This window comes from Melozone crissalis, unplaced genomic scaffold, assembly GCF_028551555.1.
Source record: "Melozone crissalis strain CALT ecotype California unplaced genomic scaffold, PUWL_Pcris_2 ptg000013l_1, whole genome shotgun sequence".
Classification (NCBI taxonomy): Eukaryota; Metazoa; Chordata; class Aves; order Passeriformes; family Passerellidae; genus Melozone; species Melozone crissalis.
In genome coordinates this window covers 46,138,971-46,201,367 of record NW_026535791.1, presented here as the reverse complement: position 1 = coordinate 46,201,367, position 62,397 = coordinate 46,138,971, and the positions used below count along the sequence as shown (strand labels likewise).

At 40.4% G+C, this 62,397-nt stretch overlaps 2 protein-coding genes across 2 annotated transcripts; one reads left to right on the top strand and one right to left on the bottom strand.

Moving 5' to 3' along the window:
- The first annotated feature begins 8,850 nt into the window (after positions 1–8,850).
- MFSD9 (major facilitator superfamily domain containing 9) lies at positions 8,851–17,461 on the top strand. The gene is made up of 6 exons (XM_054271682.1): positions 8,851–8,959; positions 10,837–10,924; positions 12,206–12,249; positions 13,454–13,583; positions 13,953–14,162; positions 14,686–17,461. The coding sequence occupies exons 1-6, from the start codon at positions 8,855–8,857 to the stop codon at positions 15,471–15,473; spliced, it is 1,365 nt and encodes a 454-aa protein (XP_054127657.1). The 5' UTR covers positions 8,851–8,854; the 3' UTR covers positions 15,474–17,461.
- Positions 17,462–21,795: 4,334 nt separating this feature from the next.
- On the bottom strand, positions 21,796–55,505 carry SLC9A2 (solute carrier family 9 member A2). The gene is made up of 12 exons (XM_054271767.1): positions 55,226–55,505; positions 49,333–49,796; positions 43,834–44,084; positions 37,052–37,269; positions 35,487–35,689; positions 32,832–32,921; positions 31,475–31,545; positions 29,880–30,041; positions 29,216–29,312; positions 28,186–28,317; positions 26,182–26,272; positions 21,796–24,174 (listed from the first exon to the last, which is right to left on the bottom strand). The coding sequence occupies exons 1-12, from the start codon at positions 55,503–55,505 to the stop codon at positions 23,804–23,806; spliced, it is 2,430 nt and encodes an 809-aa protein (XP_054127742.1). The 3' UTR covers positions 21,796–23,803.
- Positions 55,506–62,397: the final 6,892 nt, after the last annotated feature.

Genomic DNA, 62,397 nt, shown 5'->3' with positions numbered 1-62,397 from the left:
GAATATTCAAACAGACTCTTTTTGTCATATTTGCTTTTCCTGACAGCCACTGATGCAGTTCATTTTGATACAGCAGAAGAGAGGTGTTTAGAAACCTAATTTTGGAAAGGGATCTTTTATTGTTCATTACGAAAGAACACAAAAAAAAATCAAGACAAGGAAGAACACACTTCTTATAGAATGCACTATAAAATAAAATAAAAATGATTACTTGCAATTTGGAATAATACTTCAACTTTTGGTCAGCCCTGAAGTGATCAGGCAGGTGGATTAGATAATTGTTGTAGGTCCCCTCCAGCAAATATTCTATTCTGTTCTGTTCTGTTCAATTCTATTCTAATGTGTCTTAAAAAAAAAGTAGGATTCAGTTCAGCACTAACATGCCCAAATTTAGACAATTTCATATAAGCTAAATGTTTTTCCATCATTATCAATAGTGATGACACTCAGTGGAGCCAGAGAGCAGCTTATCACAACCTAGATTAGACTCCCAGGGCTCTGCTCAGTCACTTGGGCAGGCACCTAGCTCTAGCCAGTTCCAGAGTACCCTGCTGGCTCCCAGCTGCAATACCAGAAGGGTGTATTTCCCTCTCTGTTTTAAAACACCTGCTAGCCCCACATGGGATCTTACATGCCCCCTCTCCCCTTGGATGGCACTAGGACCCTACAAGGGGCTGACTGAATCACGTCTGGAAGGAGCGACATGGTGGCCTTGCTGTCATCTCCCAGAGCCGGGTGCTCCGGGATGTCTAAGGCACCTACACTGGGCACACAGGTGCCACAAGGGACTTAGAGGAGGCCAACACCTTTCCTGAGTGACAGCCACAGCCAGGTTCACACCACCTGGGCCATCCAGGCCACCTCTGAAGCCAGGCTCCTTCAGCTTCTCAGACCATCCTGGAGGCACTGCTGAGTGTTTTAGCCAGACCTCGATCAACTCTGACCGCAGCAAAGATCGGTATTTCACGTGGAGATGGCCGAATGCAAAAGCCTTAATCTGCAACTGAATCCTACTCAGTGAACTGGAGTTCCCAACTATTTTGCTGGTGTATGGGTGGCCTTAGAAAGCATTGGCCCAAAGTTCAAGAATTTCATACAGTGAAATTCAAAGATACAGATAGTCACAGCATAAACAAAATACATTTTATTTAGTTCTTCATGATATCTATTAAAAATTAATTCTAATTCACTGTTTAACACTATGCCACTTACCTCATAATAAATAATCGGATGTCTTATAACGTCACAACAGTGAACTTTTCCAGCATTAAATTAAAAGATAAAAGAGAACTCCAGACCCCAGTCTCAGCCACTGAACCACAATTAATAAAACAAACAACCAAAAAATATCAAATGGGTAATTCCAGTCATGTTGCACCTACCTGTCCTCAGGACAGAAATATGTCAGTGACTCTGTGAGCCTGTTTGCATGAAAGTAACTTATTCTTGTGAGTAGCTTCACTGAAATCACTTTGCATGGAAAGTTTTGCTGAATTCAAATGACAGCTGAATTACTGCCTGTGCAGTGCAAGTATTTATTTTTAATATACTGTACATGCACTCTGGTCTCAGTTTAGCATGTTCATCCTGAGAGGATCTAATTTAATTATTCTCTTTTATATTTATGGCACATTCTCTGGCAGTGTTATCTTCCAAATACTCTAACATCACCAGTATTATGCCCGTCTATGTCAAGAATGAAGCAGAAGCCATGTTAAGACTTGTTATGTCAGCTTAAAAATTCATGTTATCCACCACTTGAATACTCAAAGAAAGTCTCAGGGCCTTTTTCTTTAATTAAATTAAATTCTGAAGGTTCCTCAATAGAAGAGAGAAAGTTTTAAGGGAGAGAAAACAGGGCCAAGCTTATCAAGGCAAAACAATCATTATTTTGAATCTTAAACAAAGTCATTCCCCAACTCCTTTCAAAACTCCTAAACTTCTGCAGAAATACTGTCATTTTAAACCAAAATGACTTAGCCAAATTTATCCCTACTATAATGACAATTAAATAATTAAATCAGCTTTAATATTCAATTAATTTGGCAAATTAAGCCAAACATTCATGGATTTTGTTGACTCATAGTGTGAAGATTGAAGGACCCACATAATAGATGGATTCCAGTCTCATTTAACAAAGCTGCAAAAGTTTTTTGATTTTATTTCTGTTTATTCACCAGATAGATAGGGCTAAACTAAGTCCTGAATCTGCATATTTTATTTATGCATATAATAGTGCCAGCTTCAACATAGTATCTGAGCCCCTCCTTGTATTTAAAAATAGAAAAGAAAAATAATTAAAAAAACAATAGCAGGCTGTTTCTTTTTTTTCCTTTTCTATCTGAAGGGGGAAAAAAGATATTTATGGGAAGGGGATGTTGTTTATTTGCTTGTTTATGTTTGTGTGTGATTGAGTAAGTGTCGGGTGCGTATGTTTGGAATTGGCAGGCAGCTCCTTATCTGTGCTGGCAGATATGCCCATGATCTAAAAACAGCCTTTTAGAACTGGCTGCATGTCTTACTATATACCAAGAAACAATTTCAGCAACTGCCTCAGAGCTGAGCCCTTCTGAGACCTCAATGCTCACTTACTGTTCTAAACAGTAATGGGAGTATCTCATCCACTGATTCCAATCCTCCTCCTGTCCATGTGCCCCAGCTGGGCAGATGTTACCTACTGCACCTACACGATTACTTGTCAGGAGAGTACTAGGCAGACAAACATACAGACACCTACACAGCATACCCTGCACACACCTTGTCCATTAAATGTGTGGCTGATGTTCATCTTTAAGCTGGTCACGTCAGGTTTCCTCTACAGTCATATGTCACTTTTACAGCACAGTCCATCTGACCTTTTTTAGGACAGCCACCTAAATGTGCAAGAAACCATGCCCTAAAAGTACAACTACTTTGGTTGGTTGGTTGGTTATTGGTTTGGTTTGGTTTGTTCACTGACCAAGAGCAGGTCTGGAATAACTAGTTTGAGATATGACCACTTTTTTCTTAACACTACAGGAAATCAGACCACAAGTCACACAATCACAGAGTGACTGAGGATGGAAGGGACCTCTAGAGGTCATCCAGTCTAACCTCCCTGCTCAAGCAGGACCACCTAGAAATGATTGCCCAGGACCATGTCCAGGTGGCTTTTGAATATCTCTGAGGCTGGATACTCCAAAACTTCCTTGTGGGAGCAAACACCTGCCAGTGTTTGGTCACCTTAACAATAAAAAGTGTTTCCTGAGGTTACAAGTGACCCTCTGGTGTTTCAGCTTGTCCCCACTGTCTCTGGTCCTGTCAATGGACATCACTGTAAAGAGCCTGGCTCTTTATATAAAACTCCCTCTGAGCCTTCTCTTTTCTAGGCAGAACAGTCCCAGTTTTCTCAGCTTTTCCTCATAGGAGAGATGCTCTGATCCCTTCATCACCTCAGTTGTCCCTCATTTGACTCCCTCCAGAGTGTGTCTCTTGTACTGCAAAGCCCAGAACTGGACACAGCACTCCAAGAGTGGCTTTACCAGTCCTGAGTAGAGAGGAAAGAAGACCTCCCTCAACTTGCTGGTAATTCTTTGCCTGATGAGGACCAGGATACCATCTACCCTCTTTGCAGCAAGGGTACATGGCTGGATCATGTAAAATGTGAGTGGAGATTGTAGAAATGTGCTGAAGTCCCCCACAAAAGGAGGAAATCAGGCTATTCTGAACACAGGTATCACTGAGTCGTTCATTCTGCAGGAGCTATATGTTTACATAGATGATAGTAAGAACAAAAGGGACATAAGCAGCTCATATGTTAGCAAAAGCTTCAACAGGAATTCTAATAAACCAACAGGAAAAATCTTCTTTATGAGGCTTTACTTTTACACATCTCTGTGTATCCAAGACCCACTGTTAGCCACCTGGAGGAACACTTGACAGACTTGGAATCACCCTGATGAACAAAGCTCCAGGGTGTACATCCCATTTGGACTCTGCCTTATACCCTCTGGGTTCAGGACTTTGACACTACAAAGCATCACAGATTTATTCAGCCACAGAAAGGAAGACAAAACTTTAGTATGACTGAGTGGATCACTCTGTTTCATATATCCCATTCTATATCCCATTCCCATCCCATTCTATCCCTAATCTTGCATTAAATCTACATTAGATAAAATAGGTAAAAAAGATAACAAAGCACAGTTTCTTTTTTAATTGTGTCATAACACTGAATCAAGATTTGATGAATCCATGTCCCTGAAAATTGGGCAAGATAACTAGAATTATCAGAAGTACAAGAATGTGCTTTCCTTTATCACATCACCATTGTGAGTGCTCTGAATATTTCATACAATTATAGGAAAGCCAGGCCAATGCCATTAATGTTTCCCACAATACTTTCAAGTCATGACACATCACATGTGCAATTTTCAGAGAAATGAATGAGTTGCCTAATTCTAGGAAGTATTCCAGGAAGTTTCCTATGAAAGTAGTTATGCGTAAATAGTCAGAAATTAAAAGTTGCAGTCTTCTTCACTGCTCTTGTTGCTGCCTTACACAAGTCCTTCCACAGCAGGATGCTATTATGAATCTCCCTCTGAGGCTGTAACACCTTCCATTTACTCCACAGACACCTTCTGATATATATATTTTTTGATTTATTCAGGAAGTGTGAGCAACTAGCCTTTAGGTCTTTCTGTGCCCTTCCAGCTTCTACAGAGCCACTGACCTTAAAATAAATAATTAAATAAATCAAATCATTGACTCGGTGAGGGATTGGGGGGTCCAGCACGGAGAGTGGGGAATGATGTGTGTGATGTAAGAGTACTCTGATATACCAGAAAAGAGACTGAGGTCAACAGGAGTCATCCTGGCCACCTTCTGCTCCAGAGAAGGATCAATAGTATCTAAACCATTCCAAATGTATTTATTTTATCTGTTAAACATTAATTGAAAGAAACACAAAAAGCCATGTGGCCTTAGTTATGCTGCCATGAAAAACTCCAGAAGGGAAGAAGTAGACCCAATACCTGAAATAATTCTTTCCTTTAACAAGCTGTTTTATAAATGCTTTCTAAGACTCTCTGACATACCAGTGTGATTCATTTACAGCTTTGAGGGTGGCATCAATTAAAAGGTTTCTTTCCACATACCTTAAATGTGCAGATCTTTTCAGACAGATTACACTTTAAATGTCTTTAAGATTAACAGCAGATTCCAAACTCAAGTTCATTTACAAGTACCTCTTAAAATGTTCTAGACCACTGGATTGTAACTTTTTCTACTTCACTCAATTTGTATATGAAAAGTTGAAATGACTGTTGAAGTTACCATAACAATCTGAAGCGGTAAACCAGAATGAAATAAGTCATTGTTAGATTCACTATATTTGATGGCAAATTGCACATTTGGGGGTCTTGACCTTACCTATTTGTAATGCAGGAATTCAATAATATATTCCATTACTGAAATAAATCAGTGTAGTTGTCTTAGACCTGTCTCACAGAAGTATTTTTCAAACTTTTTTAAGAATTTATAAGGTTTAAAATTTTCTCCACTATTGAAGCAATGTGAGGATGTTTTTGAAAAGAATTTTATTGGATTCCAGATGACTTCTATCAATGCTTTCATGATGTCAGGGCTTGGAGCACACATAGCCACAGCTGCAGACTGCCTCAACCTCTTGCTCGACAGGTGACACCAAATATTTACAATAGATGTTTTCACTAAAAGGCTGAAGATTCCTCACCCCTTCTCCTCATGAGCAAATTGAATCTCAGACATTCTCCCACAGACTAGTTCTCTCATTCAAAATTTGAGGCAAGAATAGCCCAACAAGGCTGTGGATAATCTGATCTCTGGCAGCCCAATGCTAGAAGAAATGTTCCTTCTGCCATTGAAATCTCTCTCACCCTCTCTCCTTCTTTTTTTTTAAACAATCTCTATTTATGCAAAATTGATCATCCTTTAGGACAGCAGACCTAGACACAATGTTGCATTAGTATACAAACTGAAACACTGATACAAATGTAAGCTTTCCTGCTTTTTTAATTCTGGTTCCTCTATTTCTTGTCAAAAGATGAGCACTTTTTGGGGCCCAACAAAATAACAATAAAACTTACAGTTGCTGGCTGAGTACTATGACTACCAAGTTCATCTCATAATCACTGTCACAACAGAGAGGTGCAGCTCTTCATGCTTCGTTTCTAGCATGATGCACCTCACACTTACATTACTTACTTATAATGAAAACAGAGTACTTTGATTGTGTAGTGACAGTAGTCTGAATATTCTTCCTGGTTCTAGTATTATCCATAAAATCAATGATTTTCATTCAATTGCTACTCCCAGGTCATGGGAAAAAAAGATAGAAATAAGAGTATCATCTAGGCATATCTGAGCACACATGCTGCTGGCCACTTCTGAGTATCTATTGTGTACTTGTTTTTAAGAATCATCCAGTAACAAGTCAAACACCTTAAAGTAATGTAAATGTACTATATTGATAATATCATTTTAATCAACCGACTATGTAATTCTGCTCTCAAATATAGTAGACTAGGTCTGTTTTCCTTAGGGCTTTGATAAGTGTTCTTCATTGTATTTCATTCCTTTAATTGCTAGTCAATTCCTTTATCAGTCATAAAACCACTTTATTTGAGAACATTTACCTTAAGATTTATTTATTTGGGAGACTTTATCTTAAATTTTGTAATTGCAATTAAAGAACATGAATGGGAACCTTGAGGCAGCTGAAATAATCTGCCTTCAGTTCAAAAGTAACAGAGATATTTGTCAATTACCATATATTAATGCCTTTTTCTAATATATTATGTAAATTATGTAAACATGTAAGATGCCCAATTCTTTAGCAATATGATCAAAATCACCAGGAAAAAAGCAGTTAGAGATCTGTTAAAGGAAGAGACACCAATGTGTTCTCTAAATGCTTGGGGCTTTTTCCATGAACAGTTTGCATTGATGTCACAAAGTTTGGTTATTCTCTGCTTTACAAGTCTTTGTGCACGGTGATAGCTTGAAACAATATACAAAACCTAAGCGTTTTCATTGCCAGGAAATTCAATATTTCTGCCTGCAATACTTTGTCCCCATCATATTTCATCATTCTGATTTTCAGAACCTGAGAAAAATACAGAATAGCTTGCAGAGACTTATGGCAGAAACTAACAAAAAACCTTAAAAATTTCAGTTGAGCTCAGTATTTGCATAGAAGTCAATGTCCCCTGGACCCCAGGAAAAGTACCTAAACCCTTGCAACATCTTTTAATCATCCATCTCTTTAATACTTTCTTGTAATAAATTTTCAGGCACTTTCCATTTCTTCTATCAGTTAAAATGACCAAGGATAGAATTAGCACAATATTGAGCAGACAATGTAGCAACAATTCCCAGGATGCTCCAATATTTCAGCATCTTGTCACCATTTTGTCGATTTCAGAGAAATTGTGTGCAACTGATCTCCCTTAGTGTTGTATCCAGAATTTTAAAAACCTCACAGAGAGAATTTGTTATTCAAAGTGGCCTCAAAGAGATAAATTAATAAGATGTATTGGTTAAGCCAACACGAAAACATCACAGTCACTGGGATATTAAACAACTGAGTTATTATTTTCTGGACTCTGATAACATCTTTGTCCCTATGCAGAAACTAAGCTAAGTTTTGCCTTGGTATCTTATAAATAAGCTCCATATATATAAATATGTCATTCTTTACAGTTTTAGTATTTTGAGGGGTTTTTTAGCTTAATTTTTAATAATCATGGGAAAATCACATTCCCCTCCCCTTTTCTTTTTTGTGACCTAAATCTGTAAAAGATCCTCAACCCTGTGATATTTATTTCTTCTGGAAACATGAAGATAGAACTGAAGTTATGCTATTGTCAGTTATTGAATGATCTTCCTCAAACTTAATAACTCATGCTAACTTTTAAAGTGTAAGAGTCATCAACATTTTACAAAAGTTTCTTCTTACTGATAATTAAAAGCATCTCCTGTTCCCCTGTGCATTTTTAAATCCTGGTCCCTGGCCAAGCAACTAAACAAAAGAGCGAACCTCTGACTCCAACACAAAGCTGGGCGGTCACATTTTGCATGTAACAATCATTTCCACCAGTGCTTCTGAGAGATTTATGAAGTTTCACTGGTTTGGATGCAAATGCATCGTAATATAACATAACTAGTCGTCAACAATTCCAGTTATCCCTGACTTTTAACAAAAGCACAGCACAGCTGTAAAGTACTAAGCAGGAAGAGGGATGCCCTTCCTCCTTGGCTCAGTACCACCATGATAAGCCACGAACAAGGCAGGAAAACCCTTTGCTGCCAGAAACACTTGATACAGGCACCGGGCTGAGCCCGAGAGATGGCCGAGGAGCAGCAGCAGCGCTGGGGCACGGGCGCTTTCCATATGGGTCGGTAGGATCGGAGGTGCAAGGGCCAAAACGCCATTTTTCTACAGCCACCACAAGAACTGTGCAGGGGATCCATCACCATGCTCCTATGGCATATTTGTTTCCCAATCCCCTCGGCTCCACCGGGCTCCTCCTGCCCTCCCCAGGGCCTCAGGCCCCAACGGGCCGGGTTGCAAAATGTTCCCCGTACAAACACGCAAGAGGCAGGAAGGGCGAAGTCCTACAGAGGTGTGTGTGGGAGGGTGCAGGCAGGGATCCCGACGGCTCCCGAGGCCGGCAGGGTGCCTTATTCTTCCTCATCTTCTCCCGAGAAAGAGGACACACTTAGGATACCGCGCCAAACGAAACAACAGCGAGACTCTCCCCCGCCGGTGCCGGCGCCGCCGCCTCTCGTTTCCGCCGCGCCGCGGGCACTGCGCAGGCCCTGCACCGCCGCCCGCATGGACGAGGAGGAGGAGGATGAGGGTGGCGGCGGCCGGGCGGCCACGGCGAGCCTGGCCGCGTCCGCCCGCTTCGTGCGGTGCCTCTACGCGGTGGGATTCCTGGTAAGCGGCGGCCCCGGGGCCTGCGGCGGGCGGCCGCGGCCGGGAGCGGGAAGTGGCTCCTCTGCAGGCCGTGGCTGCCGGGGTGCAGCGCTGCAGCGGCCCCTCGGGAACGCCAGGGCTTGTAGCGCTGGTGGTGTGCAGCGGCTGGGCTCTTTCACCCCTGCAAACAGCCACGCAGTTCGGCACAAAGGTCGGGTTTTTATCCTGTGAATGCCATGGGATAGCGTAGCACCCGAAAAGCTGAGTCTTGCCTTGGTGTTTATAACAGAGCTGCTTCCTGTTCTTGAAATACCCGTGGTTCCTGTAAATTTACCCCCCAAAAAAACCCTAAAAATATGTTTCTCTTAAAAAAAAAAGAAGTCTCCTATTGAAAGAACAGACTTTTTAAAAGGTTCATACTCTGTAGTGATTCCTGAGCCTCAGGAAAGTGCCGCTTAATTAATTTGAAATTTAAAAGCGACGATTTGGAAAATGAGTACAAAATGAGTATCAGTTTGCACTGTGAAATGTCAGGATAACTATCTTACCTACTTTCAGGTTGGGCGATAGAAAGACCCAGCTGGTTTATGTCCTGGAGCAAATATTATAGTGAACTCTGCTCCTTTTAACTGACTTTTAAAGGCTGTGGTTCTCCAGCCCTGAAATAGCTTATTGACACTGAGCTGGAGCACACAAGAAAATCAACCAAGTGAGTGTCCTTTTAGAGGATGTGGTGATGCAAACTTCCTGTAGGCAGACAAATAAATACAGCATATCTGTCACTCTACAGAAGGAATTACACAGTGGAATAAGATGTAACTACCCATCAAAGGATAGTGGTTGATGGGGCTTGCTCTACCTGCATGCCTGTCACAGTCCAGTACTGCCAGGGTATAGTCTGAGAGTTGTGCTTCTTAATTTCTCCATTGATGACCTGGACAAGGTCACTGAACCTTTCTTCAGATTCACATATGACAGCTAAGATTGTATTACTGAGGATGTTTGTAAGTGATGTGCTCTGTTTGTTCATGCTGATGTGTTTAATGATTCTAACCTTGTAAGCCTCAATTTCAACCATCAAAAAATAATTAATGACAGACTGTGAGAATTCACTTAGTGACACACACTGTTGCAGTTAATCAGTCCTTGAGGTAGTCTAGTTCAGTTCGAGCAGTCAGTGATGAAAGGTGATTGTGCTCCAATAGATCTCCTAGGGACACTGGATGCTGTGCCAGGTTGTAGTAGTACTGAAAGAACTACTGGGTCAAAGTGGTGAGCTTAACAAAAAGTAATAAAGCAAAAGGAACAAGTAGGAGATCCTTGTACTTCTCAGGATGGGCAGTGTCCTTTACCCTCCTCTTACAAAATGTTTTTCAATTATACTTTGCCTTTATTTTTTTTTCAAGTTTCTGTCTTGTCACTACACAAAGGCAGTCTGTTAGTAGGTTTAGATCTATTGTAGCTTCTTCCCCATTGTAGGTGGGTGAAAGTACCATTTTTCAAAATATACGTTCTTTGCACAAATTAAAAGCATGTTTAGGTGATTGAAAGTAGACCACTTTGAATTTAAAGGGCTAATACTAAGTACTTTTCTTGTTAAACAGGTAAAGTTTAATAGATTTAAAGGAATATTTAATGTTAAAATATATATCTTCAGAAGGATTGCATCTGGAGTGGGGGAAGAAAATTGATGTTTTCATAGGTTTAACTCCCCTGTGAGGCAATCCTTTATCTTTCAGTTTGTGTGTTTTGTAATATGAAAAGTTTTCTTTTAACCTTGTGTTGATATGGTGATAATTTACTTTTTTTTAATTTATTTTTCTAATGATGACTGTTATTAAGCCAGGTTGCTATTGTCTTTGTGAAAGTTACTAAAACTTTTCCTACTTTCTTTTCAGGATTTATTCGGGGTGAGCATGGTGGTTCCTTTAATGAATCTTCATATCAAATCTCTAGGAGCAAGTCATACAGTTGCTGGAATCATAGGTGAGTTGTAGTACTTGATTTATGAAAGAGTAAGATAAGGCCTGGATTTTGCCTTGCTGCAAATTGGACATTGAAACACAATTCTTCCTTGCTAATAGCATAATAACAGATAAAGACAATTTCCATGTGTAACTTTTAAAGGCAGCCCTACTGTGTTAGACCCAGAGACCTGTCCAAACTTATGCACTGACAGCCAAAAGCACATGCTTGGGAAAGAGCACAACTGGAAAGAACAAGGAAGTCTTGCAGTAGCATTTGTACAGTACTTTCCAGCCTCCAAGAATTCACAGCTTAGCAATTTAGAGAGCCAGAGGTGTTGCTTGTAGTTTTATTGTTATTTACACTTTGCAAATGGTGCTTCTGCAGCTGGTTCTCCAAAGCTTTCCAATGTCCATGACCGTTCCCAGTTTGATTAAAATCCTTACAGCTGTCTTGGCAAAATATTTATTCACTTTTACAAGTGTTTACAAATAAATTCTGAAGATTTGGAATTTTATCTTAAAGTATTTAGTGTTTAGGCATGTTTTGTGTCTTTAAAGTACCTTTTATGGCATTGTTTATGGTTTGGAGTGATACAGTATTTTCTCTATTCCCAGACATGGGAGCTGTTACTCAGTTTTATTATTTTGCATTCTTATTTAACACTTTGTATGAAATAATTCTGCTTCTGCACTGAGTTGAAAGTATTATTTTAAGCAGAAACTAGTCAGACATATGTTTTCATTTCAACAATCTGCTTTGATTTTTAACATTAGAAAAAAAATAGGTTTGGTGTGTATTCTTATATATTAGAGTCTAACAGATGTTTCTCTATGCTTCTCTTTACTCCTTCTCTTCTGTCACTAAATGCTGCTAATCTCCTAGCCTCCAAAATGAGAAAGTAGGGTCTGAGTTTTCTTCAGAGCTTCTGTGGTGCCTTGTAGTAGACTTAAGCACCAAGTGGAAAGTCCAATCCAGTAGAGAAATTCTCTCCTGATTCTGAGAAAGCAGTTATAAATGCCGAGATTGGTTTTGTTTAATACACCATACAAAGCAACATCATTTTACCTTATATAGTTTTACAACTTTTCAGCACTTTTTTTGTTTTTTATTTTGTCATTCCCTGAAACTCTTTCCTTTATTAAGTGCTAAACTCCAAACTTGGTTTGTCCTGCTCCCTCTTCCCATTCTTCTAGTAAACTGTTCCCATGATTTCCCATTTTTCATAATTTAAAATTTTGTGCAGTTTTCATTTAAAAAAAAAACCCTGAATTTTTAACACTGGTATTTTGTTTGTTTTAGGATCTCTCTATGGTATAATGCAGCTATTTACCAGCACATTTGTGGTGAGTTCTAACACTGCATTCCAGAGCATATTGGTATTTCTATGGATTGTAGGGGAGAAAAGGGTGGGGTTAATAATAGCATTTCTTGACATTTTGAAAATGCATAAAGTGTTCATACAAGCATTTTGGTTGGAGGAACCAATTTTCAGTTTGCATGAGAAATGGCAGTTTTGTTTATGGGGAATTGCTAGGTTTTTCAGGCCCAAACAGAATACAGTTTTTAAACAAAAACTAGAATATAGATTTGGGCTCAGATACATTACTGAGCAGGTCACAGTTACACAGGTTTATCTCCTCTAGTGTTGGTGCTAGTAGAGCAGTTTCCTGCAGTGCAGTAGCCTGTCCAGAAAGCAGTCTCATGAGTCAGTTTTTCATAGCCTGTGATCTAGTTTGCTTTCCCTGCTTAATGAGCAGTGTCTTGTAATTCACTACATGGACTAAATTAATCGTTGTATCTTTGATATTTGTTTGGTTTTGTTTTCTATTAGCTATTGATTTTTATATCCTAATATTACCCTGGCACTAGTTTTCTAGTTTTGAAGAGAACAGATTATGAGAATGTCTCACAGAATAACTGTTTCAGGGTTTGTTATGCAGGACACCTGGGATAATTTCCTGCTGTAATTTTGTGGCATGTTCTTGGAAGTGCAAGACCATTGTCTACTTTCTTAAAAAACTATTTCCTCTTGGAAATCAAGCCAATTTAAAAGCATGATAAATGCAAGTTTTCTGTTTGCCTTCTGCAAACTACTTCTTACCTGTCTGTGCTCAGATAACAAACTCTTCATAGACAAGATCATTGCTTTTAGTATGTTCAACAAGTGTCTTCATACATAGCAGCCTGAGTAATGCAAGCAAATATTTGTGACTGATTATGGAAGATTTTCAGAGGGCTTCTACTGGTAATATTTTGTGGTATTTATTGCAGAACTGTCTTTTTAAAAGGGTGACTTTTTATTAAAAAAATTCTGTATACACTACATTAAATGAAATTATAATTTTGGCAGGTAGCCTGCCAGCAGGGCAGAGCTCTCCTTGGGACTTCCAAATTTTGAGCACTTAGGAATGTTGTGTAATAAGCTTATTAGGCTTTCATTGACAGTCCTTTGATGTCTTTTCTCAATTTAATGTAGAAGTATTGATTGATCACTGCACATAGTTTAATGTTATAGAAAGCTAACCTTTCTTTCCTGCTTTGTGAAAGGGCTGCTGGAGTGATATAGTAGGAAGACGATATTCCCTGCTTGCTTGTATTCTTCTCAGTGCACTGGGTTACTTCCTTCTTGGAAATTCCACCACAGTGTTCCTGTTTGCTATTTCTAGAATCCTTGTAGGTGAGTAAACACTTGGCATTTTGCAGTTTAAATTCCCTGTAGTCTCAGGCTGAGAATTACTATGGGAGAAATCATGGTGTATGGGTGGCTGCATAGCATCATCACCCAGTAGCACCAACTGAACCTTAGTATTGAAAAGTCTCTACAAATCAAGAATTCTCTTTTTTTTTTTCCCTGAAAATAATTTGAAATGTGGCCTAACCCACCAGGCATCTAAACTCCACAAAGCTGCTTACTCCAGCACTGAAGAATTTGTGATTAATTGAATTTTAAAAATACAAATCATACAAATTTGGACCTGAGATAGAGTCTGTCTGTTTTTTGGACCGAGAGATACATGTTTATTGATTTGTTTGTATTTTGTTGCAGGTGTTTTCAAACACACACTGTCCATCTCTAAAGCCCTGCTGTCTGACCTGGTCTCGGAGAGGGATCGCCCTTTAGTGATGGGGCGCTTCAATGCAGCCTCCAGTGTGGGCTTCATTCTGGGACCTGTTGTTGGTGGCTACCTTGCGGAGTTCAAAGGTGGCTTTTACCAAACAGCCTTCATCTGTGCCTCCATCTTCCTTCTGAATGGTGGTAAGTTGATGTCACATCCTGCATCTTGGGTCCCTTCATTCCTCATTTTGTCCTTTTATGCCATCTGTAATACCTTGAATGCACGGTGTGTTTATCATCTATGGCATAATCATTGTGTATGCCAATACTACTGTTTGAATTTGAACTTATGTGGAAGGGTGGGAATTTTGAAACAGTTATCCTCCAGGTCCTTCTCCTTTGTTCTGCCTATGTCCTCTTTACATTCAGACACAAATGGGAGTTTTTGATGTGCCCAAAGATGAAGACTAGAAAGCAGAATTTTAGCTTTAGCCATTAGATTAGTTTATATTGTGTGAGTGTGGCATTTCAGTGCTTTCCTTTCTTGCTTTCACTGCATTTAAAATTGAACCAATACTATGAATAACACTAGACTTAATATTTGCAAATTTTTTAAGAGCAAGTATTGTTGAAGTATTTTTTTTAATTGTTACAATCAAACTAATATCTTCCATGTAAAGTTGATGCAACTGAATGAAATCAACTAGTTTCTTCATCTGTATAGGTCTTGTCTGGATGTTACCCTGGAGTGAAGAAAACACTAGCAATAGGAACCATTGCCAAGACAAAGAAACAAACAGTTTCTCAGCAAAATCAAATCATGAACATCACTTGAAATCAGCAACTAGTAGAGCTGTGACAAACAGTAGTTTTTTCCAGTCTCCATGGATCCAAGTTGCAACAGTGCTGAAGAAAATTAAAGGAATAGCATGCTCTAATTTGTGGGATGTATTTTTAGTGCGGTTCCTGATGTCTGTTGCTATACTGTTGTATTATAGTAATTTTACTCTTGCCTTGGAGGAGAGATTTGGGGTGAAACCCTTGTTTTCTGGATACCTCATGAGCTATAGCAGTGCACTGGGAGTCCTGGCTGGTTGTTTGCTCGGACCAATAACGAGACTCTATGGGCACAACACTTACAGACTTCTGTTGCACTCCAGCACTTTTACCTGCATGCTGATTCTCCTGTATGCCTCAGCACCGAGCATATGGATGGTCATTCTGTCCTCCACCTTCTTGGCCTTCTCCACCACTATCGGCCGTACCTGTATCATTGACCTGGAGCTGACTGTCGGTGGGAACGAGGCCAGCGGGACACTCCTGGGTGTGGGACAGTCAGTGACATCAGTGGGACGTATTATTGCCCCACTCCTTTCTGGAATTGCTCAGGAGTTCAGTCCTTGTGGCCCTCCAAGTCTAGCTGTGGGATTAGCATTAGTTGCTATTGTGATAATGAATGCAAACAAACAAAAATACCGTAGTCATGGAAGTGTGAAGTTAAAGAACCAGTAGTCACAATTTTGGATTGCACAGATGTATCTTCACCTGCCAGGCTTGTACAGTAATTACATGATTTTTAAGGAGAGCACATTATGTTCCTGTGGAAGCAAGAATATATATGTACTTCTGCTGCAGGGATTTTAAGTCTAGACAGGTATTATTCCAGCAGGTACAACCATCTAGACAGATGTTATTCCAACAGGTACCACTATTTCTAAGAGGAGCACATGTTGCTATATTGTACTGGCTGTGATTTTTTAAATGTATTTTTAACCTTTCTCGAGGGGAAAAAAGAATGTTGGGAAGCGCGCAAATCCTGCTTGTATCTCATTTTTGAAACAGTGTTTAGATTGAAAGATTGTTTAAAAAAGGTGAATCAAAGGTGAATTATTTAATCAGGAGAATTTGCAATATGTTTGGCCTTAATTTCTTATTTTGTGGTCTATTTCCTTTTGTCTGTTATGACAGTACCTTATATAACAGGATGTTTGCTTATGTGATTTTTGTGTAGCATGTTTTGTCCAGACCATGGTTAGGCACTTTGGAGTAATCCTGGAACCCCTGCTGATTCCTGGTCTTTCCCAGGTAACAGAATTGGGTATATGCTAACTTAATGTACTAGAAGACCTAATCTTAGAATAATACAAGGCCATTCAGACTGAAACTGAGGCTGAATTTAAGTTTTATTGAAATTTGAACTGGTGGCTTCTGTTTAGTAATAACTTCTACTGAGGAACTTTGTCATAATTTCTTTATTTATATTTCCTGTGCAATTTTTCTACCTTCACTTTAAGAATAAATGTCCTTCTTAATTCTCTCAAATGACTAAAGGTGTGAGCATCTACCAGTAGTTCATGGATCTGGATTAATGCATCCTGTTTCATCTCGGGCATAAGTGACATTTCAGTGACAAGAGAAATACAGTTTTGTTAGCACTTTAGTCCTCATTTGTGTGCATGGCTTAACTGAAAAGAGGTTACTCTCAGAGCTGTACAGAGTTGTAGCACTCCTGTGCTATTTACTGTTCAAACTCATTACTTGCAAGTTACCATTGTTTGTATTTCATATGAAACATGGAAAAAATGTATTTTGCTCTGATAATGTTCTCTATGATCTTCATTACCTTACTTGATGAAAGTACAAAGTCAACTATGTAAGTGCTTGTTTGGGGGGGTTTTATGCAATTCAGTTATCCCTTGAACACATCAGTGCAAACACTCTTCCTGCTCCAGGTCAGTCATGGATGGTGCTTGTGTTTATTTTCATTTTCTTCTTTACCTTTTCCACTGCCTACTAGCAGTCAAATATTTTCTGAAACCTCTGTGATTCCAGTGGAAGCACCATAGGAATTCATATATGGAACTCTGAATTGTTTTAATTTTATTTATTGACATAATCAGTGTCTTATTCCCACTTTGATTTCAGTACATACCCTGAGTTCTTTATTACAGTAATGTATGTTTCATTTCTCTCTAGGAACTTGAGGCATTTTCAAGTCTCTTATCTTCTCTTGCCATTCTTGGTAGATGCCCAAAACATTGTTGCTCTAAATTTCTTATTTTGTTTCTTTCCATCTTTTAATTTTCTTATTTTTTCCTTTACCTAAAACCTCCATTCTGTAAGTAAGGGCATTCTGTTTTGCATCTCTAGCAAGGTGTTAAGGAAAAGAGTTGAAAAAACCTTCAAAAATTAACATATATGAATGATTTCATAATTTTTCCAATACTTGTTGATTATATGACATAACATTTACCCTTCTAAATTGCTGCACTGATTTAATCTGACTTCTGTCTACATCTATCCTAATATCTATCCTACTGAATGGAAGTTATAGAAGCCTCACATCTGAGAAATCTGTGGAAGCCTGTGGTCTTGGGGACTTGTTGCAACACATTTTGCAGAAGTTTTTTGCTTGTAGGCCAAAATTATTCCTGAAGTGCCCCAGAAACATTTCTTTTCTGTACAGGTACAGAAGAATTGCACTATAGTTTTTTTTCTTTAAGGACTTTAAGAAATAAAATGAAGTGACATTCCATATGTATCATCATGTCACTGTGGTTTTTTTCCCATCTTCCTCTGCTGAAGCAACAGCACAAAATAGAAGTGTTCAAGTCAATGTGAAGTGTGGATCCTTTTTTTTGAATCTGTCTACATTTCTCACAAAGGGCACAGGAACCAAGGATTCAACCAATAAGTGGCTTGACAGTGAATGAAAAAGACGAAATAAAATGGAGAACTCTGCAATTCTGAGATTAAGTCCTTCAAGCTACTGTTCCTTGTGCCTGGAGGCCACATTTACATCCCTTGTGTTGCGTCTTAGTTGCCATAACCTTGCAAGGTCAGGGAGTGAAGATTTAATGACATTCCTGCAGATACAGAGATATGATTCCCCATTTTAAGTTGAGGAAGGAGCAGTTGCAGCTAATTTTGGCTTCATTCTAGGGGGCAAACTACTGAATTACTCAGCTGTTTCTCGAATCCAGTTGTAGGATCTTCTGCTGAAGACTAACAAACCAGATCTGAATATGGACTAAAGGAAAACAGTTTCTGCCAGCAAACCACTGCAAATTAAGATTTTTCTCTTGCTTGCTGTTACTTTATTTTGGGTCGGTTTTCTTAGGCTTGTAGGAAGGGTTGGGTTTTGGTTTGGTTCCTTGGGTTTTTTTGATCTTTGCCCTTCTCTTTGGTAAGTTAAGTGACTTTTTTGACAATTTTGATCGGCTCATGTTGACGAGGCTCTGTATAAGTACTGATTTTATTGCTTTTAAATGATGAAGCAAAGGTAAGATTTTTTTTCTCCTGTTGGGTTAGGCTGTGTGCTTTTGAAGAGATCCTTTATAAACATATCCGTGGGGGGTTTGACCCTAGCTGGACACCAGGTACCCACCAAAGCCGCTCCCCTCTGGAACCAGACAGGGGAGAGGAGAGAAAAAACACTAGTGAGTTAAGGACAGGGAGAGATGACTCACTGATTAATGTGAAAAATAGACTCAACTTGGGGAGATAATTGAAATTGTTACCAATCAAAATCAGAGCAGGCTAATGAGAAGTAAAATAAATCTTAAAAACACCTTCCTGCCACCCCTCCCTCCTTCCCAGGCTCTACCTCCTCTCCTGCTGCAGCACAGGGAGATGAGTAGTGAGATGGTCAGTTCATCTCACATTGTTTCTTGTGCTGCTCAGAGAGAAGAGTCCTTCCCCTGCTCCAGCGTGGTGTCCCTCCCACAGGAGATAGTCCTCCACGGACTTCTACAGTGTGACTGCTTCCCACAGGCTACAGTTCCTCACTGACCACTCCAGAGTGGGTCCCTTTACCACAGGGTGCAGTCCTTCAGGAATGGACTGCTCCAGTGTGAGCTCCCCATGGAGTCACAAGTCCTGCCAGCAAACTTGCTCTACTGTGGGCTCCTCTCTCCATGGATCCACAGGTCCTGCCAAAGCCTGCTCCTGTGTGGGCTTCCCATGGGGTCACAGCCTTCCTTTGGGCATCCATCTGCTGTGACATGGGGTCTTCCAGAGGCTGCAGGTGGCATCTGCTCCCCGTGGACCTCCATGAGCTGCAGGAGCACAGCTTCCTTACCGTGGTCTTCAGCACAGCCTGCAAATGAATGTTCCACAGCCTGGAGCACTTCTTCCCCTCCTGCACTGACCTTGGTGTCTGCGGGGTTGTTTCTTTCACTTCTCTCTTCTCTGGCCACAACTGCTTCTAAGAAATAACTCATTTTTTTCTTTTTTTAATATGTTATCAGACTGATTGTCTTGGCCTTGGCCAGCAGTGGGTCCACCTTGGAGCCAGCTGGCATTGGCTCAGTCAGAGAAAGGGAAAGGTTCTGGCGGCTTCTCAGTGAAGCCACCACTATATCCCCCTGCTACCAAAACCTTGCCATGCAAACCCAATATATCACTTCTTCAGACTTCCATTTCTTGTCATTTTCTTTCTTCTGAATTTACTCACTGCAGCACTATTACAAAGGTCAGTACCATTCTCATCTTCTGAGAACAAGTGGATTATTGAGCAGATAATGCAGCAACAAAATACAAGTACCACTGTTTATGACCTGACTTGCTCATTACTTCAGGTTCTCTGTAGTGCCATAAAATTCCTGCTGCTGGGAATCTCTGTGGGTGCTGCCAGTGCCAAACTGGTTGTCGGTGTTGCAGGATACCCTTGGGTAAATGATCCTTTTCAGCCTGGCACTTTGGCATTTGAAAACCCAATACTTGCCTGTGCTGTTATTGCTATAATATTGAAGACTAATTCACAAAGAGCTGATCGTGAATCTTGTAAGAGTGTACTGGAGCCTGAACTTTGAGAATCAAATTATTGTAAATGGAGGTCAGACTGCTTTTAGAAATGAAAGAATATGCAGCTTATTATAAAGGGAAGTCTTGAAAAACTTATGTTTTAATGCACAAAGAGAAATTAATTCAAAGTTTTAATTATTTTAAATTTCAGCACCAAGGAACTATTTTTGAGATGTGCTGTATAGTAAGAACCAGTCCATTCTGTCAAATATCTGATAAATAGGAAGTCTCAGAGAGGAAAATTGAAGTAAGCTGAAGTATTTAAAATTTCTTTTCCTTTTTGTGGCAAAAAATTACTGCTTGAAACAAAACCTGTGGCAATTAGGGTGCCACATTTATGCACATTAACAAGGATATTTTTATTGGACCAGAGCTCTTGTGGTACAAACAGCATTCCAGCATCCAGTTTCAAAGTCTTTCATCTTTTCTTCAGGGGCTGGGGGGTGTTGACAGAACTTGGGACAATTTTGGAAATGGTGACCAGCTAAAGCATTTCTTGGAGTGTCAGCTGATGTCTGGAATTGGTGGACTTGGCAGTTCTTAAAAAAGTTGGTGCAGGGTGCAGTGTGTTTGCTTCCAGAGAGCCCAAGATACCCTTCATAACAGCAGGCATGTTATTTTGGCAAAAATTTTAACTTTGTTTTTCCATGTGATTTCTATGTGGCTTTAGTGCAGAAGGATATTCTCTAATTTTTAAATTGTTATGCAGCAAGGTTTTCTTTTGTTGAACTGGTTTCAGTGGAATTTGCATTATATTTTAGTACAAAGTAGGACAGCCCTTAAAATTTTAGCTCTTTCAGCAAATTATTCTTGGGGTTTTTTTCAAGTATCTGCCTAAAAAAGGTAACAGGGTGTCTATCTCCTCTAGGCCTTGTTATACCTACTTTCTTATTTCAGTTTATAGGCATCTCAGGAACTGAAGGGAAAATCCTTAAAACCCTAATTCAGAATGGAACTGTATTTTCCCACTGTCCCTAAAACTGAAAATTCTTCATCAAAAATGCATTAAAATATCTGTACTGCAGAGTGTACTGGGGAGTCCATCTGGAAACAAAATATTTGTGTGTGGCTTTGGCAAGTTTCCCAGTCACTGCAGAAGATCCGGTTTCCTTGAAAAAGCAAGAAACGTCAATGCATGACTTTCCCCATCAGATGGTGCTCGAGGACAGATTTATTGGGCATTTCATTCTCCAGCAGGCAAACGGATGCAACATGAAGGATGTCTCCTCTGCAGGCTCAAAAAAAAGTGCTCACGTGTTTTTCCTTTGCAGGAAAACAAAAACAAAAACAAAAACAAAAACGGCAAAGACAAACCTCTGACCGAACCAGAGTGAGAGTTGAATGATAAGGGCTAGCTGGAACAATGCCTGTGCCACCTGCTGCTGCCACTGCTGCTGAAAAGGAGAGTACCCAGCAATCAGTTCCCAGACATGGCAAGGGTGCATTCAGCAGTAGTGGGAAAGAGCCTAAAAAGGGTGGGAAGAGCAGAAGTGAGGAAGGCAGAGGGTTGCTCGCAAGGACACGGAGTCCCAGAAGATTTGCAATTCTGTTTCACAGTGTGACCATGCTGGAGATGTGCCTTGATGCTTGTATTCTGTGGATTTCAAGTGCTTTGGAAAGGTAAAAACATGCTATCAGGTTTTGAAGTACCAAGAGCTTAAGACTGTATTTCATAAAAATGACCTTCAAATTGATGTGTTTGTACTATGGGCAACACTTTAAGCACAAATAATGTGAGCGTGCCCTGCATTAATGGGCAACCAGCATAGCAGCAAGGCTCCTGAAACCTGCATTCATAATTTAAAATTATGCCATAAAAAATAACAACTGTTTGAAAAAAAAAAAGAAAATGAAAGGCAGCTCTCCCCAGACAGAAGCCAAGTGCTTGGTCATTACCAGCACACAAACAAGAATATTCCACAGACAGTAAACTAAATGTTGATGTGCAACATTTCACATTTATTGATTTGGTCAGATTTCGTATCAGCCTGATATAAAACAGCTAATTTAAACAATCTGATCTGTAAGGAGGATGTTGTCTCAAAACTGAAATCAAAACTTGAGGCTTTTTTCTTATTCAAATATGATCCAAATAATGCAGTGACATAGCATTCCCTGACAGTTTTACAGATGAAAGTACTTTCCTGTTAAAAGACAAATTTAAATTTGTTTTCAAAACTTGCTGGCTTTGCTTGAACCCAAGTTTATTTCCAAACAGGAGATGATCATTAGAGGACAGCTGAGTATTGATTTCCACAATAATCATTTGTTGAGAATACCCATGAACATTTGACTTAGGATTATAGGGTTCACAGAGCCATTCCTCTGAAGCTTAGACTTTGCTTTTGCCATACAGCAGAATTTTCCATAGCTTGAACAGAGGAAAAAGACTAAAGGACCTAAGGAAAGAGTTTGGGAAGGTTTGATATTTCAAATATATACGTGAAATAAGTATTTTGGAAATGCTGTTAGAAGAAGGAAAGTCTTACATCCCCACTTATCAACCCCCACCCATGAACATTTGAAAGAAATCTACTTTGTGGTTTTAAAAGGAAACTCTGATTTTTAATAGTTCTTTCAAAACAAGCTTAAATAAAAAAAATTAATCTTATTGCCCACAGATTTAGAAATGTGCTAATGAAAGAGAAAAGTTATGATTTCACAGTGTACATTCTTCAATGAAAATTATCAATTTTGTAACAAGTAGAAAGAAAATTATTTCTGCATTGTACTGAAATGTGTATCTGTGCTAAAGCAAGCTCAGTACTTAGATTAAACAGGACAGAAAGTGCAAATTCCTGAGAGCTACAGTTAAGTATCATTTATTTTAATGCTTCCCACACGCCCTCAAATGACAGCCATTGATTCTAGGATCAAGAAGTCCATGTTATTAAGGTGCACAGTGACTTCAGCTGATTCCAGGGCCCCACTGTGCTACTTTTCTGTAAAAACAAATTAGATGGAACATTTTTGTTCCTTGGAGTGCATAGCTCAGACAAAGAAAAGATTACCTTTCCCCTCTTACAGATGAGGAAACAAAAAGTAAAACAAATTAACCAGGGTCACAAGCATGGGCTTTCTTGAGTCTCAGTGGTCCCTGACTCAAACAGGAGACTGCTCGCTTTGTCTACGAGCAGTGCTCTGCAACTATTCTACTGCTGTGTTTGCATTACATTGCAACCAAGTAACTAAGGTGCAAAAAAGCAATTTTGATTCAAAACATTATTTATCCACTTGAAGTTTTCTGTTTTCAGGCCTTCTGGTGTCCTGCTAAGCACTCTCAGTTCTTGCTGACATAAGTGAAAGCCAAGGTAATTCAGTTTTTCTTTGGTGATCCTTAGTACCTTTCAAAGGTAACATATTGCCAAAAATTCAGAAAGTAAAAATTCAAGCTATTCAGGTCTTTGTTGCAAGTCCTTTTTATAAGCCTTATTTGCAATTCCCCTACAGCTTGTTTCTTCTCTTCTTCCTCTTTTTCTGCGTCAGAGGTCTTCAAGCAAACTAGGCTTCAGTAATATCTTTATTCTTCTTTAGAAGTCTATAGGATAGGTGCATTGTGCAATTTTCAGTGGTATTCATGTTGACGCTCTGGTTAAAACAAGTATTATTGACTATAAATAAAATCTGAAATGATACACAAGTTTGGGGGTATTTTTAAGAATCTATTCATCACTGGACTTTCAACAATGACTTCAATGGAAAACTGGGTATTGAACCTTCATGACTTGGTTCCATGAGAGATGATGTGATAAGGCACATTTCCATTCTATTTTAACAGTGGAAATAATGTAATTAAATTAAATCATTGCTATAAGTTATTTGTAAAAGAGACATATTTTTTTGTATCTCTAACATTGCAATCACTGCAGTATTCCTTTCACTTAGTTAATGGAGTTTACTTAACTCAAATGGAAGTGGTTAGACCCAGATGGAGGCTTGTTTGTTATTGTAATGGATCCCACAGTCTGATCAGATCATTGAGAATCCTAATTCAGTATGTCCATGGTTTATTATCAATAGTTCTCCTTTGGCTCTGTTCAGTACAGCTGGTTCTCAGGCTTATTTCTCTGCCTGTCCCCTTGCGACGCCTGCCTAACTAACTGTGGTGGTGGCATAGGTCTGGCTGACCCGTGGTCTGCAGTCAAATCTTCCCTGCTCAAAGTGCCAAATCTTGGTCTGGTCAGCAGAGGCTGCCTGAACCCAATGGACGGCTGAGGCAAGGTGCTCGGGTCCTGCTGCTCTCCCCGTCCGGCCTGGCTCCCGTCAACTTCATTCTTCCACTCCACCCTAAACTCAGGTAGCGGCCTCTGCTGTCTCAGTCTCTGGTCTCTCAAGATTTTCCCTGCTCTGGGCCTTAGATTGAGCACTGTGGTAGCAGCATCCAGCTCAGAGTCACTGCTGTCACCCACTGTTAATTGAAAACAAAAGTATAGTTTTAGGTGTAGAATATAACTGTTCCAGGAATATTTGAGTAACAGCACACAGGGCCCTTGCAGTCATTGAATAAAGTTTTCCCATCTTTTTCTGTATTCAGTGCTTTCTGATTATACCCAGTAACAGCCTCTTAAATCTGCCAAAACAGGGGATATATTTGACTTTAAAACATCCCTACCCTCAAAAGTGTGATTTTTAGAAAGGCCTCGCTCAGCTGCTCCTTGATTGTCAAGTGATCCCTTGATTGAAGTGATATTTCCCCAGTTCTGGAAAATTTCCAGTTCTCTGGACAGAAAAAACTGCATCTCTCTGAGCTTAGGGTCTAGCCCCTGCTTACATCCAAGCAGGATACCAAAATTAGATTTCTCAGCCCCACATCTCACAAAATCTAAACTGAGAGGAATTTCTAGAGCTCAACATGTACAGGGAAACTTGACATTGAAAAAGGAGTATCAATACTCTTACCAGGTAAAGGATCTCTCAAGGTCAATGTACAGATGGGTGGAAATATCCCATCCTTAATAAGGCTGAATGTAAGACATGAAACAACAGGGCAAATCTTAGAGGCTGCCAGTGCTGCAGACTTCCACTCAGAGCAGGGTGGAATATGCTCTAGGGAAAGGTGGCATCATTGCTTAGGGAATGCCCTTAAATGATCATTGCCAGGTAAATCAAGCTGGAGATAGTCTGGATGTGCACATGTACATATATTTTACCCCAGCAGACTTCTTTAAAAAGAATTAACATCTTCATCAAAACTTACACACTTGAGATATTTGATAATAATTTTAACAATAGTTTATGAATGCCTCAGATTTGTTCTTAGACTTAAATCAGATATGATGTTTTAAATACATCAAAGTAAACAACTGTGCAACTGTCATATGAACAAATTAGATTAGTTGCCTTCATGTTATTTCTTTTAAAAAGGTGAGGAAGGGGTCAACAAAATATATCACCATGTAATTGCCCATTCATCCAGATAATTATATATCAAGGCAGGTCTTCATCAGGCTGTGTTTTCAGGCTTTTTCCCTTCTAAGTATGTCAAATAATATATTTTTTGACAATTGAATAATCTGGAGGCATATTTTCTCTTTAATTCTAGGTGACAGTAGGTGACCTCTGCAGACTAACTACAGAATAAAAGGCATCCTACACTCAGGAGAGCAATGATATCATTATTAACAGACAAAAGCACAGTCTATTGTTAAATTAATTGGGAATAGTGGAAAACTAATTGGGGTGGAGATCAGGAAACTTTAGAAACTCTGCACAGGTTTCTTCTTCCCAGCAAAGGATCCTTATTACAGCTTGCCATGAAAGAAAATGCTCCCAAGTACGATATAAGCATGGTAATAAAACCAGTATTAAAAGTAATATATAGAATTGGGCAAAGTTTTCACATCAAATATTGTGCTCCAACAGATTTTTAAATTTTTTTTGTTAGAACTCAAAAACTACAATATAAAGCATTTGTGAGTTTAGGCAGAGAAAAAAAGTGAACAATTTGGTTGTAAACCTTGTAAACCACAGCATTTCAGGTTCTTCATGAGAACAATGAACTAGATCTAATGTCCTCATTTCTATCTCTGGTTTGCTTCTCAGACCGGTGTCCTCTACCCTGACCCCAGAGAGAAAAGAACCGAATAGGCTCATAATCCAGGAGGGATATCTGGATTATGGAATAAAGATGAGAAGAATGAGCCATGGCAGTGTTCCTGATGCAGAAGTGCAGCAGGCAGCTGCTTGCTGACTGGAGATGTGCTGGGAGGACTATGCCAGTATGGGATAGGAGGTGAGAATGCCCCACAAAACCCTCCTGTCCAGGGCATTTCTCTACACTCACATTTCTGCTTTAGGACACACTGTTTTAAATGCTCTAGTTTGCTTATTTCTCTGTATCATTCCTGGAAAAACCTTTCTTCTATGCAAGCAAAATGACTGCAGCACAGAGAGAAAAGAAGAAAAATTTCTTTACCTCTGGAAGATGTTTTGTTTCTCACTCGTAGTTTCTCTGGGAGTTTAGTGTTTTTAGGAAGTGAAAGGAATCTTTTTGTATTTGCTGCAGCCTGCATACAAAGAAAACCAAACATTTTAAGTCACTGCAGCCTAGTGTACCTGCATAATGCATGTTAAGATACACAACTGAGGCTTGAACAGGTTTCTGTAGCTAAAGGGCTGGAGAGTGGTTTTGAATTAGCTAATATGTGATCCTTTACTACACACTCAGTGCTGATTGCTGGCTGAAGGCTGTGCTAACTAAGGTAAAGACTGAATAAACTCAAGCAGTTTAATCAAATGAAAACCTAGTGCAATGCCCTCTGAGATCAGAGTTAATGTATGGTCTCTAACCTCAACCTTGCCTGCACAGGCTTTCCTATGGAAGGCAAATGCCACAAGCATGGCACTTCATGCAGTTTAAAACCTGTTTAAAACTTTTTATTAGCCAGCTGCAAAAATACGGGTGAGACTGTAGCTTGGGCTCAAGAACTAATCTGCATTCTGATCCTGCAAGCACTTTATACATATAAATGACTTTATACAGTTGGCTAGTCACACTGAACTTGATGAGGAAGTTAGGCACCAGCATGATCATTTACCAGTTCAGGGCATAAAATCCTTGTTTTCCCCAGACTAAGATTTAAAGGCTCTGAGAACAGACCACACTTCATACTTCTAGAACATGAGAGGTACTTTCCAGGACAAGCTGCTTTTTTTTTTTTTTTTTAATTTCAAAAGTTTCTCAAGGACATCCTTTCTTACATTTGCTACAAAGATTTTTAAAATCTTTACAGTCTGCCAGCTCTCCTCTGCTAATACCATTACTTGTGGCTGACCCAAAGGGAACCTGAAGGAAATGTATTTTCCCTTTGAGATTTTTCCTCTTTGGATTTTTATTCTTTTCCTCTTTCTCCTCTTCCCTCTGTGGAGGATTTATCCACGGATAATTATTCTTAAAATTATAGCTGGTGTGTTTTAAAAAGTTATCAGACATCCTTTTTTCTTTCCCTGCCCCAAAAGTCCTGCTGAGTCTCCTCACTATACTCCTCACACAGTAAATAATTTAATTGTACGAAAAAGATAACATATGTAACTGTGGTTGAGGAGAAAAAAAATCATTCAGGAACAGTCTTGTTGTCATAACTAACACCACAGTAGCTCTGGAAATGATCACCTATGAGACATTATCATCCTTTTGGAGAAATTATTCCAGCCTCAGCTGCTGAAGGACAACTGTATCAATGAAGACAGCAGTTACTAAATATTCCTGTAACATGAAAATACATATTCACAGGATGGCTAATTTCCTTGATATCTGATATGACCCAAAGGATCATAATTAGTGTGCTCCATTCCAATATGGTTGGAAGTTTACAACTGCAGGATTGCCTCAGAGAGCCAAATATTATCATGCCACAGCAATCCTTGTAAGTGGAAGCAGTTCTCCTAACCAGTGTCAAAATCTGAAGGCCTGACTACATTTTATAAATACTAAAGAGCATACAATATTTTTCAAATCAAGAGCTTGCTCTGACTGATGTGATCAAAAGTCCTCTCCTATATTTTGGAGCTTATTGTAAGTAGCTTTTCTATCTCAAAGTAATTTTTAACCTTTAATCATCCACACTTCATCAAAATACTCATGGAGAATACTGATCATACCTACATCGTGTACAGAGCCTGTCCAGCTTCTCTGAGATAAAATTATGGCAGCAGATCCCACTCCTATACCACATTCTACAAGCCTGAAGCCTTGCTGAAGGTGTCAATGAAAATTAAGGGGCTCAATGCAAATTAAGTGCAACACAAGGTGTGTGATACTACATGTGCAGTTGTCTTCCAAATTCAGGATTTTTCCCTGCATGTCAGATGATTGCTTTTACTGCATGACAGTTAGCTACAAAGAGCAGCTTTCGATAAAAGTTAAAAAAACCCCAAACAGACCAAAAAAACCCCAAAAAACACCAGAAACTGCAAGTACCGGTCTCTCCCTTGACAGGCTGTTGGTTTTCCTCAGGCTCTCCCGAAGGCTGTGCCGGCGACGGATCAGAATTTCTTTGGCCTGCTTCTCACTTGCATCTGCAGCCAGGCTATGTCGGTTGTAGGACATTGTCTGAAATGGAAAAGCAGTGATCACAGCCTATAAAGCTTGATGTCAAATGTGGTAGACTACATGAACAGGGAAAAACAGGCTTTTTGCTTTAATAAGCATCATAAATCCTAGTGAATAGGACTGTATTGCAGATGATTAAGAACAAGAACAATAATTATGCTGAGAATGTTTTTATTAATCTGCTTCACAGCCACCTGGGTTTTTTGTTGGTTGCGGTTCATTTTTTTAACCTGCTGATCTTTATAATGAAAGACAAAATGGAAGAAGCTGGCTTAATACCATGTTTACCCCCACACTGGAGTAGCTTGGTCAGTATGTCAGCAGAGGACACATATTTGAAAGTGATGAGTCCCCTAGAGGGAAGTCATTTTTACCTCCAGCAAGCTGAAGCTTGCTCAATTTTTGAATGTTTTCCAAGGCCTCAGGCATTCAAACTACTTAGCCACAGGAGGACAAATATGAAATGTCCTTTTGCTTTTATTTCACTATTTTTCCAGTTCATCATCTCTGCTCTTAATACAAACAATTTTACAACTGGAGGCAAATAGGAAATCTAATCCCATATCATGAAGTGACCAATATACTGATACAAGTAGACAATGTTGGGTTGAATTTGCACCTATGATCCTTCTTTAATACTGTGGTTGTCTCAGAGGTAATAAGACAAAAACATTAAGCCTTATCAATAGTATAAGATCAAGTAAGTATTTACACAGAGGAATGTAAATATGCTACTGTACATATGACAGGATATGGATTCAAGGCAACAGAGTTAAATAAGAGCATTATTTGTTATTATATGATAGAGCAGATGCACCAGCTCAAAGATGTGTTAAGAAGATAAGCAGTATATTACAAGAGCAGTGGGATATTTATGTAGGCAAAAGTTCATCCTTACTCGGTGTCGTATTTGGTAGAGATTCTTTGTTAATATTTCTCGCATGTTTTCCATTTCAGTGGGAGAAAGGGGCTTTATCTTTGCTTCATGATAGTCACTGTGGCAGAATAAAAAAAAAAAAAGGAAAATAGGGGAGAGGGAGAGAGAGAGAGAATGTTTTTATTTTTATGGTCAGGAATGATATTTGAATTATTTCCTTTGTTAGAGGTGGAAAACAACATTTTAAAAACAACCGAGTAATAGGTGAAAACCTAACATGTAGAAAGGAAATCCTGATTTAATTTGAATCTGTGGTAAGATGTAAATGTGATAAAAATTACAGTAATTTGTCCACTGTATTTAGGTACTATTCAAAATGCCCCTCAGGCTTCCCTTGTAGCTGTTCTCAGCAGGCAGGCAGGTAGGCACGTGTCCAAGCCCACCTCTGCTGTACAGGGCAGATGGATGTGCCAGTGAGCAGCTGTCCCAGTAACACCCCACAGAACACAGCCCTTCACCTGAAGCTACAGGCAAAAGGCTCTCGTTTCACACCCTCTCGCTGTTCTGGTGACATTAGGGCACAAAGTACCCTAAGCCAAAGCGCTTATCCTGCCTGCAGCCCGGGTGTGAGATAAATTATGTGACCCAGCTGAGCTGCTTGGCCGTGCTGGCATGGCTTGCTTACCTGAGAGACACCGATGATGGCACCTTGCTTATCATCCCACTCTCTGCCATCTCTATGGCATGCTTGATCTCCAGCTTCTTGTATAGAGAAACAATGCTGGATTTGGGCTGGTTCTCACGGATTAGAAGTCTTCGCAGGTACTTATTGTCAAACTTTTTAAACCTGTACATGAGGCAAACCAGCCCAACCAGTTAATTCTTGTTGTGCATAGTTAAGAAAACCAATATATTGCAGTTAATGAAATTTTAAAGGATTTTATTGTCTGGGAATGTGTCTGTTCATGTTAACAACTTAATGCTGAGTAACTTAAGAAAGGGTCAATTTCAACTTTACTTCAGATAGATAGTCTTAATAGGTTAGATAGGTTAATATGTTAATGGGCAGTCACCCTAGAAGCAACTTTAGACGTTTAGGTATTCTGTTATTAGAAAATATTATTTTTAATTCTCTGTTTTCATCAAGTCAAATAGAACATTAAATATTTACTGTAATAACAAATAAAAGGCCAAAATTTGCATCAACTGCTTTTTCTTTGAAATTTTAGCCTGCTTTTGTAAAACTTTAGAAGTTGTTCCTTTCTCTAAAGCAACTGCACCCTCTTGGATGCTTAGTGAAAAAATATTGATTACAGCTGGTGTTGATTTTGTTTGTCAGAAAATATTTTGCCCTCCAGACATTCTGAAATTATTCTTGAATTTGGGTGTGAAGGTCATGAAGGAGGTGGGACTCTCCTTAGCTCTGCAATCTTTTCATTAAAGATCTCACACAGACTGGAGGAGAACCAGGCTAAGTAAAGGAAAGCTGCCCCCATGTCATGCATCCATCAGGAAAGCGTCCTCACTGTGTCACCCCCCAGTCATTTGGTGACGGCTCTCCTCAGCCACTCCTGCTGGTGCTATTCTCTCTTTATATAAAACACTTAAATTCTTGGAGCAGAGGCTAGAGGGTGGTGAGCAGTGCCCATGCTTTGGGTCTAAAGAATTTGGATGTGAAAGGAATTAGATCCAACCATATGATGATAATGATTCAACAGATAAAGTAAAAATATGAATTATTCAGGTATTGCCAGGGGTAATCTTCTTAACTAAGTCTTAAGGAATACCATCAAGAGCTGTGGAGCTGCCTGCCATTAGGACCTCTCACGTATCTCATGCCAGCTGCTGCCTTGATCTTTCTAGAGGAAATCCACTAGCTTTTGTATGTTTAATGTCAAATAGGAAAATAACCCATCACTTAACTGCCCTAAGAAATACAGCTTTCAGGAGGACAGCTGGGTGGGAAAAAAGGCTCAGCAGACACAGAGGAAATGCTCTGCAACAGTCAGAATCATGCACCCTCAGAAGGTACCATCCTTCACCCTGGGATCAGAGGGCTGCCTTTCTTCCCAGCTGGAGATTCTGTTCTACTTGCTTGTGGTTTTGTAAAAGACATTGTTTTGCTTCTTTCCCTTTGAAACCCACATGTTCTAAAAACAACCATATGCTTTCAAGAATAAATGCTGAAAATGAAATTTGATGCCAAACAGCCTTTGTTTGTTGCTGCAGAGCCATTTCAGCCTCTCCTGTATAATAAAGAGTTTCAAATGCCATTCTTACTTATCTCTCCAAAAGTTGTGACCCCAGTGTCCACACACATCTTCAATTCCAGTCTTCACATGGTCAAAGAACTAAAGGAAAACATTGGTTCATTACATAAACTTATAGACATCACTTGCCTTGTTCTTAGACCTTATTGGTTTCCAACTTACTTTAAAACAGAAACATCTAGTCACAACTCAGGACAATGCTTCAGTCCTACCAAAGCAGTTCAAACCAAGCTCAAAGACAGAATCTGGTTTTTTCCCCCTGAATCTTCCTTAGTTCACAAAAGGACAGAAGTTAGTTGCTAATTTCCTCAGTATCAATCTTGCTTAGCTCCTGCCTGAAACTAAAGGGTTTTCCTATATTTTCACTTACTTGAAATTCCCTAACCACTTGCTGCTATGCCTGGGACTTCCCCAGGCCTGACAGTGAGGCAAGAATGACTTTTGGAGAAGAGAATCTCAGTGGACAGAAGCTCCCTACATCAGCACCAACCCCTTTAGGATGCACAGACAGAACTGAGAGCCAGCAATAGGTTCTGAGATATATTTTAGGAATTTGTATCATCTTAGAGCATCCTGTCCACCTAATATTAGAAACACACACTTCCTGAGTCCATTATCAATTAGGAAAAACTGAATTAGTTCAGCTAAGGTCTCACTTGATCCCAGAGGCAGCATGTTTGCTTTTAATTCAGGAACCATCATACAGGTCTCTCAGTCTCAGGGAAAAACCCTGATAGACATGTCCAAAGGATAAGCTCTAAAAGGGGAGACCTTTAGATGCCTAGATTGGCTTCCTTCCCAAATGTGGCCCTCACTTTTCCTCCCTTTTGAAATTTCAAACCACTTGCCTCAGGTACGCTGCAAGGAGAAATACATTCAAGAAGATTCATGGCTAATAATCTGCAGCAGTTGGAGACACATGTACCAAACATATATCCATAAAAAAGGCTGATGGTGTAAGATTTAGTAAGTTTAAGAGTGTGTTTAAGAGAAGTTGGCATTTGTTTAATTAGATTAAATCAAATGCACTATAATGTAATTAAATCAAGCCAAAGGTTTCCTGATGTAGCCGAATTATAAAATAACACGTATCTCATGTGCAAAATAAACTACAGAAAGTTGATTTACTTCTAGATCTGAACAATTAAGAAAGTGAGCGATTCCAAAATAAGGATATGTAACAATAATTTGTGTAATTGCCAAAAGTTAAATATAAGCTTTACAATTATTGTGCTTAGAACAGCTATCAAAAATAAATCTAGTACACGCTCGCCATAATACTGATGCTGAATGCCAGTCTGTCTGAATGTGACTAGGAATTTCATCTATACCAGAGTTTCACCTATGATACTGAAGCTGCAACATACCCTGTTATAAATCTCTTCACTGACAGCAGGCTGCTTTTTGTTTGACCTTTTGACATCAAGAAACTCCACGAGTGGGCGAATTGTTATTCCCTGCGAAGGAAAATAGAACACAATAATTATAAAAGTGAATTAATTCCTTTGATTAGCAGGTTTTGCACTATGAAGCCCTTGTCAGCTCAGACCCCATTAATGCAATAGGAAGAAAAAAGGGCACCCCAGAACTGAGAGCACCAAGAGGGTCAACCTAAGAGAAAGTATCAGGAATAGATCACCTATCCCATCCATAGTCATTTTAAACTTTTTCTTTCAGTTTTGTTATGTGTTAGAAAAACATGAATTAATAAACTGATTCCCTATAATTTCAAAATGAACACGTAAAGTCCTCTTTTTTAGTACTTACATCCAAAATAGGTATTCAAAGATATGTAAGCAGTACTATTATGGATATCTAAGATCACGAAACTATGGTTTTTTGTAAATATGTATCCTTTCCTGACCATTCCCAGATAAAGAACAAAAAGTTTTGGCTATTCCCTAAATGATATAATGGTTTTCAACAAATATTTGTGGAAGAATTAAGATAATTTGTTTACTTGTACAGACACACTGGCACAGGGGAGAGGAATGAATCTCCTGTGGTGTTGAAATCAGTCCCTGCTATCCCAGACACCCAGGTCACATTTCTTTTTGTAAATGAGTCGAGCTTTATTTTAAAAGTAGTTAGGTTTCTTTGCCCCATTGCTCATAATGGAACACTCATCTTGAATCTTATTGTTCTGATAATTAGAAAGCTGTTTCTTAATTGCATCATGGTCACTGTGTACCACTTTGTTCTTGTGCCAACATTTGTCTTTTTAGTTTAAACAGTGTTCACTCCCTCATATAAACAGTAATTATAGTCCCTCTTCTCCTTCATCTTGCGAAGGCCAAGGAATGCTGGTGTCCTTTCCCATGACAGGCTTACCAGTCCCCTGATCACTCCCGAACGTGCCACTATGCTCTAATGGAAATACCTGTCTCAGTGTGTCCTAAGATCACATTTGCCTCTCTTCTGTCCCCACTGTATCAGTGACTTAAAATCTACCCCATTGCCAACTAGTACACCTGCATCTTCTTCCCTTCGTATTTTTTTCCAAATCAAAAGTTCCCATTTTACAAGAGAAATTCCTAGTAAGAAAGTCCTTGCCAAGAACACATTTGCACACATTACAGTTCAATTTCATTCTGTTCCTTTCAAATTGGCCCTCAATTCTTTCTACAGTATACTCTATCTCACTGTCACCCTGAGAACACTTTTAAATCTGTCATCAAAAACATCAGCAACAAAAACTCCTACATCTATGTGCCATGGTCAGTTAACAAGAGTATTAACTTATCCTTTGTAATTCCTTTAATAATATCTCATCAGCCTATTATCTGGCCAGGGAGGTTGAACGCTTGAACAGGTGCCCAGAGAAGCTGGGGTATCTCCATCCATCAATATATTCAGAATTCAGTTTGACATGGCCCTGAGGAACATGATCTGACTTGAGGGTTGCCTTGCTTTGAACACAGGGTTGGACTGGAGACCCCCAGAGATCCTTTCTGACCCAAAGGACAACTTGCTTCTATTTCCATTTAAAGGAGGAACTGTGAGCTCCTTCTTCATTCATTTTACAGTCATCCTTATGTCAATCTAAACCTCAGTTTAATGAATAGTTACACAAACAAGCTCCTCTGTAGCCCCCTCCCCAAAGATTTTACAATAGTTCAGTTAAATGAGATTACTCTAGAAAATAAACTGCCTTATGAAAGAATGATACCAGGTTTTTCTTTGATAAATCATGTTGCATCTCACAGCACATACCATTTATCTCCATATTTTAAATTATTCTGTCCTTCAAAATTAGTTTTCACAGCTGAAGTCAACTACCTGATCTCCACCTTGCCCCTCTGCCCAAGCATGAGCACAGATGCTTGCTTCCCACCCCATCTTTTTCCATGTAAAAGGCAGAGTGACAAAATTCTACTTTTTTTCCCACAGACCTGAAATTTCATTAATAGCCACTCACATCTCTCTCACTGCTCTGGATAATGACCAGTCTGATACGTTTATCTGATGGGCCTGGCCTCCTGTACATTTTGCAGGTTTCAGTCTCTTGCTCATCCTTGACGAGGTCTCCACGGCCAGGTGATCATCAGAGACAAGTTCTTCATGTCCCAACAGACACCTGGTGCTTTTCTAGGGCTGTCCAGCTGGTTTGCAGCATCACTTCCTAACTCCCAGACTCCAGTCCACCTGCCTGGGCCCTCACTGTCTTTAGCTCACTGTGCACTATGTCCAACACTGAACTGCTGGGTGAACACACCAATTTAAACATTCTAGGAAAAGGAATTAGTGCTGAAGCTGTGCCCAGATTATCTTCTGTCTCTACTCCAACCTCACTAGTCTTAAATACTTAGTACTACTTACATGTTAGCATAAGGACTTAATATCTGGCATACTTTTGCTACCTGCCTGTGGTACGCATAGCATTTTTTCCACTGACTATGGCAAGTACCTCCAAGTATGTTCCTTACAGTAATTAAGTTAGAAAATTTCATTATCTACCCATTAGAGGTACTTATTTACAACATGTCTGAGAAAGAAGAAGTTCAGGAGGAGAAAGGTATTACCTGAATGAAAACAGTAAAGAATATCACCACGATAACAGCAGTGATGAACAATTTCTTCCTGGGAAACACAGCAGGAGGAAGCAGAAATACAAGTGAAAAACAAATTGCTCCTCGGAGACCTCCATAGGCAATAATAAATTGGTCCTTGAAAGTGAGAGGTATTGTCCGGAATACATTAATGATCTGAGTCAGAACAAAAACACCTGAGGGGAAAAAACAGAAATACAGAGAGGAGGGGGAAAAAAGGGAACTTCAGAGCTAGCCCATGATGTTAATATTTGTTTAAAAAAACTTCTATTTGCTTCTTACCTTTTATTTGTTTCTTCAATATATATTATTGAAGAAATGAAACATTACTTAGCAGCTTGAAATACCATAATATTAAATTAAAAAGCCTTAGGAACATCATTTTGAACATATTTAGTGAGCTAAACACCTCCAGTCAGCTGGATTTAGGACCTGAAGCAGCTAATAGATCTCCACAAGACAGCTACCTGCTAGACTACACCTCTAAAACAGCAATAATTCTCTGTGCCAGTATAGACCAAAACTCCTAATTGCTTTTTTAACTGCATTTGAGGTGACTTTGGAAACTGGTTTGGCTCCACCATCAATCTGTGCTTTGAACCCTGAAAATTCCTGTTCACTCAATTTTTCTCACACAGACATGAAGGATGCAGGACTGGGGATGGGAGGACAAGACACCAGTGCATGCTGGTGTACCTTGGAAAAAGGTTCCAGGGATGATCGGAGTAAAGGAATAGAGGCAGGTGAAGGCAGCAAGCATGGGGGGCAAGAGCTGGGCGGCAATCAGGGTGTTTGGCTGCTTTTCAGCATATTGATTCAGCATATTGATTGTGGGGCTGCAGGTGCAGTAGGAAAATAGTCCAGACTTCTGCTCTGGAAGGAGACTTGGGAGCTGGATTAGAGCATGATGCACCTTTACACATGCAGGGACTGAATCATTAGGGATGAAGCTGGGGAGAGGAGCAGATTCAAGACCTACCAGCCTGCCCTGCACTTAGCTCTCAGGTAAAAGAAAAAGAGTAGTGCTTTAAATTCAGGAGGGATCATTTTCTTACAGGAGTTTTTCTTTACACTTCAATTACAGCATTTACTGGTTTGATACTATTCTTGTCAATCACTGTGAAAATCCCAAAGCTAGTAAACATAAATTATAAACAAAACAAGAACAAAGAAAAAAATCCCACAAACAAACAAACAAGCAAAAATAACCCCACAACCTTTTTAATTCCTGAATGATTGCTAATTATTTTTACCAAAATTTGCTCATTTGTAAATAAAAGTTTACTTAAATACATGTATTGTGATAAACAGGCAGACTGCTTCTCACTTTAGGTAAGTAAGATCATGGCAAAACTGATTTTTAGGTTCCATTTTAGGGAAAAGTGGAAGCTGACCCTCTAATATAGGGCATGTTACTAATACAAAAACCATTCCACAAACTGATGGGTCTCTGTCTAATTTTTGGCAATTTCTACTTGACAAGAAATAAAACATTTCACTTGCAAAGAATACTGACCCATAGTCAGAGACTTGCTTACCCAGTGCCCTCCAGATTAAACAGAAGAGAAGGGTGAAGCTAACAAAGGCCCAGTTCCACTCATGGTTCTTCCCAACTGTAGACACACCCATGAAGATGAAGATTAAAGTCTCACTGACACTGCTCAGCATCTTCATGAAATATTTTATTGTTGTATAGGATTTCTGAGAAACATTTTCCTCCACGTATTTATTCATGGTCATGGCACAAGCTGTAATCCTGAAATGGAAACATTATCCCATATTTAATTTGCCTTATTTTTTTTTTAGTCTCTCTTATATGTATATAATATTATTCATTTTCCCTAGTTCTCTTTAAAATGCAAAGCATAACTTATTCCATACCCAATCTCAAATTTACAGACTTCAATTTTGGGCACGATTTTTTTTTTTTTTCTGCAATGGGAAGTTTTCTGAGCAGACATCAGTACATGGAGAGTTTTTTCACATACTAACTGCACATGATCTGTGCAGGGGTCACTCCAACTCTGTTTTGAAAGGGGCAAAGATGAGGAGAGATAGGGACAGCCTTGGAAAACAGGAGTTGCTGCATCTCTTGCTGCTGAGGGACATCAGACAGGGTGGAAACTGCACATCCTGGGGCAGGGCAGGACTTCCCTCCTTCCCTGCCAGCAGCTGTCCAACCTCAGTGGCAGTGACAGTAGCCAGCTCCTCTTTCCAAGCAAAGTAAGCAGCAAGGCTACAGACAATTTGTCATCCTTCACCAGTTGAGACCTGCTCTGCCTGCACATAGGGCTGAGAAAAATATCAGCAGAAATAACACTGGTGCTGCTGTACATTTAAAGTGTCTACAAATGAGTGAAACGGGCATCTCAGCTGATACATGAGAGAAAAGAAAGGGCTTACTGTAAATGCCTCCACAAATCTATTTTTGTATTAGCAGAGTTTGTTAATCCTGAGGAAAAACATTACTGATCGTACATCACTTGCTCAGTGTGGCTGCCCACAGTCCAGCTGAGGACCACTCAGCTACACATTTACAAGTTTAAAGGTAGTTAGCAGAGCTGGCTGGAGGATAACTCCAAGGTGGTGTCTCAGTGTAGGGAAAGACAGTCTGAGCTCACTAATAATTGTCAGGGAGGACAACTAAGGCAATATACATTGTGAAACAGCTGTCATTCCTGGTTCTACTGTCTAGGGCAACAACATCTGCTCTGATTTCCGAGTGAAAAACATCCATGTATGGGTTCTCAGTCAAACCCATCAAAGTTTGTGCTAAAATATTTTAGCACACTAAACAAAGAAAGAGAGATGTAATTACATTGTCTTTCTGAATACAGCCAACTAACTAATCTAGGGTTATTTATTCCAGTTACACCAGGTTTTCAGATATAAGTATTTGCTAACATGGGGGATATTTCTTCATGCCGAAATCTCTACATTTCTCTCTCTCATGGGGCAGAAGGGCAGGTTTGCTAGCATCTCTGAAAATTTCTGTTGAAATCTCCCAAATCTTGTGGAGATTTCACTGCAGAAACTCTTCTGCTAAGCATGTCCTGCCTCTAAGCCAAAGGCCCCATCTCTGAATCACTCTGAACCAAACACCTCTGAACGTGAATGCAAATAGAAAGGCAGACTGGGACAGAGCTCAGAAAAACTTCACTGACATTATGAACACATGACAATATGAACATGCCTGGGTTCTTTCTTCTAAATAAGGGATTAAAAAAAACTTGCAAAGCAGGAGGAATCCCAGAAGCAGCAGTAGCTTCAAAAGGACCTTCATACAGTGAACTTTCTTTGCATTTTGCAAGAGGGAATCGGTAACAGCAGCTCAGGTTGTAGTCACTGGCAGATTCTGAACACATTTCTCTTGATTAATTAAAGTTAGCTTTGTCCAGAAGTTTCCTTCTCTTACACTGAACCACATCTACATCCCCAAAGTGGCTGGGCAACAATAATTCAGAAGGACAAGTCTGGGAGGACGTGTGGGCACTGGGAGGGGACACAGTGTACTCTGTTGACCTCTCCCAAGCAGCAGAGACCCTGAATATACATCAAAGTGAAGAAAACCCAAGGATAAGGATGTGATACGGGGACAGATGCAGTCTGATGGGGCAGATAGTGGCTTACAAATACAAGCAGAACAGATCACCCACTCTGCCCTTCACCCTGCACTTTTGCCCACCTGTACTCGGTGATGGAGAAGGATCTAGTCAGCACAAAATAAATGCCCATTGACATGCAAAGACTAACTCCATTCCTAAGCAAAGTCCAAGTCTCAGGAGGAAGAAAGCCTCATTAAGGCTATCCCAGACCCCCATCTATATGTTGTACTGAAATAATTGTCAGCCCTCTCCTCACTGTCAGCTGATTTCACCACGGTCCTGAACAGAAATATCCTATGTGGCCCACAGGTAGCATGCTGCCTGGGAAGCAGAGCTCATCCTGTCTACACAGGCTCCACTGTGGAAGATATAATGAAGATTTCATAAGCATGCAAGCTTTGTCTCTGAAACACTCAGTGGTTAAGGTAACATTTCTAGTTTAAGCACATGGTTAGGATAACAGAGGTGCCAATACTGACAAACTGATGATGCTTTTCACAGCTTTCCTTCTTCTTCTGATCTTACAGTTGCCCATACCGAGGACTTAAAACAGATTCCTCATCATGTGCCTGAGCAATAAAGTGGGAGAGGACCTGGCACACACATAGATTTTGAGCTGACAAGAAGCAGCACCTTGGTCAGGACATGCACTCAAGCCCAGAAGCCTTCAAACACTCCCGGGTTCCTCAGTTTGTACACTGTTCTGATGATCAACCACAAAAGTACATGCACAAATCTTCTCAAATCCACTTAACACTTTGACCTGCCAAAAGCCTCAGACCAGCTCTTCACTGCACTGCCACAGCCACAAAGACATCAGCTATGCCTGGGCTGTGACAGCTCTCCTGTGTGCACACTCCTTGTCTGCACAAGTGTAGCCAGTCTGCTGCAGCCCGGCTGCTCCCGCCGATGGCACTCACTGGAGCTGGCAAGAGCAGGGGCAGCAAGTGCAAAGGAGCAAGAAGGCAGTGGATGGGCTGGAAAACAGCCATTCCTAGGCCCACTGTCATTTCAGAGTCCCAAAGCAGCAGCTCAGTGCCCTGAAGCATTAGGACTGTCAGGTCTGCATCAAAGGCACAACAAAACACACAGCACTGTTTATTACCTTCTTAAAATAAATCGTTCTCATGATTATAGTAATTTAGGAAAGCCCTGCAGCATAGGGAGCAGGGAATCACGCTCCGGACATGGTTTGTTTTTGGAACCTGAGGTAATGGAGACACTGTAAATGGATGTCTAAGATAAGAATCTGTCACCAGATTAATCAGAATCCTTGCAAGCTGTAACTTAAAACACCTACCATGCTTACCCACTAGAATTTAAAGGGACAACACTCTTATTTTCAGTCACATGTTGCATTCATTCAATTAGTGTCAAGCAACAGAGGAGTTGGCTCAATGCTACAAGGAATAGAGCTGCACACAATTTGTTACTCTTCAGATAAGTAATATTCCATACCTAATCACTGCTCACTTGGAATCTAGTATCTCTTTAGAGTATTTATTTATATGAGAAAAAAATGTTGAAGTCTACTTCATTTGAAAATTGAGTGGGGATACAGTGTTAAAATTTAGTATAAAATCAATGTCTTTATGCAAGGTTTTATATACATTATTATAATAAATTCTTCACAAACTAAATTTTTGCTGTCACAATGATCAAAGCCAAAGCTTAGATGTGTTTTATTTTACACTTTTTACCCACATACATTAATTCTGGCTTCCAATTCTGTGACCTGAGTAGTTGCCTTGGTCAAGAAGGGGAAGGGAAAAGCACTTCATTGCAATTAACCTGAAACATTCTGTACTTCTGAAGAATAAAAGTCTCACTGTATAAACAGTACAGTTTCTGTCAGGACTGCAATAAACTAGGCCACTGGGTTCAATCCTCAAGTTTCCTTGACCTACTAAATTTACAGTAGTTTCAATGTTTGCTCCTTTCAGACTGCTAATTCATTGTTGCAAAAAAAAAAAAAAAAAAAAGAAAAAAAGGGAAAAAAAAGAAACCTATATTAAAACTTCTGCTGCTTCACAGCCTTTATGAAAAATTAGTAAGCAGAAAATGCAGCATGGAAGCAAGTGACTAAAGTTCAGATTTGGATCTGTATGTTTTACAGCTGTGATCCTCATTCATGCCCAGCTCTGGTTACAGTAGAAACTCTTTCCCTCCTTCGGAAGAGATTTTCTCCCCGCAGCTCGCAGGGACATGGTTCAGTCCCTTCACTGCTGCAGCCAGGTAACCTGGTGCAGGGGTTATGCACGGACATTTCAGGAATCGTTTATCCTTAGAATGAGTACACAAACTTATCAGAAGAGGGACAAGTGCCTTTCATTCCCTTCTATTCCTGTGCCAGTGAATTCCTACTTGCCCAGGAACGAGGCAATCTAAGTATCTTATTTATTTGGTAACACTGTACGTTCCTGCTCATGTCCTTCCCCCAAAGTATGGTACAGCATGTAACCTCAAGGTCTCACTGAGTATCTTTATAAATCTGCTTATGAAAGAAGTGGGAATCAGTAGTTTAACAGGCTCATGTGGATGTGGGTAAAAAAGGGGAGACCAGGCAATTGTTCCTCACAGGCTGAACTGTAAATGGCGACAGAAGCAAATAATAAATAAACTATCTTGGTTGTAAGGGACATTCCAAGGTCATTTGCTCCAACTACCTGCTCAGAGGAGGGCTGAGTTTTAGATCAGACCCAAGCAATTCTTACATGAGGCAATCGCTGCAAAAATGACAGGGAACTCTCGTTAACACTGGTGTGCGTTTTTGCACTGTGACACAGAGCAAATTACTTTCTGTAGTTCAAAGGCCAAAGAAATGTGACAAGAACGGGGCAGATTTACTCCAAGGAGATGCAGAGATTGCAGGAGCTCCAAGGCTGTCAGCAGCACTGCTGGGAGGGGACAAGCTTTAGGGCTTACAGCAGCTGAGACCCTACACGGCAGCAGAGAGCCCTTCTGTCTCAGCTGGGATGTTACTGCTGCACAGAGTTCTGCCAGCTATTACAAAGTGTGCTTAGAGACAAAAACAGACAGAACATTTTAAAGATAACTCATTTTATACTGTGCTGTTTGAGGGTGAAAATACTTTGTGTTTCCTCTTCTGCACCCCTTCAGGGGCCACTGCAGAAACTAAAATGAACAGGTTGTTAGCGCTGTGGGAAGCGCTGGTGTGCTGGTGGCAGGCACTGGCATGTGGTGGGTCCCTTGATCCACAAGCAGACCCAGCATGCCCTATTCATTGTGTCCTGGCTGCAGCAGGTCCAAATCAGTATTTTCATAAACACTGCCTCAATTTTTTCCATGTACAGTTTAGCCACATGTTTTTGGTTTAGAAACCCTTTAAGCATTTGATCATAGGATGTCAAGGACATTTGGCTTTAGAGGTGGAGGAAACTAGAAACCACACAAATGCTATGAATAGAAGCTATGGAAAGAGATGGCACATTTATGAACTCGGTCAAAGTGGATGCATATGTTGCTTTATTTAGGCTCATATCAGAGAAAGAAACCCATGTAATCTTTAGCTCTTTACTTGCATTAAAGTTCCAACCCCTGTTGTTTCATGGCATATTCCTATTTTTATACTACTGAAATCATCACCCATAAGTTTCCTTGAAAATCGCTTCCCAGCCCCAGAAAACCTTATACTGGCATGACTGCAATAGTAAACCTATCTTCACTTGCCTAAAAGATAATAATCAGATGAGGTATTATCGAGTATTAGTGACACTCAGCAGTAACATCTGAGCTTACACAAAAAGCTCTGCTCCTCATGCCTGAATGACTCATATTTGCCACTAGAACAATAAAAAGTCATTAAAGAAAGTTGACTTCAAAAATATTACTTGGAACCAGAGCAAAATATTTAATTATATCAAATGTCATAAGGGCTCTTTTTTATGTTGAAGTTCTTACAGTATAAACAGAGTGAAGAGAAAGGCTGTGATCTTTTTTTACTGAAGACGAGGAGTGAAAACCCAGAAGTGAAAATATTTGAATCTGTTGGAAGCGGGAAGAAAAATATTATTTTATACATAATGATGTATACAGAGAACACTGTAACACACAGGCACATGTATCAAGATACTAAACTATAGGATTATATTACCACTGGACTGCAAAGTTTACATTCACCCAATCCTTATTGTGCATGTAATCCAACAGAAGTTTGCCTTAATGATATATACATTGTCTTCATTGAATGGTATTTACTGGCTGCTCACATGACTAACTGTTAAACACAGTTTCACAATATATTGGCATCGAAAGTGAAGGCAGCTCATGAAGTTCCCTGCTACCACTGCCACTCCTTCCCTGCCACCATTGCCCCTACATCACTGTGGGCCACTCCACACCCATGCCCTTATGAATAGTTGAAGGGTCACACTAGGACACAGGTCACCAAAGTGACCCGGGTTAAAAAAAAGCCCACTGAAAATACAAGTGAATATTTTTAACTTGGAACATTTCAAAGGTACAGCTCATGATGTGATGCCATGAGCAGTTTTAGTGACACAGCTGGTGTGGTGGCAAGCTGAGAATGCGGGGCGGAAGCGGGAGGGAAGAGGCCGGAAATCCTCAAGCCAGCAACTGCGCCATGCACTGTGGAGCAATGCCACATGGCAGGGTTTGCAAAAGCTGATCCTCTCTCCAATTCCCTTTGGCACTCTTACTTGGATGCTACGAGTACTGAAGTTTGTGGTACTTACGCCATGATGCCCGAGAGATGAAACATTTCGGCTGTTATGTATGACAAGTAACTGTACAGGAAGACAAAGAGTGGCTCAATCACTCGGATTTTATGGGTGAAACGGGTGGTAAAGGCTGCTACAAATCCCAAAAGGATTCCAATCAATACTCCACCGATCCCCACTATAAAGAAGTTAGCAATCCCAGCGAATATGTCAATAACCTTAATTGTGCGCATCTGGCAGAAAGACTTGAACAAATTGTACAGGACCTATGAGGAAAAAGAAAGCACATTATCTTTGTGAACTATTCTTAATTTCCCTTCATGCCATCATGTTCCTCTGCTTAAATGTCGAACTTTTAATTTCTCTATCTAACTTGAATTTGCTTTTTTAGATAGGCTGTTATTTATATCTGGCATGTTATTTGTCATACATATATATCAGGGAGATACAAAAGACAGATAAATATAATTACTCCCATTTTTGAAAAGGGGACAGATTTCTTCACCCATGCCACTCTGGGGGCCAGGAGCATAAATATATCTAATTCTTCTTTAAAATAATTTCTATACAGAGCTCCTAATGTACATTTCAGATTTTCCCCAGACTAAAAGAAATAAAACAGAATGAGAAAAAAACCCCACAGTTTCATAACCAGTGAAAAATCAGGTTATTTTCAAATCTGTTTGATCTACATGACACTGAGAGGTAGAGTACTGAACTAGACCACAGATTCATCTAAACTGCTGGGGTAGGAGGGGATGTAGAGGCAGCTGGGGATGGACAGTGACCACCTCAAGGAGTAAAAGAAACACGGTGTTTATTAAGTCAGTGCTCTTTCTCAAAATTCTTGACCATTAGGAATTCAAGGGTTTAAAGACTGTTCAAAATATTGAGTATTTCTAGAGATTTGGATTTTGTCGCCATTAAAAAAACCTGTTGCCATGCCTTTGCCCAGTTTAATTTTCAAAGCATTTATAACCATCCTTCAAAACAAACTAGGTCTACGGGACTATCACATTTCCTTAGCCAGAGACCCTTTTGTTTTATACAGGAAACAGAACAATCTAAAGACCACATTTCTCTAATATGCAGTGTTTTAATTTCTCCAAAACAGAAACCAATGGAATCAGTTACTCTAAAAAAAACTTTAAAGGGTTGCCCCATCTGCAGAGCCACTTGGGAAATTTACCCATTCCATGGTGTTGCATGTGTGCGCCCAGCCCTGCAGTGCCAGGGTGGCTACACCATCCTCTTGTACAGAGCAAACTTTGGTCACGGGCAACTGTTCCTACCACAGTGGGTTCACAGACTAAGCCAGTGACCAGTCATCTTAGACAGCTTGCAGGAGTTAAATCTCTGCTTTCTTTCTAGACTTCTTAGTACACCAAACAGGTTTCTCTATCAGGAATGCTATTTGAGATCACAATGTTTTATCAGTACTCGCATTGTGCCAACAAAGTAGGTGTTTGAGTAGTGGCTGTGGAAGGATTTTTCATGTTTGCACTCTTGTTCTCTCTCACAGGACAGAACATAAGCTGTTCACCCTTCTTAGTCAAAACTGGGTAAGTGTTACAGAACTGAAAGTTTAATGCAAAGACATGGTTTATTATGGGTCCTTTGGGCTAAGTGAAAGGAAAGAAATGAAACAGAAAAGAGAAAATATATTCCAGAGCAAACATGAAAATAGAAGGTTAAATCAAACCTAGAATGGTCACCAGTAGTTTTCAGTACAAAGCAGCAAATACAATAAGAGCATGAACTATTTATTAGATAACAATGAGGCTCTCAGGATGAGTCCACTTGGGAGAAGTGTCCTTTTTCATCTGCACAAACCCCTTGCTGCTCTGAGGCAGGCTCCCAGCCTTTTTGCCCATTCCTTGTTATTATGTACTGTGCAGGAAGGAAAACAATGTCACAGGCTCCACAGTTTTCCATCTGTTTTGATTTGTAGACCTTATGGATTTGCATGGAGAGAAGTATACTAGAATTAAACCCAGTGGCAGTACGAGTGCCTTTGCTGGTCACTTAACAAGGACCTCTCATTCCACACACTGCCAGGACTCCATTAATCACAGTCTGAAGAATAATGTTGACTTGTGCTGTGTGCAAAGAGTTGCCCTGAGTCATTTGTTGAAACTTGGGATGATCTCAGAGTTGTGTGTTTCTTTAAGACACCTACAGAATTTGACCTGGCAGAATACTCTCTTGGTACATATTAGGGAAGCTGATTATTTTATTTAATTGGCATTTTAAATAGTATTTTTTATGTTTTAAAAAGTAACTATATAAATATATACAAGGCTAGTTTCTAAAGGTTCTTTACAAGATTCTTGTAAAGAAGCAGAGAATTCTGATCTATCCAAGCCTTTCCATAATGTCACTTCCCAGCAAAGTATTCACTCTGCAAATAGAATGGAGCCTGCTGCTCCACATGGAGACATCCTCATAAATCTCAAGTCTAATGCCATAAATTATCTGAAAGAAGAAAAGCCATTTTCTCCTTTGTACCTCAGCCATGGTTAAAGCAGCAGCTACAACTATGGAATGTCATGAACAGGATTTTAACCTCATTGTTTTTTATTTACACGGTTGCAAATGAGATCAAAATCAGGTTCACTTCCCTTTACTCTACAGCAGTTCAGTTTTACTGAGCTTTCTCTAAACTTCCAGGAGCATCAAACACCAACTCTGGTCACATTTTTAATGCCTCTGATGTGATAACAGAGGGATTTTTTTGAAGTTCAAGATTTTCATTTACTCAATAGCCTTCACCTGAACTCACTGACGGTCACACCAAGCAATATTAGTCACTGATCACTTTTTAATCTTGTCTCAGAGTATCTCTGAAACACTTAATTGCTTATTTTCATCAGTTCTCAGTTATTAAGTTTTTAATTCTAAAATTACTTAGGGCACTCTAAAATAATGTTGTCAGCAGATGCAGAGTACAAAGTACTGCTGTAATGTTTTCTAACATGGGAATAATATTATTATAATGACACTGGCTCCTTCTTTCTGATTTTAAGCCCAGAATTGGAGTTTGAACTTCTAACACTCAGCTGTGATCTTCTCATTTATTATCACCTTGCTTGTTATGTCTGACTCAGTTTCTTGGTAAAGCACCAACTCTGATCAAGAATCCAATTGTCAAATAATGTCCTCTGGCAAATTCAAGTTCCAAAATTCCACCAGTGGGGAAAAAAAACATTCAAATGCACAGACATATCGCAAAAACGATTAGGCATGGAAGACAACCTGAAAAATGCAGCAGAACTCATATTCCTGAGAAAACACACCTTTCTTTGTATACAAAATGAAGGTGTGGGAGCATGTTCTCTGAAAAGGAAAGCATAGATGACACTGCTGTTCTAATAAAAGCGCATTTAATAAAGCAACTGTGTTTTGCACTGCCTATCTGCATAGCCCCTGGTTTTTTGATATTGCAGTGGCCATAGGAATTAGGCAGCTTCCATGGGTGGCAAACCTGCATTCAACTCCCTTCCTGCCTCATCCCCACATCCCACTGCAGGCCCCTGCCAGGGCAGGTGGGACTCAAGGGCTCCAGAAGATGAAAGCTGAAAGGTTCTGAGCTCTGCTCTCCATAAAACAGGGACAGAGGAAGGGAGAGTACAAAGCATCACCTTCTCCAAGCCCAGGGCTGAGTAGCCTGGCAAGGGCTGCTCCAGCAGCATCTCCTTGGGCAGGGAAGGCAAGGTCCTGTAAGGACAGCCCCAGGAATCTGTGTGACAGCCTGGGTCACATTTTAGGTATAATCACATGATTGCAGGTGTGCAAAAACATAACAAGGAACCATTAGCAGACCATTTCTGTGCATGTGGAAACAGCTTGATCTCTGTCCAAGCGCTACCTTTGCATGATAGGAAGTAAGACCAAAGGTACTCCACATTCCTTTCACTCCTTCATAAATATATGTAAGGCCATAAGTGCATTACTGGACTGTCCCTACAGACTCCTCAGATTATCTTCCCTCTGTTAGGGCATCTGGGGAGGCAGGCCATAAGGAAACGTCCAAAGACAATGATGATGCCTACAGAAAAGTTACACATTAAATTGCCATGCCAGCCCCTATAAAAATGGTGGTTTAGAGAAATTTGCCTTTGGGAAATAGCACATATGAATATGCCAGTTATCAGGATGCAGAGTTTTCCTAGCAAATCCTGCTGTATTAACTGCTGCCTCAGTGACTGACTTTCATTGAAAAAAGTGGTTTTGCTCGGAAAAATCCACCAAAAAAGAAGTTTTAAATAACCAGATTCTTCCCCCCCCCCAAAAAAAAATTGTATGAATAGACATCCATCACACAAGTGGCCATTAGAGTGACTAGAGACAAACCCAACCATGGCTGAACTGCTAAGCCTTTTGAAACTCAGTATGTGCACCTATTTATTTACAGGACTGGCTTAAAGTACCAGTTTAGTATTGGCAGGCAGTTCCAACTGTAAGCTAATGAGAAAAACTAGGTTTTAAGGCAAGCCTGTGAGAGGAGATGTGATTCAGCTGACTGGATAGCAACAGATTCAGGTAAAGCATGCAGTCTAAGTGAAGAAATAATACAGTATTCCCACAGACACACAAGAATTTATCAATACCAAGGCTCAAAATAAATTATGACATATACATGTGTTAAGCAGGTGAGGGAAAGTCCATGAAAAGGGAAAAACAGGTAAGGTAAAGTCCAAGAGAAGGGGAAAACAGGACAATTTTGCATAGAATGGGACTGGAATAAGAATCCAGGGACAGAAACAGGAAAGTGCAGACCCAATTCATAAATCTTTCTGATCCTTCCAGCATATGAAAAACCGTACTTCTATGTCTCAGAAAACAGAAAGCATGCTAGGATATGGCTGGCATGGGCAGGATTTCAAGGCATGAATAAATGGGAGTAATGACCCAGACAGTGTCATCAGGTACAAATGAGGGACACTGAGGGGGGATAATGGAATTTTCAGATTGCTGTCCTCAGGTGAGCACCACAACCCCAATTCAGCTAGTTAATGATTAGAAATTATTGCCTCCAGGTGGCTGTCTTATCTCATCTGTAGCCTGGGATACATGTATTGGTTTCAGGGCAGTTCCAAGTGGATGGGCATATGCAAGTAGTTAACCTCAGCAAGGTCCTGTGCCATCTCCATGATTTGCCATCCTCCCCATTAACACACTACAACACCCCACACCAGGCCCTTTCCCTTTCCTGTCCAACAACATTTCTGCAGGTGAGGAAAATGTACAGTTTCAGATTACAGAAGTAATAGAACTGCAAAGATACAGAAACTAGAATGATCAGTAGTAAAATCCCTACAGTAAATATGTTACCATTACTCTCATGTAGTAAGTCTACTGTGATTTCTAAATCTAAAGTTTAAAGAATTAGACACACTAGCACTCCCTGACTTCCATCTAGTAGCAAATTGTAATAACCAGATACAAGGAGATACAACAGAGCAGCATGTAAACAATCATTCATCATTCTTATCAATTAATCAAGTAACTTACCACAGTTATAGCATCATTCAGCAAAGACTCTCCAAACACCAGGATATAAAGCTGCTCGTTGACGTGGATATTTTCAAAGACGGCCAGCACCGCCACAGGATCCACAGCTGAAATGAGGCTGCCAAAGAGCAAATTCTGCAGCAAAGTGATGTCAGTCAAACCAAATGCACTGATCTGGCAAATTCCATACAGGGAAATTCCAATGCCGATGGCATTCCAGAGCGTGCCCACCACAGCATACCAGAATATGGTACCAAAGTTCTCAAAGAACAGACGAGTTGGCATAAAATATCCAGCGTCAAGTACAATAGGTGGTAACAGATACAAGAAAAACACATCACTGTTCATTACAGGTGGGGACTTCTCCTCTGCTCCAAAAATAATCCCACCAAGAAGCAATCCAACCAGGATAAGGAGACAGCTTTCAGGTACTATTGAGGGCAACTTGTGATAGAGATGAAAGCCTTCAAAGGAAATTCAAACACAAGAAAGGGAGATGGTTACTTGTACAGAATCCATAAGATTATTCTGGATTCTGTTATTGTCATTTCTATACTAAATAAACAGCGATTGCAGGGCAATTTCATTTTAATTGCAATGACTGAACTGGACATCTACAATGGGTCATGGCAAATATGTTGGCTAGCATAGTTATTCAATTGATTTGGTGGACATTGATAGCTAGACACTCCACTTAGCTGTGTGCAAGGGTACTCTCTGTTAAACTGTGGGGTTATTTTAAAGCATGGAATGCTCCAGAAACATAATCCAAACACTTATATGGGGTAAATTACATCTAGGTAGAGGAAAAAAAATCATACTAACCACTGCTTCCTCACTGGACAGCTTCACCAAGGAGTTTAAAGAGCACTTTAATTTCATTTTTACTTTTAGAGTCTCAAAGCTAGTGAGGGGAACTAGCACAAGTGACTTCCACCCAGTCACCCATGATCACTTCCCCCACAACCAGAATGAAGCATTTACAGACAAAATTATTATTTTTAGTGGAGCCTCCAAATTAATTTCACAAAAGTCAACATATTTTCCATAAAGTGACAATAAGCTGTGGCCTGTATTATTATGTTCATTCTTCTGTATCATATGGATTGTAGTAGAGTCAGGATTATCTCCTAAAACTCTGTGCAAAGTACTGAAGAAATTAATTTTAAAAGGTTCTGAATGAGGACTTAATAGTTGAATGTTACTTAGCCTTCCAAAACTCTCAAAGCCATGCTTTTTTGATTTAAAGATTCCAATTACTTATAGAAGTTGGCTGTTTTAAGGATAATTCTGGTAAGGAATGGGAAAAGCTTTGAAGGAACTTACTCTGGCCAATCTAATGGAATGATCAACCTTATGCTCCAAGGTCACATTCCAGGTCCCAGCGATGCCAATCTCTTCCAGACTCCTCCTTATCTATATTTGGCCCACATAATTATATAGAAATTGATCCACACCCACAAGATCCCACAATCCCTGCCTAACTAAAAAGCATTTAAATTATTTTAAATGAGAGTTGCACGGAAACACTGGGTGTGGTAATAACGGGCGTCTATTTCAGAAAAACTATTTCAGTAAAAATCACACCTGTAGTCAAAACAGTTAAATTTCTGCAATCCGGGTATAGTTTACATCCAGTTTCCCAGTTTCAGGGTTATGTATCTTGTGACACCTATTTTGTTAACTCTCCTTTCACCATTGATTTTTTTTCCACTTAAAAGAAAGCCTGAACTTATATTTAGGAAAAACACATGGTTAAGATGGAGCATGAGTAAAGTTGTTTTAATCTATGGACTTTTTACTTCAATATTCTGTAACTATTAAAGCTGGTTTTAAAAGCAAGTAGCTCAAACTGCATTTTTTTTCCTTTTTAAATGAACACAGACTGCTTTAAATAATTAGAAACATAGCCTATGTGACTCTTTAGGACTGCCAAATTCATTGCCATTCTTCAAAACCAGAATCACCAATGCCCTATATTGGCAGAACAGGTACTGATCCTGGAAAAATCAAGAATTTGCAGTCGGAGACTTGACTCTTCACCTTTCAGCTGCTTACATATAAACATTTTATGATTCATCTTGGTTTCTGCAGTGGCAGAAATACAATTCCAATACAATGGTCAGGAAGTCTCCCCTGAATAAGTAGGTTTTGCCAGAAGTTTTTTTAAACCCTTCAAAAGTAAATTCTAAATAAGTTCCTCAATAAAAATTCAAGAGAAGGGAAATTATGTAAATGCAGCTTTTGACAAAAACAAAAAAGATACCATCAATTGTAATACAATAGCAGTGAAATGTCTACTGTGTACTGTGAATTTAAAAAAAATAAAATCTTTTCTTTCCTTCTTTACAAATCACTCTGGAAAGTTCACGGCCTCTCAGAGATTTGGGATTCCACCTCATTCTTAAAGATAACAGAAAGCCTCCCACTAAGTTAAATATGCTTTTTACTAACATAAACAGCATCAAAACTCCTGGAAGACTTTCTGCCTACATGAAAAGTATTCAAGGGTGATTAGGGACAGGCTGTGGGTCCTGATTTGAAGAGCAAGGATTTAGAGTCCAGTGCATGTCAAGTCAGTAGGAGATTCTCTGCCCAATGAGGGACATCTTCCCTGCTCTGATGGATTCACAGCCACAGGGTCAGGATCACCCTGGGAGCAGATCCCCTGCAGTACAGAATACTCAGACTTTCATGCTGGATGCAAGACTACAGCTCCTTTCTCCTCCTCTGACCCTGTCCTTGGGCTTCAGGTTATGCAGTGACTCAGCTTCAACAGCATGGAAGATGTTTATTGAGTAAGCATCCTCCATATATCATAGCAAAAATGACAGTAGGATACTTATCTAAAGTCAAGTTCAGTATGTTTCAAGATAAAAGACCTTAGAATCTCAATTTCCTTCTTTTTGGGGGGTGAATTCCAGTGCTTTCTGATACTGGAAATGCCACTGAGATAAGTACCTCTGAACAACATAAACCTTCTTTCAGGAGAGCAGGTTTGGAAGGGTATCAGCTCAATTGCCAGAAAAAGTACTTCTCATTGTGCATTTGTGATTAAGCATAGAAATAACGGGAATGTGGATCGGTTACACAGTATTTTGTAGGCTTAATAGCATAAAAATTAAGGAAAACTGGGGATCAGGTAGACTAGTCTCAGTGCTTAGAGACTCCAGCATGTTCAGGTGCAATGGTTCCATCTAATACACTCATGGAGTCCATCAGTAGTTGAGTAAAACACCTCTGGTATCAACACACAAAACAAGAAATAAGTAGAGGTAGTCATAAAATAATTCCATTCAAGGTAATTTATTAGATTTCAAATCGTGCTCATGTCCTATACGGGAATAAAAAGCACCGTATTCCTAATATCCTTGTGAAAATGTACCTTGTCAAAACGTTCAAGTTCTGCTTGACAACTTCAGGCTTTCCTTTCTTATGCTGCCTTTCTTGCTACCTCTAAACCAAGCTTACAGTGACATGATCACAGCAGGATCAGACAAACCTTTCAGGTAAATTCCCCACAAAAATTAGCAAATTCTGGAACATTTCAGCTCTGGTGAAACTGCACTTCTGTGAAAACACATTTGTTGAAAGATTCATAACCAGGTGCTGTAGTTAAATATTCTTTGGGATCTTTCACACACTGAGAGAGCTGTTGCTACACAGGACCCTATCTTCTGAGCTCCTCACAGCTGAAAAGACCTTAGGGATCTGTTCATAAAGGTTTGATACTCGGCAGTGCCAAGTGTAAGCATTCAGTGCCTAGCCCCAGAAAGGAATTTGTGATGCCAGATTAAGCACCGAAGTTTCCTGGGCAGTGCAGGAGTTTGAGATGGATCTCGCGCTGCCTGGCATGGCAGGGGCAAGGTGCCCGTGCTGCCCAGCAGGAATGATCAGGAGAGGAATGCTTCAGAGAGCTCCCCTCTCAGAGGGCCCCTCCTAGGGCCACAGGCAGTGAGATGGGCTGGGAAACCCATCTCCATCCTTCTGAATCGGGACACATGGCTCATTCCTAGTAACCAGTAGGACTCGGCAGAGCATCACTGGTGGTTCAAAACTGCCTATCTGGGCTACCTTCAATAGAAAAGAAGGCATAAAGCAGTGAAAATTTAATGGGGAATGTGACTTAGGAGCGATGGGAGCCTGACCTGGGAAGGTTTACCTGATGCACTCACTGGATAAGGAAGCACAGACAGAGCTCCAGGAGCAAGAACTGGATGTTCCTAATTCCAGTCCTGGAGTCAGGGCGCCTGCAGATAGGTGTGGTGAAGCCGAGCACTGCCACACCTAGGGCCACTCCTGCATCTGGCCCTCATTGCTCTGCGCACACTCACTGACAACAGCCTGCCCTAGATTAGCCACACTTGCTTTCACATGGTGTAACTGAAAGGATTTTAAAATTATACCTGTTTTTCTTCACCTGTGCTGTTCGCTTGCTTACTTACCAGAATCAGACTGGAAAATTAAAGCAGTCAGGCAACTTTTTTTTTTTAGCTTTTTAGATGCCCATGCACCAGCAAAATACCATTACAGTCAGAATGCATAGCTTTACTGAAATTATATATTATTGTGTCTGTTTGTGTATTTACATGTTTGAAATGGCTTTAATTTTAATAAAAACCTTTAATAAAACAGAAACTTTTTCAATAGTTTTAGCTTATACAAGAGTTTTCTAAACTCAGAAGCCAGAGCAATTTTTAGTACTCAATAGGCTAAATTCTCCACCAAGCTTCCTATTTCCTGGTTATTAAAGTTTACAGTATATTTGAGTGTATCATTTTGAACACTCATACTTAAGACTAAGCATGCACCTTTAATGCATTAAGACACATGCATCAGGATGCATGCCTGTTTAATGGCTGCAACACATTATTTCTGCAGCAAGTCATGGTAGCAGACCAGGTTACTTGGGTCAAGGATCAGGCCCCCCAGCTACAATGTTAGACACGGCAGAAGGTGAGTACAAATTTTTGTTTTTTCAGAATCCTAATTACCTGATCACTAACCAAAGTGTGACGCAGTCTATTTAAATGTCACAAGCAGAGGTTAAAAGTTTAAATTTTAATAAAAATGTTTTATCAGAATGAGCATGATGGTGTGTTTTATGATAATCTGTGCTACAAAGTCAGAGTTCTGAATGAAACTGTAATGTGGATAAACTTACTGATTTTGTTCCCAGAACTTTACTCCTGACATTATCTTCTAGGTAATCTTCTAAGAAGATACAAAGTTCACAATTCATAGGGACTTACTGGATTTTAAATAGCTATCTAGCACACCATTACCTGACAGTTTTTAGCTTATTACGCTGTACTGATTTCTCTGTTTGGGACATAGAAGCTAACTAAAAACATGACATGTAAGCTGCACAAAACTCAGTGAAACTATGCAATGCAAATGTTTTCCACATGAGGGAAGAGGTGGCCTTCCTTACTCTTACAGTGCTGTCTTTTATATTTTTCTCGGGCTTAAGTGAATGGTGGAAAAGCAGAGTAAGGAGGAGGCATACTCTACCCTCATAAATATTTGCTTTTCATCGATCCGTTTTTCTGCTTTGAGACTGTCATTATACCCGGCGTTATTTTAAGAAAAAGAAGACCGTGCTCAAATGACAGCAGAGCGATCAAGAAAAAGTCAGTCATGCACCGGCTGAATTCCGGGGTTTACGGTCCTCGTAGCCTGGGGTTTACCGGTCCCTTTTCTTCTCCGCACCTGTCCTAGCTGAGAGGACCCCGACTTCTTTCGGCCAAATCCCGCCCGGGCATCCCGCTCCGCGGAGGAGCCCCGGCCCCTCCGTGCGCCCCGCGCCCCCCGCGCCGGGCACGGACCGCCCCAGCGCGGCTCCGCGCCCGGCCCGGCACCGGCACGGAGGGACGCCCACGGCCCCGCTCACCGATCTTGGCGAGGGAGGCCAGCAGGATCCAGAGGGTGATCTCGAAGGGGATTTGCACGTGGGGGTAGTCCAGGGTGAAGACGTGCAGCCGCGTCTCCTCGAAAGCGGTGCCGCTGGGGCTCGGAGGGGTGCCGGTGCCCATCGCCGCGGCGCCGGGCAGCTGCCCCTCCGAGGTGGCCCGCGCCTCCGCCGCGCCGGCCGCCAGCGCCGCCAGCACGGGCAGCAGCGCGGGCAGCGGCAGCAGAGGCGCGGCGGGGCGCGGGGGGCCGCGGCCGCCCATGGCGTCCCCGCTGCGCTGCGCTACAGCCCCGCGCCGGCCGCCGCCACCATCCCCGCGCCGCGGGCACCTGCCGCCGCCGCGGCCCCGCCTCCTCCCGGTGACTGGGCGAGCCCCGGCCGGCGCCTCCAGCCGCCCGCGGCGCTCCGCTCACCCCGGGCCACCCCCGGGGCCGCCCCCGCGGGGCCAAGCTGCGGGCCGGCCCCATCGCCCCCGCCGCCCCCGGGTCCGGCCGGCCGCCGGCGGGGCAGCGCCCGGGCGGGACCCTGCCCGTGTGTCCCGGGTCCCAATGCCTCCTGCCCCTGTGTCCCGGGTCCCAGCGCCTCCTGCCCCTGTGCCCCGGGTCCCAGCGCCTCCTGCCCCTGTGTCCCGGGTCCCGGCCGCCGCCAGGCGCTGCGCTGTGAGCGGGGACCCCGGCAGCTGCTCCTGCCCCCCAGCACCCGCGGGGATGAACGGGGCTGCGCGGGTGTAGGCAGAGCCGGAGTGTGTTCCTCTAACTGCAGGTTACGCTAAGAGAGATACATATGCAGTCATATAAATGCATACACATATATAGTTACATAAGCTAATCTTAAGTGTTAACACACTCTGTATGGATACGCCTGTGGATACAAAGAGAGTCTTTAAATATATGTATCTAAGCGCAATTTAGGGATGCACGTACATCTATACATGCATGTGTAAATGTATACATATCTATATAAATATATATATATATGCTTATGAATGCTTTTATATATACATTAATGTTTACATAGGTATGTGTGTATAAGCATACGTATTTTGCCATTACCAAATGCAGAATAGGTGCCTCTACCACATATACGAAAGATAGCATACTGTTCAGAATTACTAATTAAAACTCTTAATTTGGAAAGTTAAAAGAGTGCACACTGTATACATATATGTATCTTGATATATATATGTATATGCCTAATATAGAATATTAGTATATTATATTATATTATATTATATTATATTAGTATATTATATATTCAATATATAAAATAATATATAGTATATTGTCCATATGTTTCCACCTCTCAAACATGTGATAGTCATAATCTGATTTATGTTATTAAGAGATAAACATTCTATTAATTCAGGCAGTTAAAATTACACACTGTATAAGCATATATGATCACTCGTACATATATTCTCATATATATGTATATAAATATACGACTGATAATATATGTATGTGTCAGTTTGTGTTGTAAATATTGAACATGTGACTGGCAAAATCCTCTTTCTAAAGGCACTTCACTTCAATTTGATTCCATCAGATACTGCTGATCACCAGGTTTCTGCATTTCCTGAAAGAATGAATCTCACCCGTGATTTACTCATGACTTCATCACTTATGAGTAAGACAGTATTCCAAAGCTCAAACTCATAAAATCTTTAGAGCACACCATTCTGCATGCCTCTATAGCAAAGCATGTCTTTCTTGGCTTCCAATAAAACTAAAGCAGGAAGTAGGAGTTATTTTTTTTCCACAAATTTATCAATGGCTACTGTTTCTGTAGGGTGTTAAAGTTCAGAATCAATTAGCTGAATATTTTTAATTGTCATTTACCTTCAGAGCCTGAAAAAAGGGCACTAAGCCTGTGGTTTTAATGCCAAATTTTAAGACATTGTATTAGTAAAAAAAATGTTCTTTATTTATCTACAATGCAGTCAGAAAAACATATTTTAATATCAAATCAGTATATACATCATCTCTCTAACTTGATGCAATATCTTCATATCTTCTTTTATTTGTTTTATTACATTCTCTGATATAAGAGAAACACATAAACATTGCCAATTCTGAGGACATTTTCTTTACATGGAAAAGGAATACAAGAAGAAAATGGTCTTTCGTTTTTGAATCTCCTTGTCCCAGTCAGACCATCCATAAGAAGAGAAGTCTAATCCTCAGGTGAAGGTGATAGCACTATTTATTATAAATATTAAATTTAATTTAGTCTAAAATTACAAGATCTGTAATGGTACTCACATGTTTCGTTTTATGACCTTTTCTGCAGATAAAGAAAACCTTTCTGAAAAATAAGGTTATGAAAGCATCAATACCTGCTCTCCTAGGATCCCTTCTACCTGCAGGATGCTGCACTGAACTGAGACTTTTATTCAGTCCTGTTAAGTATTGACAAGAGGAAGCTGTCCCATCAACCCTTTTCTCTAATATCACCTCATAGTTCTGATCTATGCTGGAATTCATACCCCATCCAATAACACAGCCAAAATACGCTGTAGGACAGGGAACTGAGCCGCTGTGCAGCAGCCCTGCAGGTGCACCAGCCACCAGACCAATGTCTGGACATTTGTGAATGGCCTGAGGAATCTCACTTTGCCATAAGAGGGGAAGGAAGACTATGAGTGGGAAAAGAGTGAGTCATACTAAAGCGGAGGAAGGTCCATTCTCATGGAAAATGTTCGTCAGTGCTGCCCTGTTCATTACAGGCAGTGAGGGATGACAGAACACGGTGCTGCATGCTGGCAGAGACAGAGAGATGCCTCAGCACCCAGGTCATGTGCTTTTCGTCACAAAGTTTCACTCACACACAGGAAAATGGACCCTTCCTTGGGGCACCATCCAGATATTTGCCATTATTTGTCCTCTTATTCTCCTCAACTCCAAAAATAAAAGGGCGCAGAGAGCAGAAATCCCTCTAGCTCTGACACTGCTATGGGTCTGGTTAATAGGCTAACTTTCTTTTTATATTAAGAAAATGAGAAGTTGGTAAATGGGAATTTAAAAAATGAGGGAAAGATGTCATTAATCTTGGGCCTGGAGACTTACATGCCAGTAATAAAAAGGGAAATAATGCATTGACACAGACCCCAAAACACTTGAGACAATAAAGAAAACAGGTATTGAGATTAATTATTAGAGATGATAGTGTATTATTAAACCAAACTAATATGGATGGATTGTGTAAATGAGACAAACCACCATTTGAACAGGAATTTCCCTTACAGAATAGAATGATGCAGCCGGGGAGTGGACCCTATTTGACTTTGGACCCAGCTGATATGGTTGCAGTGCAGCTCAGCATGGTATGAGGTACTGAAGTGCTTGTGAAGATTCTGTCAATATTTTGACACATGCCACTTTTCATTGCCACCAGCCCCGGTCCCACAGATGCTGAGGGTTTCACCAGAGGTGGAAGGTCTTTGAATCCAGGCAGATCTTTGCCGAAGACAGCAGAATGGGCTATGATATTCCTGTTACCTCTGCCTCACCGAGGTAGGCTGTGTGAGACAGCAGCAACAGCCTCACCTCCCTGCACTGCCCTTCGCACTGTGCCCAGCCCTGCAGGTGTCTGTGCAAGGAGCAGCTTCTCCTGAAGCCATGACTGGGGACCTCTCCATACAGAGAAGAATATCCCTGAGCTTCAGTGCTGCCCAAGAAGGGGAGGGAGGGGGCTCAGGGACAGCTGTAGGGGAGACGTGAAGGTGTGCTGCTGGCGCCGCGGTGTCTCGTCATGGCTCTGCGCCTGACAGCTCAATGCATCTGCTTCCACTTCAGAACAATTTTCTGTCAGGTCGCTCCGCACCATTTCAGTGGCAGCACAAACAGAGAGCACGTACGCTGCACTTGCCTGATTCCAGCTGATCCATAGAGGACCTTCCCCCAGAGCCCCCAGCGCTGCTCCCTGCCCGCGCTGCGCCATCTGCGCCCGGTGCGCTTTCATCTCCTTAATTCTGCTCGCAGGCACTGTCTGGCTTACCAGATACAGTGCTAACAGCATTTCACGTGACAAAGTGCATGTCATTTCATACATCAAGATGCTAACTCACATGATTCAGTTTGTTTACCTTTAATCCTTTTATTGATTATTACTGAGCAAGGGACTGCCCAGGGTACCCACAGAGTGCTGTTTGGGAAAGGGAGGCATTGGCAGGTCCACCACACAAGTTTGCAGTAGCTTAAGTGGTTCATACAGGTGTTAGGACAGTTTAGTTTTACTTTTGTTGGAATAGGGACTGTGACTTTCTCATTGTAAGCATGGCTTTGAGTTATGGGGTTGTATGTCATCTATGTTTATTAATCCAGCTTTATCTATCTTTTTAGTAGCAAAGATCAGCCCATTGCTATTATAAAAACTTTACTTTCACAATAAAAAGCAAAATAAGTAATTTGAAAAAAAACTAGAATTTTCACCGTATCATAAATTTAGCTCCGCATGTTAGGGATTCTCTACAAATTATGAAGTGATATTTTCATACTTGATGTTCTGATCTGTTTTGGTCATCAGAGAAGCATTCTGGAATGTTTACGTGACTATTTCACTAAATGGATCCTCTACAAGAAATGTTTTAGGTCTTCTCTTGTAAATATGATCAAAAATCAAAATGGTTAGAGGGGAAATCATAAATATAACAACAAATATTTGTCCATACTTTTCATTGTTGTTCTAGTCTGACAGAAAATTTCAGCAGATAAAAAAAAATTTAAAAGTTATATTCTATTGCTGATGTTTTATTTTGATGGAAATTAGCCCTGTGCAGGGAATTTTACTCTTGCATACTTCTTGAATTTTCCCTGACACAGTCCATATAGCAGTATTGTAAAGTCCGTTCTCCTTGTTCAGAAGAAAAGTATAAATTTCATAATTCTTTCTAGTAAGTTCTCCAAAACAGCCAAACACTTTTTCCAGTTTTCCTCAAAAGTATTTTCCCCTAATGCACAGGAGACAAACACAGACCACCTTTCTGAAATACGTTAGTGTGTTACTAAAATAAATTTGTAAAAAGTCTAGTATTTCCATTAGAAAAAGGAAGGAAGTTTCTGGGCTATATCAGGCAGAGAGGTGGCTCACCTTGACATCTGCAGCTGCATGGGAATCACAATTACACAAGGAAAGCCTGTGCCCATAGTGCATGCAACCATGATGTTCCTGGAGTTAAGTGAAAATACACATCAAAGAGGGGACATAGATTATTTTTTTTTAACTTGTTTAGAAGCAGCCTCATTGAAGATTCAGGATCATAAAATAAAAACATGCTTGACTGAGAGTGGTTTTCTCTAGGAGTGGGGGCTGGTCACTCATCCACACGCATTATATTAACAATCATTTCTCAAAACCTATTCCATTAGGAGTTAGACTCTTTTATAAGGGCTGTGTCATCAGGGCCTTGACTGAATAACTCTGTCTCTAAATCCATTAATTAGTGAATTAATATCTCAACTATCAAATGATTTATTATCTGAAATCAACTCTCCATTTAGGATCTGTTTTTCCACAGACCTTTCCAGGACTGCTTAGCAACCATCCCCATAATCCAGGTCCACCAGAGGCATTATACCTTGCTCGTGTGGGCATTTTAATGGCAGCAATTTAGCTCTGCAGGTCTGAACTTTGGTTAGCCATTTTAAGGCCCTAGCCCTGTTAGCAGTTGTGTCTGCACAACTTATTTAATTGGAAAGAGTGAAGAAAGGGGATAGGTACAATCAGCTTTCTAATATTCCAGGACTCCAGGAATAGTAGAAGCAGCAGATTGCCTGGCAATAGATGCAGAACATGAGGAAAGGAGCATAACTATTTTTTTAGCATTCAAAAGCAGCCCCATAAATGAAGTGCTGAATTCAGAGTGATGAGCTCTGCTTTTCTGGGGTCTCCTTAGGCCACACTCAGCAGCAGTCACAGCACCAGCACAGTTATTCCAGTGTGAAGCCCTGAGGGAGCAACATGCTGCTGCTTCTGTGGATTACAGGCAACCACCTCCCCAAAGCCAGGACTAATCTGGGCATCAGAGTAATTGCACCCATGTGAACACTCTCCTAAAGACTTTTCCTAAGGCTTTCCCCAGCCAGCAGCGGTGTACACTGCTCACCATGAGTAAGCATCTCCAGCAGATCCAGCCAGGAAGATCTGGAGAGCCTTTTGTGCCTCGCACCAAATAACTGAGAGGTTTCAGCAGCACTGCAGGGCATCAGAATTAAATATCATCCCCAAGAACAAAAAGGGACCTGTCATAAACTACTGCAGGAGGGCTAAGTGGTGTTTCTAGCTCCAGAGGGACATATATAACCCAGGAGGACTAATAACTCATGAAGTTAATTTCTGCTATTGCTTCAAAGTGAAGTGCCCTTCTGTTCATAAAACAGGCAAAATCAAGAGTCACCCAGAGAGTGATTGTACTGTTTTTTTCTTTTATTGCTTCTGTTTGAGGTGATCTGGATATCACTGAAAAATTACATTGTTGGGCACATTTGCTATGTCTAGAATTCAACACGACAGGCTGGTCTCCTCTTAAGTCTTAGAACAATCTAATTGCTTAATAGCTAAGCAACATGTTTAATGTTTAAACAGTAAATCCCCTCTTTAGCTCACTCTGCACCAGGACACTTAGTCATTGAATGATTTCAGAGGCTGTGTCCCCATGCTGGCTGTCAAAAGTAGCCACTGTTCTCAAGCTTAGCACCTGTCACTGCCATGAATACAGAAATACTAATTTAAATGTTTAACTTCGGGGGCAAAGAAAGTTAATGACTAAAAGAACACTTCCATTTTTAGCCTTACAATGCCATCAACAACAATGAGAAATTTCCTTTGAAAGCAGAGTTTGATATATTATAAGAGATATGATAAACATATTTCTTAACTCTTTCCCATGAGTTCAAGTTGGAGGGCTGAAATTGGAGGGTGAAGTGATTCCTTTAGTGCTGTAACCCACATTTACAACTCTGACAACCTTTGAAGCATAGAGGTGTAGCCTCTGTTTGCAAAGGGCAAGGTGAAGACTGACCCAGTCCTGTTAATCTACATTTCTGACTCACTCTTTGCCACTAGATTAATGGCACAAGTGTGTTGGCCAAGTGTGGCTTTCGAAAATGCCGAGAATTGTGGATTTCTTCCCTGAAAACGTTTCATTTAAAAAAAAT

What these genes read in the sequence shown, in the direction of transcription:
- MFSD9 (XM_054271682.1), top strand. Translation starts at nt 8,855, where the DNA reads ATGGACGAGGAGGAGGAGGATGAGGGTGGCGGCGGCCGGGCGGCCACG. An exon ending in TACAGTTGCTGGAATCATAG is followed by an intron (nt 10,925 to 12,205) that starts GTGAGTTGTAGT and finishes TGTTTGTTTTAG; the next exon opens with GATCTCTCTATGGTATAATG. An exon ending in CATCTTCCTTCTGAATGGTG is followed by an intron (nt 14,163 to 14,685) that starts GTAAGTTGATGT and finishes TCATCTGTATAG; the next exon opens with GTCTTGTCTGGATGTTACCC.
- SLC9A2 (XM_054271767.1), bottom strand. Translation starts at nt 55,505, where the DNA reads ATGGGCGGCCGCGGCCCCCCGCGCCCCGCCGCGCCTCTGCTGCCGCTG. An exon ending in CATCTCTCGGGCATCATGGC is followed by an intron (nt 37,270 to 43,833) that starts GTAAGTACCACA and finishes TTTCCATTTCAG; the next exon opens with GATTACAGCTTGTGCCATGA. An exon ending in GCCTGTCAAGGGAGAGACCG is followed by an intron (nt 26,273 to 28,185) that starts GTACTTGCAGTT and finishes CTTTGTATGCAG; the next exon opens with GCTGCAGCAAATACAAAAAG.